Source organism: Monodelphis domestica, chromosome 5 (genome assembly GCF_027887165.1).
Source record: "Monodelphis domestica isolate mMonDom1 chromosome 5, mMonDom1.pri, whole genome shotgun sequence".
In the NCBI taxonomy this organism is placed as follows: Eukaryota; Metazoa; Chordata; class Mammalia; order Didelphimorphia; family Didelphidae; genus Monodelphis; species Monodelphis domestica.
Genome location: NC_077231.1, coordinates 99,624,652 through 99,696,740, shown reverse-complemented (window position 1 = coordinate 99,696,740; position 72,089 = coordinate 99,624,652). Strand labels below are relative to the sequence as shown.

Genomic DNA, 72,089 nt, shown 5'->3' with positions numbered 1-72,089 from the left:
GTAAACCTATAAAGTATGTGAACTATATTAAACATTATTCAATAATGTAAATTTTTAAAGCAGTAAATTGTTTTGAACTCTAAGAACAATGTAATATACTGCTCATAGTATTCTTTTTTACAATACATTTTATTGATATTTTATGTTTCTTTCATCACTGTAGTTATCCCATGTGTCCCTCCTTATTCCTCTCCTTAAGAGCCAACCCTTACAATAGTAGTTTTTAAAAGAGGGGGAATAATCAGCACAACTTACTGATACATCAAAAAAGTCTGAAATATGTCCAATATATAACCTCTGTGGACCTACCATATCCAGGCTATGTTGGGAGTATCTTCTCTTAGCTCTTTATTTGAGTCCTGCTTGATCATTATAGTTTTTTTATATTTACTTTTGAACTTGGGGTATGCAATTATTCTTCCCATTTACGTCATTGTAGTTAACTGTGTATATTTTTTTATTGGTTCCATCGTGTTCTTTTAGATGCTTTCATTAAGTGTTTACAATATGGAAGAGGATAACAAATATATAATGCTTCCAATTTGTACATGCTTGTCACAAAGAGAATATATTTGTAACATAGTTAGGTAGTTATTATCTTCTTAAGGTGTCATTAAGGAATTTTGAGCATGAACCTCTTGGCTCGTCATCTTAAATCTCTCAAGAGCCTGAAAATCACTCACTGGGAATCACTGCTCCAGCCTATGTTTTAATGGCCTCAGCCAAAATGACTTTATCTCCAAATCTCATGGCTTATCCATGCCAACAAGCTTCAGACAGTCATTCTTTCTGACCCAGTTATTGTTTAATTATTTTTATGTATTTCACTTACTATTTCCCAATTATACATAAAAACGTCAATAATCTTTTTTTTTTTTTTTAATTTTGAGCTCCAGCTTCTCTCTCTCCCTCTCACCCCTCCTTCCTCTTGGAGAGGGCAATCTAAGCCAGTTATTTCCAAACAAGAGGAAATGTTAGAAACAAAGGAGTAAATCACCCCCACTTCCTGGCTTCCCCCCATTCAGTTCAGTCTTCTAGAGATAAGATCTAAGGCCTGACATTAGGCAGCATTTCTGTAGGGAAGGGAGGGAGACTGGAATCTCTGGATATTAATGAGAATGGAACAAGGAAAAGGAGGGACAGGTTCCTGATCACCCTCAAGGGGTTTAGATTCATTACCCCATTGCCTTGCTCCAGCTTACAGTGAGTCTCTAATCACTGCCAGACATGTTTCCTTCTCTTAACTCTGATCCACCCAGATCTTTTGGGTTTCCAGTTGACTCAACAGAGAGAAGAAAGATCCAGAGATTTCTGATGAAACCCAAGTCAGAGGGTGAAGGTGGGGAAAGAATCCAACACCCACCTCAGGGAGTCTTGGAACTGGAGACTCAGATCCATGACACCCCCTGGAGAATGAGGCATGTTGAAAAGAGAAGCTTGATTTGGCATCGGATTCACAAGCTCAAATCCTGGTCCCAACATTTTCAGGCTGCAGGGCCTTGGAAACGTTTAGACATCTAACTTTTCCAAGTCTTCATTCCGTCGAGGACCTCTGAGATGAAAATCATGATATTTTCACTCTTCTTATCTGGACTTTTTTTCCATGACTTCCAGTGATACAGAACTTCCCTACCTCCTGAGTCAGCTCAGTCTACTTTGAGATAGTTGCTTGGCAGGAAATTTTTGGTGATTTAAGACCTAAATCTGCCCCTTTGCAATTTTTGCTTTGTTCCTCCCTCTGCAGACAAGAAGAACAAGCTTTAATCTCTCTTCTGTCAGCAGTCATAAGAAAGCTGAAGGCAGCTTTCTTGTTCCTCCTAAATCTTCTGTTCTAACCATTCCTCAGTTCCTTCAATTGAGTGAAGGAACAAGCATTTATTAAGTGCCTTTTATATACCAAGTATTATGCTAAGCCCTTTACAAATATTATCTCATTTGATCCTCATAAAACCCTTTCAAGTAGATTCCCATTTTATAGGTGAAGAAATTGAGGCAGATCAAGAGTAGGGACATACAGTTAGTAAATATCTGAGGATGAAATTGAACTCCGATCTTTATGACCAGATCCAGTGTTCTATCTATTATGATATTGAACTCTCCGTGCCATAAATGTGAACATTCCTCCATCTTCTTGAAAGATTTCCTCAAGTTCTTTGTTTATTTTAATGTTTTATACTTAATAGTGCAACTGTGCCCTACTCCCACCCCCTTTTGGCTGATCATAGGGTCATTGATTTGGAAATGAAAGAAATCTAAGAAGTCACCAAGTCCCCTCCTCCCATTTAATAGATGAGAGGATTGAGACCCAGAGTCCATAGATAGAAAGGGCCCCAGGTGGGTGTGAGCAGGTTGTGAAGTTTAATCAATAATGAATCTCAAAAAGATAAGGAATAGATGTTATCAAGGAAGTGTATACTAGGAAAAGAGGATGGCCAAGTGACAAGGACAGAGATAACAGATTAGATTAGATAGTCAAGAGATAACGAGGAAAGCCTTCAGCAGGTTGTACAAACTTACTGGAGTACACAGACAAGGGTTGTACAGGATGGACAGGTGGGGATCAATTAGTCAGCCAATAATCATTTATTAGTATTTATTTATTAAGCACCTACTATTTGCCAGACACTAGGCTAAGTGCTGGGAACACAAAAAATAAAATAAAATAAAATAAAACAGTCCCCTGCCTCTTCCAGGAGCTTACATTCTAGGAGAGATGACATTTACACATAAAAGCATATGCAGAATGTGTACAAGATGAAGTTTTGGGAAGGAGGAGACACTTATACCCAGTGGGGATCAAGAAAAGATTTATTAATGTAGAAAGTAGGTTGTTTCCTGCCTCACTGAAGAGAAAATCTGATCAGTGAGATCACAGACATACCATCATAGTATTTGAATCCCTGAGTATATTTTGCATACACTTATGGGTATACATAAAGATAACCCCAGTAAAATATTTTGTTTTTTATCTTCAGAGCCTAGCACAGTGTCTGGAATACAATAGAAGCTTAAAAAATACTTGATGATTATTGATTGATTAATCCAATAAGAAAATGTCTTCCTTACCTGGCACATTGACTATTGTCACCTTTCTTTTAGTGCAGGTCCACTTGGGTTGTCCTTTATAAATGGAGTGGACTAGGTAGAACTTAAGAAGGGATAGAGATCTCTGACAGCCTTATATGATTGGTCCTTTCCAGGCAGGGAGGTATAATTTAGGGATGGTCATAAGACATGGAAACTCTTAACATGAGAGGTTCCAGGGATAAAGGATTCCAGAAGAGAAAGGAGGACAGGCCATAGCTAGAACAGAGACAACCTGTCCAAAGAGATATGTGACAATTAAAGTAGTGGTTGGTATAAATTGTGACCACGGAAATATGGTTTTCAAGATATTTTCTTGAGTTAAATCAAATATAAAGTGGTCACCAGGGGAAAATTCCCAAATATGAAATATACCCAAGTCAGCTGGGTTTTTATGGAGATTTTAATTAATACAAATTAAGGAATTAATGAAAGGGATAGAGAGAGTAAGAGGAAATAATGAGAAAAAGAGTAGGCCAGCCCAGGCCAGCCTAGGCCATCCTCGGCCCAAGCCCTAAGAGAGATCAGTCAGTCTTTAATCCACTCACCACAAGATTTGTCCCAAGCAAGATTCTAGTGTTCAGAGAGACCCAGCTACTCCAACTAGTCTGAGCTCCAATTCAGCTTTGGCAAACTGAATTTTCAGCTAGCCACCCCAGTTCTCTCAGAGAGAGTTCCTTTTAAAGATAATTTTCTCCTATGTCACCTCCCCTAAGTTCTCACATCTACCAATCACAGTAGACGTTTTCCAAAGGACAGACCATTCTTAATTCACACCTGAGTAGACTAAAACTTCTGAGTAAGTTCACACCTCTTTGCCGCTTGCAAGTTTGCAAGTTGCTTGACCTTTTAGTGATTAATTTGACCTTCATAGGTACTTAGCAACTTTTTGTATTAGATCTAAAAATAGACTTAGCTTAAGGGATTTTGCCTCACTATAAGTATAAGTTAAGTACTTTTCATTGTTCAGGAAGGAGTTCACAACTTTATCTTCCCCTAAAGTATGCTTAAGTATGGGTGAAGTAGAGTTCTCACATTCCTGACTAAGTCCCTTCATTGTTTAAAATGGGGAATGGTCTTAACCAAGTGTTCTGAAGTAGGGTCTGAGAATTTTTAAGATTCACAATTCCCCCTGATGATCATTGGGAGACTAAACTCCCCATTGATCATTTAACATAATCATCTTGTAGTCCTAAACGCACTTCTAACTACAGATTCATACAATATTCAATTTTCTAAGAGGAAATTAGAGTAGTGAGGGAGGAAATAGAAAAGAAAGAAAACAAAGCCAATGTTTTGCTAGGGGCATTGACAGAAAGCCAAATTAGGGGCAGTCCCTTTTGGCATAAATATGTACATTTACAATAAATGTTCAATCAAATTTCAGTTCAATCAACCATATCAAAAGTTCATTCTTGATCTTCTTGATGTAGTGTGGGTTTTCCAGTGTCTTTCTGCAAAAATTCATTCTCTGGATATTCTCTGGATTTAGGAGTTATCAATCTTCTTCCTTGAAGATCTTTTCTCGAACAAAATCAAAATCTTGGATTTTTATAAAAATACAATCTCAAACAAAAAATCAAAAATCTTGGATTTTAAATTAAAATACAATCCCCCCTGAAATAGGTGTTAAAAAGCATCCAGTTCAGCTCAGGATGCAAAGTTGAGTTATGGGGGTGTATGAGTTAATTATCAAAAGAAGAGAAAAACAATCAAAAACATAAGGGAAAAAAATCAAAATAGGCCCTTGTATAGGTCCAATTTAAAGTAATTTCTATCCCACAAGTCTATAGGACAGAATGCAGTAATATTTCATTTAGCCATTTGTAGCCAAGACTACAGGAAGTTGCCAAAATATAAGAAGGAAAAGAATTAGAATTCTATTTTGATATGGAAGTGTCATTCCCTCATATGATTTTTGACATTCTCAGGGATATAGGGAGCCAACATGATAGTCAAACTTTGTACTTGTCTGAGTACTTTGCAAAGAGTGTAGATACAAAGAAGTCCTATGACTTAACATATGTCAAGCGTTGCAACCTCGAGTCTCACATTAGTATTTCCTGTGTGCTCTTTTTGTCACTTTTCAGGTTAAGTCTGTGCTCCTTGTTTTTATCCTATTTACTGGAATCATATACAATCATTAATCACAGTACCATAATGTTTTATCAATAACTGGCAGGTTCCCATAGTTTAAAGCTTTTGGGTATGCATTGACATTATAGCAAGTATATATGTGTATTAAACTTGTATTACTGCAAAAAATACTATTAATTATGTGTACCTTTAGTATAAGAAATGAGAAAAAATCAAATATTCTAATCAAAATAAAAGAAAAGCAATAATAAAAATTAAGGGAAAAAAATCAAGAATTCAATGCATTCCTGAAAAACAGCATCCATTTGTCTATGGATTATTATCTCCAATTCATATGATAGAGTACAGTCAATCAGTCTCAACAGAAGATGCTTCCTTCACATGTGAGGAATGAATCCAAGAGTCCTTCTCTCCAACCTTTATAGATGTGGGAGTAGTTAACAATATTTGGAATGGCCCTTCCCAGGAAGGCTGAGTTGCCCCAGTACACTTGAAATTCTTAATATACACTTTGTCTCCTGGGTTCAGGTCATGAAGAGAAAAGTCTAGTGGTCCGGCTTGTACTGCAGCTCCAGATTCATGAAGTTCATGCAGTTTGTGCTGTAATTTCTATATATAGGAAGCAATAGTAGTATCTCCCCCTAATAGTGATGTATATGCAAGGGGAAAAGGTTTAGCCTGTATAGGTGGATGTCTAAAAAGCATCTCAAATGGTGAGATATGTAGGTCTCCTCTAGGCCTGCTTCTAAGATAAAATAGGGCCAGAGGGAGAATTTCAGGCCATTTTAAATGTGTCTCAGTGCATAATTTTCCAATAATAGTCTTAAGTTCTTTGTCCATTCTTTCCACTTGGCCTGAGCTCTGGGAACATGAAATTTGGGAGTTATCCCCAAGCAAGAATATATCCGGTTTAGGACAGAATCAGTAAAAAGGACTTCCTCTATCTGAATCAATAGGTGCTGGCAGTCCAAAGTGAGGAATAATTTCTTTTAGAAGTATCTTAGCAAAAAAATCCGCTGCGGCTCAGGTCGCAGGAAATGTTTCCGGCCATCTGGTCAGTTGATCTACAATGACTAGACAAAATTTATAATATCCAGTCTTTGGCATTGTTATGAAATCTATCTGTAGATGTTCAAAAGGTGTGTAAGCCAGAGGACGTCCACCAAAGGCTTTGCCACGAAATGCATGTTGGTTATATGCTTGGCAGGTAGAGCAGGCTGAACATACTTTAGAGGCTATAGTAGTTATACCAGGGGCTATCCATACTCTCTTAACAGAGTCCACGATGCCCTGGGTGCCAAAATGACCATTTTTATGATTAGATTGGCAAATTTGGTGATAGAAACTTCTAGGGAGCAGGGGTTTTCCTTCAGATGACACCCATACTCCATTAATCTGTTTTGCTTTAAATTTTTGTTTCCACTTTTCCACTTCCTTTTCATTATAGGATTATATATATGATTAATCATCAGTGGTTGTTAATGTTAAAATTAATTCATGTCCTACTTCCGGTCAAGATGGTGGCTTAGTGAAAGCTAAAGTTCAGATCTCCTGAAACCCTTCCTTACCGATCTCAAACCGAACGTTCCTAGGGCACCGAAATTCAAAACGATCAACAGCATAGACTATGGGAGTCCTCCTCCTGGACCTGGACCTGGACCAAAAGGTACAGCCCCCCTCAAAAGCCAGAACCCGAGACCACTCAGACCTAAGGGGTAGGAAGAAGGAAGGTCCTAGGACCCATCCCCCCCAACCCAGAGCACAGAGTCCAAGTCTGAGGCAGCAGAGGCAAACTCAGAGCCCCACGGCCTGCTATTCTGAAGGCCTCTTCCTGAAAACAACCTAACCCAGTCGAGGGGGCACCCAGACAGCAGGGAAACAGAGAGGGACGAGGGAGCTCGTAACCCCCTGGGAGGAGCCCTCGGAGCTCTGGGAAGCTGCGGCCCCTCCCCCTCAGAGAGCAGAGTCTTCTGAAACAACAGCAACCCTCAGGACTGGCAAAAGGGCCTCGGGAGCCGGCTATTCTGAAGGCCACATCCTGAAAACAACCTGACCCAGTCGAGGGGGCACCCAGACAGCAGGGAAACAGAGAGACGGGGGGAGCTTATAACCCCCTGGCTGGATCCCTCCATCTGAGCGAGTCTCAGTTCCCTGCCTCAGGGCACACTTAATTCAACCCAGGGAAATCTTCTTATCCTGGGAAGCCGCGGCCCCTCCCCCTCAGAGAGCACGGTCTTTGGAAACAACAGTAATCCTCAGGGCTGGCAAAAGGACCCCAGGGCCGGCTATTCTGAAGGCTGCACCCTGAAAACAACCTGACCCAGTCTCAGGGGCACCCAGACAACAGGGAAACAGAGAGACTGGGGGAGTTTATAACCCCCTGGCTGGATCCCTCCATCCAAGTCTCAGGTCCCTGCCTCAGGGCACACTCAAGTCAGCCCAGGGAAAGCTAATCTTCTTATCAGGAGCCCTCGACCTGAGCCTAGGGAAGCTTCGGCCCCTCCCCCTCAGAGAGCAAGGTCTTCTGAAACAACAGCAACCCTCAGGACTGGCAAAAGGGCCTCGGGAGCCGGCTATTCTGAAGGCCACATCCTGAAAACAACCAGACCCAGTCGAGGGGGCACCCAGACAGCAGGGAAACAGAAAGAGACGGGGGGGGGGGGGAGCTTGTAACCCCCTGGCTGGATCCTTCCATCGGAGTCTCTCGAAAAAAGTCCCTGTCTCAAGGCATACTAAATTCAACCCAGGGAAAGCTAATCTCATTAGGAGCCCTGGGAGCTCCTGGGAAGCCGCGGCCCCTCCCACCTCAGAGAGCAGGCTCATCTGGCCGGTTAAGGCACAGGAACAAGGGCCAACCTAGTCTTAGAGCGTGGAAGTAAGGCAACAGAGAAGCATCAGGAGGGTGCCGAGGAGAGGAGGGCAGTAACAGGGACACACCAGCAACTCTTGGCTTCTCGGGAAGACAGAACAACAACTGCATAGAACGGACAATCTGCCTAGGGCTAAAACCTCTGAACACCAGACAGAGATAAGAAAAGCTAATCCCCCCCCACTCAGATAGAGATGGCAAACTCCACAGAAGCACAAAAGTCCCAAAATTAAAAAAAAAAAAAACAAGAAGAAGGGGGCGACTTTGGACACATTTTATGGAGCAAAAATACAAAATACAGAGGAGATAGAAGAGAAAACACAAGCAAATGCTCGAAACCTTCCAAAGGAAATGGAAACTCTCCACAAACCCATGAAAAATTTGAATCTGAAATGATAAAAAAGATGGAAGCCTTCTGGGAGAAAAAGTGGGAAATAATGCAAAAGAAATTCACGCATCTACAAAACCAGTTTGACCAAACTGTAAAAGAAAACCAGGCTTTAAAGCAAGAACTAATAAAGCAAAGCCAAAAGAGCAAGAAATTAGAAGAGAACATAAAATATCTCACTGACAAAGTGACAGATTTGGAAAATAGAGGGAGAAGAGATAATTTAAGAATAATTGGACTTCCAGAAAAGCCAGAAATAAACAGCAAAATAGACATCGTAATACAATAGATAATTAAAGAAAATTGCCCAGAGATTCTAGAACAAGGGGGCAATACAGCCACTGACAGAGCTCACAGAACACCCTCTACACTAAACCCCCAAAAGACAACTCCCAGGAATGTAATTGCCAAATTCCAAAACTCTCAAACAAAAGAAAAAATCCTGCAAGAAGCCAGAAAAAGACAATTTAGATATAAAGGAATGCCAATCAGGGTCACGCAAGACCTTGCAAGTTCTACTCTAAATGATAGTAAAGCATGGAACATGATCTTCAGAAAGGCAAGAGAGCTGGGTCTTCAACCAAGAATCAGCTATCCAGCAAAACTGACTATATACTTCCAAGGGAAAGTATGGGCATTCAACAAAATAGAAGATTTCCAAGTTTTTGCAATGAAAAGACCAGAGCTCTGTGGAAAGTTTGATACCGAAAATCAAAGAGCATGGAATACCTGAAAAGGTAAATATGAAGGAAAGGTAAAAGGAGAAGAATGTTATCTTCTTCTTTTACTCAAACTCTCTTCTATAAGGACTACATTTATATCAATCTATGTATACTAATATGTGGGGGAAACGTAATGTGTAAATAGGGGGAAAAGAAAGACCAAATTGAATAATCTTTCTCACACAAAGTTTCACATGGGAAGGGGAGGGGAAGAAAACTCCTATAAGAAGGAAAGGAAGAGAGCTTTTACTTAAACCTTACTCTCAGGGAAATCAACTCTGAGAGGGAAAAACATCCAGATCCATTGGAATCTTGAATTCTATCTTACCCAACAAGGGTAGGGAGAAGGGAAAACCAAGGCGGGGGAAGGGGAGAGGGAAAACAAAAGGGGAGGGAAAGAGAGGGGGGGAAGGGGAGGGAACAAAAAGGGAGGGACTAAAAAGGGAAACATATCAAGGGAGGGGACAAGGGGGACCAATTTAAAGTAAATCACTGGACTAAAAGGTAGAGCCAAAGAAGAAAAGGTTAGAACCAGGGAAAGATATCAAAATGCCAGGGAGTCCACAAATGACAGTCATAACTTTGAACGTGAATATGGGATGAACTCACCCATAAAACGTAGACGAATAGCAGAATGGATTAGAATCCAAAACCCTACCATATGTTGTCTTCAAGAAACACACATGAGGCGGGTAGACACCCACAAGGTCAGAATTAAAGGATGGAGTAAGACCTTCTGGGCCTCAACTGACAGAAAGAAGGCAAGAGTGGTAATCATGATATCTGATAAAGCCAAAGCAAAAATAGACCTGATCAAAAGGGATAGGGAAGGTAATTATATTTTGTTAAAAGGGACTTTAGATAATGAGGAAATATCACTAATCAACATGTATGCACCAAATAATATAGCATCCAAATTTCTAATGGAGAAACAAGGAGAATTAGGGACAGTAAAACCATATTAGTGGGAGACTTAAACCAACCATTATCAAATTTAGATAAATCGAACCAAAAAATAAATAAGAAAGAGGTAAAAGAAGTGAATGAAATCTTAGAAAAATTAGAATTAATAGACATATGGAGAAAAATAAATAGGGATAAAAAGGAATACACCTTCTTCTCAGCACCACATGGCACATGAACATACATTAGGTCACAGAAACATAGCACACAAATGCAGAAAAGTAGAAATAATAAATGCAGCCTTCTCAGATCACAAGGCAATAAAAAAAATGATCAGTAAAGGTACATGGAAAACCAAATCAAAAACTAATTGGAAATTAAACAATATGATACTCCAAAATCGTTTAGTTAGAGAAGAAATCATAGAAACAATTAATAATTTTATCGAGGAAAATGACAATGGCGAGACATCCTTTCAAACCTTTTGGGATGCAGCCAAAGTGGTAATCAGAGGTAAATTCATATCCCTGAGTGCATATATCAACAAATTAGGGAGAGCAGAGATCAATCAATTGGAAATGCAAATAAAAAAACTCGAAAGTGATCAAATTAAAACCCCCCAGCAGAAAACCAAACTAGAAATCCTAAAAATTAAGGGAGAAATTAATAAAATCGAAAGTGATAGAACTATTGATTTAATAAATAAGATAAGAACCTGGTACTTTGAAAAAACAAACAAAATAGACAAAGTACTGGTCAATCTAATTTAAAAAAGGAAGGAAGAAAAGCAAATTAACAGCATCAAAGATGAAAAGGGGGACAGTACCTCCAATGAAGAGGAAATTAAGGCAATCATTAGAAATTACTTTGCCCAATTATATGGAAATAAATATACCAATTTAGGTGATATGGATGAATATATACAAAAATACAAACTGCCTAGACTAACATAAGAGGAAATAGAATTCTTAAATAATCCCATATCAGAAAATGAAATCCAACAAGCCATCAAAGAACTTCCTAAGAAAAAATCCCCAGGGCCTGATGGATTCACCAGTGAATTCTATCAAACATTCAGAGAACAGTTAATCCCAATATTATACAAACTATTTGACATAATAAGCAAAGAGGGAGTTCTACCAAACTCCTTTTATGACACAAACATGGTACTGATTCCAAAACCAGGCAGGTCAAAAACAGAGAAAGAAAACTATAGACCAATCTCCCTAATGAATATAGATGCAAAAATCTTAAATAGGATACTAGCAAAAAGACTCCAGCAAGTGATCAGAAGGGTCATCCACCATGATCAAGTAGGATTTATACCAGGGATGCAGGGCTGGTTCAATATTAGGAAAACCATCCACATAATTGACCACATCAACAAGCAAACCAACAAGAACCACATGATTATCTCAATAGACACAGAAAAAGCCTTTGATAAAATACAACACCCATTCCTATTAAAAACACTAGAAAGCATAGGAATAGAAGGGTCATTCCTAAAAATAATAAACAGTATATATCTAAAACCATCAGCTAATATCATCTGCAATGGGGATAAACTAGATGCATTCCCAATAAGATCAGAAGTGAAACAAGGATGCCCATTATCACCTCTACTATTTGACATTATACTAGAAACACTAGCAGTAGCAATTAGAGAAGAAAAAGAAATTGAAGGCATCAAAATAGGCAAAGAGGAGACCAAGTTATCACTCTTTGCAGATGACATGATGGTCTACTTAAAGAATCCTAGAGATTCAACCAAAAAGCTAATTGAAATAATCAACAACTTTAGCAAAGTTGCAGGATACAAAATAAACCCACATAAGTCATCACCTTTTCTATATATCTCCAACACAACTCAGGAGCAAAAACTAGAAAGAGAAATCCCATCCAAAATCACCTTAGACAAAATAAAATACCTAGGAATCTATCTTCCGAGACAAACACAGGAACTATATGAACACAACTACAGAACACTCTCCACACAACTAAAACTAGACTTGAACAATTGGAAAAATATTAACTGCTCATGGATAGGACGAGCCAATATAATAAAAATGACCATCCTACCCAAACTTATTTATCTATTTAGTGCCATACCCATTGAACTCCCAAAATATTTCTTTACTGATTTAGAAAAAAACATAACAAAATTCATTTGGAATAACAAAAGATCAAGGATATCCAGGGAAATAATGAAAAAAAAAACACATATGATGGGTGCCTTGCAGTCCCAGACCTTAAACTATATTACAAAGCAGCAGTCATCAAAACAATTTGGTACTGGCTAAGAAACAGAAAGGAGGATCAGTGGAATAGACTGGGGGAAAGCGACCTCAGCAAGACAGTATACGATAAACCCAAAGATCCCAGCTTTTGAGACAAAAATCCACTATTCGATAAAAACTGCTGGGAAAATTGGAAGACAGTATGGGAGAGATTAGGAATAGATCAACACCTCACACCCTACACCAAGATAAATTCAAAATCGGTGAATGACTTAAACATAAAGAAGGAAACCATAAATAAATTGGGTAAACACAGAATAGTATACATGTCAGACCTTTGGGAGGGGAAAGGCTTTAAAACCAAGCAAGACATAGAAAGAATCACAAAATGTAAAATAAATAATTTTGACTACATCAAATTAAAAAGCTTTTGTACAAACAAAACCAATGTAACTAAAATCAGAAGGGAAACAACAAATTGGGAAAAAATCTTCATAGAAACCTCTGACAAAGGTTTAATTATTCAAATTTATAAAGAGCTAAATCAATTGTACAAAAAATCAAGCCATTCTCCAATTGATAAATGGGCAAGGGACATGGATAGGCAGTTCTCAGATAAAGAAATCAAAACTATTAATAAACACATGAAGAAGGTTCTAAATCTCTTATAATCAGAGAGATGCAAATCAAAACAACTCTGAGGTACCACCTCACACCAAGCAGACTGCCCAGCATGATAGCAAAGGAAAGTAATGAATGCTGGAGTGTATGTGGAAAAGTAGGGACATTAATTCATTGCTGGTGGAGTTGTGAACTGATCCAACCATTCTGGAGGGCAATTTGGAACTATGCCCAAAGGGCGATAAAAGAATGTCTGCCCTTTGATCCAGCCATAGCACTGCTGGGTCTGTACCCCAAAGAGATAATGGACAAAAAGACTTGTACAAAAATATTCATAGCTGCGCTCTTTGTGGTGGCCAATAACTGGAAAACAAGGGGATGCCCATCAATTGGGGAATGGCTGAGCAAATTGTGGTATATATTGGTGATGGAATACTATTGTGCTAAAAGGAATAATAAAGTGGAGGAATTCCATGGAGACTGGAACGACCTCCAGGAAGTGATGCAGGGCAAAAGGAGCAGAACCAGGAGAACATTGTACACAGAGACTAATACACTGTGGTATAATCGAATGTAATGGACTTTTCCATTGGTGGTGGTGTAATGTCCTGGAACAATCTGCAGGGATCTAGGAGAAAAAACACTATCCATTAGCAGAGGACAAACTGTGGGAGTGGAAACACCGAGGAAAAGCAACTGCCTGACTACAGCGGTTGAGGGGACATGACAGAGGAGAGACTCTAAACGAACACTCTAATGCAAATATTAACATGGCATGGGTTCGAATCAAGAACACATGTGATACCCAGTGGAATCACGCGTCTGCTACGGGGGGTGGGGGGGAGGAAAAGAAAATGATCTTTGTCTTTAATGAATAATGCTTGGAAATGATCAAATAAAATATTATTTTAAAAATTAATTCATGTCCTTCTATGGCTGCTAGCTTTGCAGCGGCATCTGCTTGATCATTTCCTCTAGATACAGATATCAGGCCTAGAAAAATATAAACTACAATAGGGACAATAATATTTATATAAAGTACCTCACAGGGCTGCTTTCAAAACAGCAATCCATCAGCAAGGACCTACTAAGTGTATGGCACTGTCCTAGGTGCTGGAATTTTACAAATGTTCAAATACCATATAATTATGAGTATGAATCCATTTGGATGGATCCATAGTCTTAGTAGAGTGGCTGCTCCTTTTTACCATCCACACCTTCTCATCCTGAGGAATTCTTGCTTATTATTTTTTACAAAACATGAATTTAGAGGGGGAAAAAACCTCCAAGAGCTTCTAATTCACCCCTCTTCCCATCTTACCTATGAAGAATCTAAGGCTCAAAGAGGTTAAATTATTTATTCAGGTAGTATGGGGGTACAGGGTCCTCTGGACACCCCAAATATCTAGAGGAATCCCAGGTCAAAAGAATACCTGAGGAATTTCCCAATCCTGGACCCCCAGATGTGCTGGCAATAAAGAAAACCAGCCCTGATGCAACTAAAAGGACAAACTCCTTAATCAAAGGATTTTCTGAGGGATACATTTCCCCTAGTTTTCTGAGGAGCACAAATATGTACCTTCTGTTTGCGTCTCAAACATCACTAGATCCTCTGAGATATGCAACTCACCTTCCTTTATGATCAAGGCTTAACATGTCATAAACAATGTATACTGGTGCTTCTATCGAAGACATCAAGGCACCTCACACAGGAATGTCACCTAATCCCCCTTGCTTGTTCCCCTCCTCACCTTCCATTCCTGCTTATGCAATATCTGTTCCTTTAATGTATAAAAATCCTGGACCCCTTCTCTTTAGGGAGGCAGACTTCATCTGCACCTGCCTCCCAGTCATTCACTCAATAAATTCCTCTATTTTTAAAGATTCCTCCTCTTTAAATAATTCTAAATAACCTTCCTGAACCAGATAATATCAAGCTCTTCTACAGCACAGGATCACCCAGGTAGTAGTTATCAGTAGTGGAATTTGAACCCAGATCTTCAGCCTCTAGAGTCAGTCCCATACAATTGTCCAGTGCAATGGCATTGTCCTCTAGCTGTCACGGGTCCCCAGACATAACTCAAGATGTCCATCTATTTTCTCTCACTCTCATTTCAGGATCAGCCCACCCCCATTTCTGAGTTCATATCACCTTTGTTTTTGACCCTTACCTTCCATCTTAGAATCAGTATTGTGTATTGGTTCCAAGGCAAAAGAGCAGCAGAATTGCAGTGACAAACAAGGGAAATGGTAAAGCTGACAGCCTGAGTAAGTGGCAGCATAACTTGCACGCAAGAGTAGCATACTGATATTTCATCAAAGAGACATCAAGGGCAGCTGGGTTGCTCAGTGGATTGAGAGTGGATTGAGTAAGGGATAGGCAAAGGGGGTTAAGTGACTTGCCCAGGGTCACACAGCTAGGAAGTGTCTGAGATCAGAGTTGAACCCAGGATCTCCCATCTCTCAGTCCAGCTCTCAATCCACTGAGCCACCCAGCTGCCCTTGATGTCTCCTTGATGAAATATCATTATGCTATTCTTGCATGCAAGTTATGCTGTCACTTACTCAGGCTGTCAGCTTTACCATTTCCCTTGTTTGTCACTGCAATTCTGTTGAAATTAGTTCCATGAATGAAAGCCATGGAGGGTCCCTAAGTGAACATTGGTGTTTTTTAAATGAAGGCCACCTTCTTCTTAAATCCACCTGCCATCCTTCCTGGCTGACCCCACCACCCCATCCCTCCCCACCAAGTTTGATCCTGGCTATGACTTGGAAAGGTCTTTTCTGCAGTTGCTCTAGTTCCAATCCAATACCCTTCTTTGGCAGATGTCTTCTCATGTGCCTGGGTCTAAACCCAATGGCCTTGAATTGGGCTTTATGTTAGCTTTCAAAGCTTGTGGTCCTGGAGATGATAAAACTCAGATTCTGGAGGGACTTTGGCAATCATCTACTCTCCACCTCTGCCTATTGTATAGAGTGAATTCAAAGACAAGAGAAATTTACCCAAATGACTACACTTCCAGTAGGGCAGAAATCTAAGACATCTCAAAAAGGAGCTAAATGTTGTTGTTGCTGTTTTAATCTTACCTCCCAACTTAGTATCAACACTGTGTTTTGGTTCCAAGGCAGAAGAGTGATAAGGGCTGGGCAATGGAGGTTAAATGATTTGCCCAGGATCCCATAGCTGGGAAGTATCTGAGGTCAAATTTGAATCTATAATCTCTAGGCCTGGCTCTCAATCCCTTGAGCTACCTAGCTGCCCCAGTAAGAGGTTTTTAAAATATGGAATGCTATAACTAGCATCAGGAAGACCTGAATTCAAATCCTACCCCAGATTTTTACTACCTGTATGACCCTAGGGAAATCACTTCACCTCTTTCAGCCTCAGTTTCCCCATTCATAAAACAGGTGACAAAAGCACCTACCTCACAATGTTATATGAGATACTGTGTGGAAAGTTCTTTGTAAACTTATAATGAAGCTAGCTATGGTACAATCTTCTATGTACCAGCTTATATCCCAATTGAGCCTTATCCTGCCCATCACTTGTCTGCAGTAAAATATTGCTAGTGATTATTATTAAGTATTGCTCCAGGTCTAGGGACTGGGATAGATACAACATTAAAATAAGACATGAAACTCATAGCTTGAGCTATGGGAGAATAAGTCACCGGCAGAGATAACTACATAGAAGAAGTTAGAGAATTGATTGAAGGGGCAGCTAGTTGGCTCAGTGGATAGAGTATCAGATCTAGAGATGGGAGGCTTAGGGTTCAAATCTAGCCTCAGACTCTCCTTAACTGTGTGACCCTTGGCAAATCATTTAACTCCAGTTTCCTAACCCTTACCAGTCATCTGCTTTGCAACCAATATTTTGTATTGATTCTAAGACAGAATATAAGGGTTTGGGGGGGGCAGAGAAGAGAATTGCCTGGGATTCTGGAAATCATTGATTAGAAGGACAAGCATTCTTTCTGATCTGAGAGGGATTTGGGCCACTTGCAATATTTGAGCCAATAGGCAGAATCCCACCCAATAGACCTTGAAATCTCCTCCTTCTGAGTCTCACAGACTGACCACATCTCTTTTAAGAATTCCTGGGGGGAAAATAAAAGAATTCCTGAGTGTTAGGCAAGTCAGTCTTCTGCTTCATAGCTCACTCTTGCATCTAAAATGCTCACCATTCTAGATAACAAATTCCAAAATGTCAGTCAGTTCTCAAACCCTTATTACAATTGTAGTAGTAGTAGTAGTCTCTCGGTAATGGAGGATGATGATTGTCTTTGTGCGGTTTTGTGCACAAAGTCATTTGTGCATGAAGATTTAAGTGGAAAAGTCGATGCACAGAGACAGTCCCACTCTCTCGGCTTTGGAAGCCTGGGTCCAGTGGCATGAAAAGTCGTTACGCCTGGAGACTTCCTCAGCTGCATTGGATGGCCGTGTTGTCTTTTGTGCTCCAACACGCCCTAAGCACTCCACAGTGCCTTGCTGCGTCGCCCTCTCAGCCGTTGAACCTTCTTATTGGTTTCTTCCGCCTGTTCTGCCGAAACAGTCTTCACATGCTGGGTGAGCAAAGCCCTGGTTCACCAGGGGTCCACGACGACCTGATGGCTACCCTCACAAGGTTTAGCCGTCCTGTCAAAGCCGTTGCCCAGGGTGTGGCCGCTGCCGCATGCTAGCAGCTACTGGGAGCCACAAGTGAGAACTGGGTGTCAGGTGAGGGTCAATTGTAATATACAATAAACAGGATAAGACCATTGGAAAGCATGATGAATAAAGCAGGGTAAGGACCTGTACTCTTTCTGCAGAGAGTCTAACCCTAAATAAAGTAAATGTTAAATAAATAGTACTTTAAAAAGTTGGGGGTCATTTTGTTCTGTCAAGTCTAAAAAATATTCAATGAACAATAAACCCAGAAGGCTCATACTTTCTCTTGTGTGGATAAATGGTCTTTCATTCTGTGGGAAATTATCTACAAATATCAACTGTTCCCTACTCATGTTTTCATTAAGGATACTCTCGTTTGATGTGTAGACCATTTTAATAAAGATTCTATAGAGGTGAGAAAGCAGCTATACTTCTTTATATTTGCCTTTTGTGGGAAAAAAGAGATATTTGAGTCTATAGTCTTGAGGCACATGTTAACTTACTTTGGTTCAAAGAGTATTAGTCATTAAATTAATATTTGTAGGTGATCTAAGAACTGTGTAATGCTAAAATCCCTCTTTATCATTTTACCTCTCTCTGTCAGCATCATCGGATCATAATTATAGTGGGAAGAGACTTTGATCTAACCCTTTCATTATTCATAGGAAGTACCTGAGATAAAGTGACTTGTCCGAGGTCACTAAGATAAGAAGTAGAGTCAGGATTTGACCTTAAGTCCTTTGACTACTGAGGACATCCCATTTTGCCACATTGACTGCCCTTCCATTCTCAATGTTTCAAGAGAAAGGAACCACAAAGAACTTTGGAGCATTTTGCATTTTTGCTCATTCTTAGGTCACTGAGCTCAAAAATTAAAAATTAAAAATCTATCCCTTGATGATCAACCTTCTGGTAATGAATCTCTCTGCTCTTAGCAAGGCTGCTTGGGCTAAGACAAGAGTTCTATTGCCAGGTTTTTACCTAAAGCCTTCCCAGCCTAGAAGAGGTCACTAGCACTTCTGATCCTCCGAGGAAAGTTTTCCAGATCCAAACTGAGACTTCAGAGAACTTCAGCAGAGGCCAGAGGATGTCGACTTGAATATTTCCAATATGATCGTTTTCTCCCTCTAAGTTAGAATTGTCCTCTGTAAACAAAACAGTAAAATCATTTGGTCCCTCCCTCTGAAAAACTAATTGATGGATTGTAGAAAATGTTGCATGCTAGAGGAAACAGTGACAAAGCTTTCTTCAAACAATCAATGAGCAGAAAGAGCCGAACCTTGGAAGCAGCCCCTGCCCAGTGGAAGGCAGCCACCATCTGCCCTTACATCAGCAGTTCTCAGCTTGGCTGTGCCTCGAAGACACCACAGGGGCCAGAACAAGCACCTGCTTTTAAAAAAAATTTTTAATAAGGAGGCAGACTCTGAAAGCACAGAAACCACTGGAAAGGTCTTAGAAATGACCACAGCAATAACTGGAGGCTCAGCAAATTATACACAAACTGCTTGAGGGAGCAAAAGAGCCCAGCCCTCCCCCCACTTATCCTTCTGGTTCTAACTTTGTTTCAAAAGTGACCTTGAACAAAAGACTACTTCTCTCTGAGTCTGTTTCCTCTTTTCCTGTAAAAGGGAAATGAAAACAAGAACATGGCATAATAATTTAGAATACCCGAGTTCAAATCTTACCTCTGCTTCTTACTCCCTGAGTGAGTTTGGGCAAGCTATTAACCTTCTCTGACATTTTAATGTCGTCATCTGTAAAATGGGGCCATTGACCAATGAGATCCCTTCCAGTGCTAAATTGATAATCCCATTATGGTGGTGGCTTCCTCTTTGGGTCTCAGTTTCCTCAATTGTTAAATGAAAGACTTCTCCATATTGATCTCTAAAGTCCCTCATAAACTCTAAGGTGCTCTCATATTTGTACCCTTCCTCTCAGGGGGTGGTGACCTTGTAATCAGATTAGAAAATTCTCTGACAATGTCAGGATCAGAAAGGATCCTAGATTTCAAAGTAGAAGGGACCTTACTTAGACAGCTCCCCTAGCATCAATTCCTTTTTCCTGTCATGTGCTGAAAGTCCCCAAGAGCAGAAAACAGGATCTATAGATTGCAGACAGAACTCAGAGACTATCTCGTCTGATGTTGTCATTTTATAGATTAGTTAAAAGTTAAGTGATTTTATAGGATTCTGGATTGAGAGTTTAGAGGATTTAGAGACTTCAGAAGCCAGCCAGTCCAATCTTCTTATTTTACAGATCAAGAGCCTAAGCCCTTGAGAGGGGAAGTGATTTGGCTAACACCCTAGGGTGTCTACAACATCAGTTGTAGAACTTGAATCTGGGATCTGAAGTCAGGAGGACCTGGGTTCAAACCTAGCCTCAGACACTTCCTAGCTGTGTGACTCAGTCACTTAACCCTCATTGCCTAGTCTTTGATATTCTTTTATCTTAGAATTGATACTAAAACAGAAGGTAAGAGGGTTTGTTTGTTTTTTAAGAAAGAGAACTTGAACCCAGGTCTTCCTAAGTCTGATATTCTCTGGTCTAAGGGAAGCACAAAGTAGGTAAATGATGAAACACAAAACAAGCTCTCTCTCAACTCCAGCACAGGGCCACTCTGGGAGCTGATACTGAAGGCTCTCAGCTGTTTATTTCATTCATGCTGGGGTAGTTGGCATAGGAGCAGAGCATAGGGAGCAAGATGCTAGCTGGGCTCCATCAGGTCCAGGACCAGAAAGCTGCCAGGGAAGGGGCTCATTGGCCTCTTGTCCTCCTTCCTGCCCCATCCCAATAAAGGACCCCTCTTCAAGGGGCTGTGTTGTAGACATGGAAGTCATCTTGCTGTGTGATGTGAAGCTTCCAAGGGAAGAGTCGTTTCTGGGAGGGCTGGTCCCAGGCCTGTTTCACCATGAGCTTCACATCCTGGTCAGACAGCAGCCGCACCAGGTCCCCCTGGCTATCCCGGTAATTTAGAGCAATGTCACTGCGTTGGAACTCTCTCCTGGTGGGGGAGAACAAGGGCAAGGGGACAAGAACAAGACTTAGGTGTGCTCCAATGTCAAGGAGAGAAACATGGAGAAGAGTGTTGGGTTTTTAATTAGAGGACCTGTGTGAAAACACCAGGTGTGCCCATCCTTATAATTATAGCTTTAGAGTTAGAGGAGACTGCAGAGGTCATGTAGTCTAATCTACTCATTTTTACAGGAGAAGAAACTGAGTCTCAGAGGCAAAGGGGTTTGCTCAAGTCTACCCACTAAGTAGTAGTGCTGGTATTTGAACATAGGCTCCACATCCAGGGTGCTCTCCACCATACCACTCTGCCCATCAGATCATAAATTCCTTAAGAGCAAGGATGGTCTTTTGCCTCTTCTGTATCCCCAGTGCTTAGTACAGTGCTAAGACACTTAATAGGCTCTTAATAAATGTTTATTGATTGATAGTTCTTTTTATGATGTCTCCCCCATTAGATTATGATCTCCTTGTGGATGGTGATTATCTTTTGCCTCCTTTTGTACCTCCAGTGCTTAGCATAGTTCCTGACACATAGTAGGCACTTAAAAAGTGTTTATTGATTGATTATAACATCATTATTTAATAGATGGGGAAACTGAGGTACAGAGAAGAAAAACAATTTGTCCTCTATCATACAAATGGTCACTGGTAGAATCAGGATTTGAACCCAGGTTCTGACTCCCACTTCATTATCTTTCTGCTGCACTACCCAGATGCTTCTCATGAAACATCCTGACTCTGATACGGCCTTTCTGTACAGCTGAGAGTACAGCTCAAAGCTTGTTTCTTCATCTCTGGAAAGGGGATAATGATGCCTGGACAGCCTACTTCATGGGACTGATAGGAAAATGATCTACAAACTGGAGAGAGCTATAAGAATGTGAGTAAGTAGGACTTTCCCCACCAAACCAGCAACTCCCCAAGCCCTCATTTGGAGGACAAACAACCAGCTAGTTTGCATCATATGCCACACTATATAGGGTTTGTTTTCCCCTTCTGGACTCAGCTTCTCCCCAGGACAATCTTTCCTGCCCATTACTTGAGAATGAATACTTTTTTAAACCTTTACCTTTCATCTTAGAATCAAATACTGTGTTCCAAGGCAGAAGAGTGGTAAGGACTAAGCAATGGGAGTTAAGTGACTTGCCCAGGGTCACACAGCTAGGAAGTGTCTGAGGCCAGATTTGAATCTGGGATCTCCCATCTCTTGGTCTGGCCCTCAATCCACTGAACCACCTAGCTGCCCCTTTGATCTTAAAGATCAGAGCCCATGATTTTCCAGTTCCTCAGGATCCTTAGTCTGAAGAGCTGGTCTGGGGAGTTTCCCTCTCCCATCCCCCATACCTCAAATTACCAAAATGTCTTTAGAACATTTCTTATCCTCTTTCAGGGCCTCCTTACCTCATTAGATCCACAAGATCTTTATAAAGTGGGGTGCTCCTGAGGTCCTCTTCTACAGCAATGTCTCTAAGAAGGTGACACCAAGAAATAAGAGATTTGTCAGCATGAGTTTGTGAAAGATGGATGCTCACTGTCCCTTTCACATCAGGGTATCTTTGGTTTTATTTTGGGATTTTGTTTATGTACGAGTTTGCTCTTACAACAATGGCCCACATAGAATGGGTTTTGCATGAAAATAAAATAAAATAAAAAACAAACCCAAAAAATCACTCAAGAACAGAAAAAAATATGGAAAAAGGATTAGCTTTGGCCTCTTTGATTCAAGTGACAGAATCAAGAATGATGGGTGCAACTAGTCTATTCTCTCTACGTAACATTCCATCTTCCTCCTCCATGACTGCCCACTTATGAAACTCTTACTCCTAAGCTTCTTTCAAGGTTCAGTTCAGATGCCACTTCCTTCAAATGATAATTCCTGATTCCCTCTGCTTACCCCACCAAATAAATGGGTCATTATTCTATATGAGAGGTGCATAGTCAATGGTACCCTTTTGATATCAGGAGAAAATGAGGAAAACTTCCAACATATTGGATAAATATCCTAAGGCAAGGTCAAGGAAAGATATGGTCAAAAATCAAACAGGAAGGATGGGAAATGGAAGAGTCATCATTGGCAGTATTGGATAGAACTCCCAAATGGAAAAGACCATAAATCTATGGATGCTATTCAGTACTCTGAAGTGACTTCTCCACAAACATGTTGTATAACCTGCCACCACTCCACCTGCCACTACCAGTAGGATATAAGCTCTTTGGGGGCAGGGACTGTTTTATTTTTTAATTGCACACAGTAGGCATATTCCTGTACCTACATAATCAGCATTTTTGATTATTGATTGATCAATTAAGTTGCAAAGAAAAATTCATTCTTGAGGTCAGTAAAAATTCCCTAATAGTTAGGATTGTCCAGTAGTTGAATTGGTTACCTAGGAAGGTAGTAAGATCCCTGTCCCTGGGGTTCTTCAGTTGAAGCTTACATGATCATTTATTTCATTTCAAGTTCGAGTTGAACCAGATGGTTTCTGAGATCTCTTCCAACACTCAGTTTGGGTTCCGGGATGATATAGGAATATTGCTGCCACATATTGTATATAGTACCACCATACAGAACCACTATGTTGACCCCTTCTGGTCTGCTCATTTGGAATTTCACTAATGCCAATAGGATCACCTCCTCAATCCAGCATGGCATCAGAGCTGACATTCGGTTGGCAATTGGTGTTACCCAATCACTCCTTGATTGACTTCTAATCTCCACTGGGCACCATGATGATCCTTCCCCCAATAAATGTAGGTATAATTCAGCAGCAGTGGCTGAGTCAGCAGAAGGCCCATCTATTTTATTCATTTCTAGGAATTCAATTAGATTGAGTCAGACCAAGCATTTCCTTCTTCTTCTACCTGCATTTTGGCTTCCTAATATTCAATTTGACAAACTTATAATGGTTAAGCTCAAGGTTCCATAGCAAACGAGTGTTGAAGAAAAGATTTGAATTTAGGTCTTCCTAACTCTAAGTTCAGTATTTTATCCACTGTTCCTCCTATCAGTCCCAAAATAATAAGTACTTATTGAATTGAGTGATGGATTGATTGCAAGGCACAGTGCTAGCCAAATTCCCTTGGCTTTGAACTATCCAATCAGCAACATCTTGATCCACTCTTCTACTTTATCAGGGCCCAGTAAGGTGATGGGAGAGGAGACCAGTATCAAAAGGAACTGGGAAAAATAAGGGAAGGCCACAGACCCCAGCTCCTGAGCTGAAGTACCTGATGGTGCTAATTGTGTCTTCATAATAGTAACATCGCAGCCAATTTGTGAGATCATCCTCATCCTCAGGGAAATCCTTGATAATTCTCACAAAGGAGACTGGGAAGATTCCGGTGGCCCCATGGGTAGTGCCCTGGAAAAATAGGAAGAGAGCATAGAACCTTGAGAGACAATATTATGACCTGGACAGAGTAACTGTGTCAAGACCCCAACTCAGGCACTTAATAAGTGTGTGATCATATGTGGCTGAATCATTTGACCTCTCAGAGATTTGTTTTCCTCCTTTGTAAAACAAGGAGGATAATACATCCACTACCCTTCCTATCTCACTGTATTGTGTACAAAGTGTTTAAAATGCTATTAGAAACAGGACTTACTGTCTCTTGTACCAGTTCCCTCTCACCTCTGTCAACCTAAGTCAGTCTTTTTAAGAGACATTGGGACAAAGTGAAAAACACAATGAGTTTGTCCTGAGTCATGAGACTCAGGGTTCAAAACCTGCTTCTGCCATTTAATATGCCTTCCTTCAAAAAAGGCAATTTCCTTTTGGATTCCAAAAATCCATTTCCCTGGACCTCGGTTGTTCATCAGTAAAATGGAATGGTTGAACTAGATGTCCTTGGGGGTCCCTTTGCTCTCTAGATTTATGATCCTGTAGCTTATTACTTGCATCACCTTGTCCAGGTTTGAACTCAGATCTTCCTTACTCTGGGTCTAGCACTCTATCCACCTCCTATGTGCCTGAAAACAAGTTTAAAGATTCCAGGTGTTGAGAGAGAGAGAGAGAGAGAGAGAGAGAGAGAGAGACAGAGAGAGAGAGAGAGAGAGAGAGAGGGGGGGGGGGGAAATGGGTTTAAGTATAAGTGAGAAGTTGGTTTTGCAAAAGCTGAAGCTAGCCTGGGCTGCATGTTAAGAACTAATGACAATGGGTTCTGGAACTCAGAGGGAGGATTTGAGGAGTCACCAGCTGCTGCTAGAGGCTCTTGGCTTCCTGTCCCTGGAGCTGAGGGGAGAAAAAGATATCTGGTCTCTGTTGTTCCTGCCCGTATAAAAGCTACAGTGAAGTGTTCCTACCTGCTGAGAAGTACCTTCCTTACTTAGAAAATCCGTGTATCAACCCAGCCTGAGCAAGAGACAGTGTTGGTCTGAAGACCTGAGGCAAATCTCAGTGCCTGGTCCAGCTGGGTTGGACTCCGTCATCAGGAATTCAGTCCTTGGCCAACTAAAGAGTGTTTCATCTTATAAACCAACCGGGGGATTAATTAGATTCAGGTATAGATAGTGAGGTTTGGGGAATCTTAGCCAGAGATAGGCCAGAGCTTAGGGAGCATCAAGTAAATGAAGAATTTCCCATGAGGGAAATTGAGAATGAAGAGGCTAGTGAGATTGTTTAGAGCTAGGGAGCCTCTGTTTCTTAATCCTCCTTCCCAATCCTTTGTTTATGATCAACAAATCCCTTTTACCTGTTCATCAACACTGTCTTGGAGGCCTTATCAAGCACTGGTCCCAGTGAGTGGGGCCATCAGCCTTACTTCACTGAAGGGTACTGAGGGTTCAAATACAACATAGTATGCCAACATTATTTCACAGGTCAGGAAATCCTGCTCTGGAATCTTTTTGTTGTTGATGATGATGTATAAGGCTTTAACCTTTGCAAGGCACTTTATATCATAATTTTAAGATTAAAATGTGTTAAAGACTCACCAAAGTTTTACTTAAAATAAAAATTGTCAGTATCATTTGTACTGTTTCTTTCCCCTCTGACCTCTATTAGGCTATAAGCTCCCTGAGGATAGGGAGATTCTTCCATTCTGTGTCTTTCTATCTCTAGCACCTAGGACAGTGTCTAACATAGAGCACTCATAATTGCTGAATGATTTGATCCATTGGTTGAGAGAAGGATGGAGGGAATAAATATTTATATAGCACCTACTATGTGTCTGGCACTCTGCCAAGCTTTTTCCCCCCACAAATATTATCTATTTTATTAATTAAATATTATTTGGGGGTGGGGGATGCTGTGCACACACGAGCATGAATACCTGTGCTAGAGTGCTCCTACAAGCTCAAACACAAAGATCTGAACTGAGTGATCAGAATACAAAGGCAATGAAAGAATCCTGCCCTACCCTCAGGGAGTTTACATTCTACTGACAGGAAAAACCATTTATGGCTAAGTTCATGCAAAATGTAAACAAAATTGTCCTTTCTGGGGCCTCTAACGATAACCCTTCCTAAATATCTCTTCCATGTATGAACCTTCAGATCTTTGAAGAATAATCAGTCAGTCTGCAAGTGATTATTTATTGGTTGCCTCCAATTACAAAGACAAAAACTCCACTCTCAAGGAGTTACAACAATGTCAGTCAGTCAATCAATTAATAATCAAGGTCCCGTAAGTCTCTTGAGGTAGTCTCATGGACCATGGTTTTGAGTAACCTTACCATCTCCCTTCCTTGCTCTATTTCTCTTCCTCAGATTACCCTCAAATAGTCACCACAAGGTCATTTTACCTCCAGCCAGTCCTTGTTGATTCGGCTTAACAGGAAAATCATGTCTTTGGCCTTGAATGTCAGCTCTAGTTTGCTGTTTCCAGTAAAATCAAATAGTGCCTAAGAAGACAAGAAATTAGCTGGGATTAATATGTCAGATATAGTCCCCAAATCCTATAATCCTTGGGCAAGTGGGAGAAGGGAGGCAAACATTTCTGAGGAAAATATACATTTGTGAAATAAAAATAACCAGTTCTGGGAAACAGTTAAGGGGTTTACCTATTGAATTTGGATTCAGCATTGTGTAGGGTATAATGGGTGGTTCAGTGGATTGAGTCAGGCCCAGAGACAGGAAGTCTTGGGTTCAAATGTGACCTCAGACACTTCCCAGCTGTGTGACCCTGGGCAAATCATTTAACCCATAGTGCCTAGCCCTTACCACTCTTCTGCCTTGGAACTAATACACAGTTTCCAAGATGTAAGATAAGGGTTTGAAAAAAAAACATTGTATAATAAAAATCCATCTCTTGATAATCTGACATTGGCTGGTCTGTTCTGAAGTATATTAATTAGTCAACATTCTGAAATGGTAACCATGATTCTGACCAACTGGACTTCTCTGCTATAACAAACAACTGTGACAATGTGGTGTAATATGTACTGAATCTGAAAAAATGAACTCAAATCTTGCCTTGGCCATCTACTAGTTGTGAACCTGGCATAGTCACTCAGACTCTCTGACCCTTGGTTTCCCCATTTGTGCAACCAGAATATTAGACTAGATGAACTCTAAAGTCCCTTCCAGCTCTAGAGCTATGATCCAACATCTTATCTATCCAACTAAAACCATACACTAGTAGCTGACATCTGAGTGAGTGAAAAATCATTTATCAAGCACTGGCTTAATAAATTTGATAGCCCTCCAAGGATTACAAAACCTTTTATGGACATTATCTCATTTGATCCTCACAACAGCAGTGCCTGGCACACAGTAGACATTTAACAAGTTCCTAGCTCTAAAGCTAGAAGGGACCTCAGGGGCCATTTAGTCCAAACCTCTCCATTTTACAGAGGAGGAAACAGATTTGGGACCATTGGACCTCAGAGACTATCTAGTCCAGCTGCCCCATCCTAGAAATGTCAGCACTAATGAATAAATAATGAGATAGGTCCCTATTTGACAAATAAGCCACCTAAGATCTAGAGAATAAATGACTTTCTCCCGATCACGCTGCTAGTTAATGACAGATGCAGATTTCTAACTCAAGTCTTATCTGACCCCAAATTCAGTTCTTCTCACCACATTATACAGTCTTACCCTCCATCCTCCCACCCTAAGACATTCGTGCTCCCACACATGGAACAGGAGACATTCAATGAACGACAACTACCTGGGAATGGACTGACTAGTCAAGTCCCTGTCCATGGTGATGGTGAAAAACCTGCCAGGGGAGGAGATGAAAGCCTGAGGGAACACATACCTCAGCACATGGGGCACCCAGACGGTCAAAACCAGGGGCTTGAGAGGAGATGTTCTTGCTGCAAAGAGAGACATTCCGTATTTTCTCAAGGTCTATAGGAGGGGAAAGCTCACAGAGCTCCTTCTCCCCCAAGGAGATGCTTCCTTTGGCCCAAGGGAAACAAGACCCATTTGAAAGGGAGCTCCTTGAGGCAGGGACCATTTTTCTTTTAGCTTGCCTTTGAAGCCACAGCCCTTAACACAATTCCCCATGCTTAATAAATGATTATTGACTAATTTGACAAAAGAGAAGGGCTAAGCTGACCCAGAGAGAGAAGCAGAAGCCAGAGGACAGACATTTGCTTTTTCACTCATTACTTGAATACAGGAGCCATCCCAGGCAAAATAGAAGAGAGGTACCCATTAGCATTGGCCCCAAACTCCTGTCCCAAAGGTGGTTTGGATTCAGAGCTTGGAAGGACCTTACATGTAGGCTTCCCACTTTATGAAAGATGTTGCTGGATAAAAATCCACCCAAAAGAGAGTGAGCAGGGTGGTGAGGGGACCTCTTTACCAGTCCTCCTTAGAAAAAAAATCACCACATACCTTCTGTGTATCTATTCTATATATTCCTATTAAATCCCAGACTGCCTCCCCCTTTAGAACATAAGCCCCTGGAGGGAAACTTCCTTTTTTGTCTTTGTATCCACAATGCTTAGCCCAGCACATAGTAAGGGATTCAGAAATGTTTGCTGATTGACATTTCTGGACATGCACGTGTGTCTGTATGTGTGCAATATTTGTGTGCACACATGTATATGTACATGTACATGTGTGCCTATGTGTATACATATAATCCCCTGCCGTAGAATGAAGCCCCTTGAGGACAGGAAGTATTTCACATTGGTCTTTGTATCCTCTGTGCCTAGCATAGTGCCCAGTAGTAGTCATTTCATGAATGTATGTTGATTGAAAGATTGATTGGAAGCTGTGACACCTGAGGACTGGTTTCAGGAACTGGAGAAGAGAAGACTGCATGGGGATCAGTTAACTGTCTTTAAATTTTGAAGAGATGTCATGAGAAAAGGAATTCAACTTATTTTGTTGGGCACAAGATGGCCCAGGGAATTGAGGGGAGGGACTGGAGTCAAGAAGACCTGAAATAAAACCCAGCTTCAGACACTTGTAAATCATTTTTCTGCCTCACTTTTCTCATCAATAAAAGGGGGTGATGACCACACCTACCTCCCAGGGTTGTTATTAGGTTCAAATGAGGCAATATTTGTAAAGCACTTAGCACAGTTACTGGTGCATAGTATTTGCTTATAAATGCTTGTTCCTTTTTCCACAGAATGTTGAGCAAGGCACAATGGGTGGAGAGAACAAGAAGGAAGATTTAAGCATAAGCCTTCCAGCAAAGCTGTTCAAAAGTGGAATGGGGAGCCTGGAGAGATTAATCAGAAATTAGGATTTAGATCTGAAGGGGACTTTGGAGATTGCCTAGTACAATGCCTTCATTTTACAGATAAGGACACTGAGGCTGAGAGAGGATAACAGCCTTTCCCCACATCACAAAGAAGTAAATGATAAAGGCAGACTCTACCCAATGTCCTTGACCTCCAAAATAGGACTCTAAAAACCACCACAAGCCTCACCTGCTCACATTGATCCTACAGGACTGGGCTTTTCTTCTACTTCAGCACTTGCTCCACACCTCCCCTCCCTGCTCATGCTATAGCAGAAATCCTCTCTGTGATGCCTGAAATACATGAGCACCCAACCTCCTCTTGGAGGCAGCCAGTGAGCCAGAACTCTACCTGTGTGATGCTAGGAAAGCCACTGGGCCTCTTTGGACCCCAGATTTTCATCTATAAAATGAGGCAATGGACTAGATATTTCCTTTTTTATAAACCTTCCTTTCTGTCTTAGAATCAGTACTATATATTGATTCCAAGGCAGAAAAGCAGTAATGGCTAGACAATGGGGGTCAAGTGACTTGCCCAGAGTCACCCAGCTGGGAAATATCTGAGGTCAGATTTGAACCTAGGACCTCCTGTCTCTAGGCCTGGCTCTCCATCCACTGAGCCCCACCCAGCTGTCCCCTGAACTAGATAATCCCTAAGGCCCCCTTCTGTTCTAACTCACATGTTTGTTTGAACCTCCTGAGAGAGGCTGCCCCATTTAGAGAAAGTACAACTATTAAGAAGATTTTCTTTCCTTTCCTCTCCTCTCCTCTCCTCTCCCCTCTTCTTCTCCCTGTTTCTCTCCCTTCCTTTCCTTTCCTTTCCTTTCCTTTCCTTTCCTTTCCTTTCCTTTCCTTTCCTTTCCTTTCCTTTCCTTTCCTTTCCTTTCCTTTCCTTTCCTTTCCTTTCCTTTCCTTTCCTTTCCTTTCCTGCCATCAAGCCTAAATCAATATCCCTTGTACCTTGCCCTCAGAGCTCTCTGGGACCAAAGCAGAGAAGCCAGTTACCTCTTCTAGTGACAGTGCTCCCCAAAATTGAGCATGTCTTCTCAGATGCCCCTCAAACATTCTCTTCTCCAGACTCAATATTCCAGGTCCCTCAACCCCCCTCTCCTATGGCTTTATTTTCAGTTTCCCTCACAATCTTTGTCATGTGCTTGTGGATTTGTTGCTGTTTCGCAGTTTCCTTCCTGAAATCTGGTCCCCAAGACTGAACACATGACTCCAGATGTTTCCTGGCTTGGGGAGAGGACAGCAATTTGATCCCACTCCCTTCCTCTGGACAAAAGCACTCCCTGCCAAGGCATTAATTAGGGGCTACCTCCATAGTCCATCATGTGCCACAGACCCCCAGGGATTCCCAGACCCCTTCAGGATGTCCTCCTGATCCAAACTCATTTCATAATGCAACAAAGACTAAGTCATTTGTTCTCCAAAAGGCTTTTCCCCCTTCCAAGTATATATTTGTGTGAGGACAGATTTTCCTTCGTCTGCCTCCACCAAAACAACATAGATTGGATACAGAAGCAAATAGGAGAATCCAGGTGTCTTAAATTAAACTAGATATTAAAGAGATTTGTAAAAAGATACAGAACAATGCCACACATCTTGCTATGTCTGTTTTAGAAAATACAGTTGTTTTCCATTAAAATGTTATGTTAACATGTAATAGGTTTATTATTTTGAAATCAATGTTTTAAAATTTTATCATTTTTAATTTATAATAGAGTAAGTATCAAAAGATATGACTCATAGTAACTAAAGCCTTTTAAGGTCTTCAATATTTTTTCCTTTTTTTTTTAACGTTTACTTTCCTGTCCCTGTAACAACTCTAAGACAGAAGGACAGGGGTAAGCAAACAGGGTTAAGAGACTTTCCCAGGGTCACACTGCTAAGAAGTACCTGCAGTCATATTTGAACCCATATCCACCTGATTCTCTATCCACTGTGCCACATAGCTGCCCCATCCTCAATAAATTTTAAAATGTGTAAAGGAGTCCTAAGATTAGTAAGTTTGAGAATCACTAGTGGAAAAAAGAGCCAATCTTAGAGTTCGAAGGATGCAAAATCAACTCCCACCTTTGACACATGGTGACTGGGTAACTCTGGGGAAGTCTCTTATCTTCTCAGGCAACTTTTCAAGAGTATATATGAATTAGAAATAAACTGCTACTTTGAATCATGGAGGCAGTTTTGTGGTAGAGTAGGTTGAGCCTTCTTGACTAAGAATCTCTGAGTTCAAATCTGGCCTCAGACAAAAGCTGTGTGACTCTGGGCAAGTCACTTGGGCAAGTCTGCCTTGATTTTCTCATCTTGAAAACGGACAAGATAATAGTCCCTATCTTCCAGGATAATTGAGAAGATAAAATGAGAAAATATTTATAAAGTGCTTTGCAAAATGTTAAGTGTTAGATAAATGATAGCTATTATTATCAATGAGATGAAACAAAACTATTACCTTTCTCCAAAATGGAGGTGGTACAAATGGTATAGAATCACCTTGTCTTACCCACCAAATTAAGGGGGCTTTGCTATCATAGGAATATTCTGGAGGTAGCTCAAACCCCAGAGTGTGATTCTAATGCTGGCAATTGGGGTCTTTTCTGCCCTTTTAGAGACCCAGCTTTGACATAAGAGGTTAGAAGCTAGATGGGTTTCGACACTCACACTCTCCGGGTTCGAGGCCGAAGCCGTCTTAATGCCTGAGGGATTTGCTCAGAATCATAGGAAGACTGGTAGAAAAAGATCCGAACATCCTCATCCATCAGGACCCATGGAGGCAGACTGAGGAGTTTCTGTGTTTGGAAAAGGGAGAGGGGATGTTAGAGAGGAGACACAGAGAAACCAACTCACAGATGGAAAGACTAGAATCCCAAACAGCTCCTTGAAATGTCTCCATCCTCCTCACCCCAATCCTTCCCCTCCCAAAGTGGGCATAGAGCTGATACACTGACTGTCAAACAATTGAGAGAAGGGCTGTGAAATTGCTGTGAAAGGCAGGGATGAAATTTTCACTGACAAAAGATGTCTATATTGGGGGTGGGGGGGAGCACTCCATTAGGAATCCAAAGATCTAAATTTGAATTCTGGCTTTTCCCTTCTCTCTGCTTTAATTTCCTTATCTCTCAAAAAGAAGGGGTCAGCTTTGACCCAGCCATAGCATTGCTGGATTTGTACCCCAAAGAGATAATAAGGAAAAAGACTTGTACAAAAATATTCATAGCTGTGCTTTGTGGTGGCAAAAAATTGGAAAATGAGGGGATGCCCTTCAATTGGGGAATGGCTGAACAAATTGTGGTATCTGTTGGTGATGGAATACTATTGTGCTCAAAGGAATAATGAACTGGAGGAATTCCATGGAGACTGGAACCACCTCCAGGAAGTGATGCAAAGTGAAAGGAGCAGAACCAGGAGAACATTGTACACAGAGACAGATACACTGTGGTACAATCGAATGTAATGGACTTCTATTACTAGCAGCAATGAAATGACCCAGGACAATTCTGAGGGATTTATGAGAAAGATGCTCTCCACATTCAGAGGAAGAACTGTGGGAGCAGAAACACAGAAGAAAAACAACTGCTTGATCACATGGATCAATGGGGATATGATTGGGGATGTAGACTCTAAATGATCACCTGGTGCAAACATCAATAATATTGAAATAGTTAAACCCAGATATGGGAGGGGGATGGAGGAGGGGAGGGAAAGAACTTGAGTCTTGTAACCATGGAAAAATATTCTAAATCATCTAATTAAATAAAATATTTTTTAAGTAAAAAAAAAGGAGTCAGGCTGGATGATAGTCAATGTCTCCTAGGGCTCTAAATCTATGGTCCAGTCCTTTACTTTGGGCAGAGGAGGTAGTTCAGATGTTAGATGTGTTGGGAGCTCTCCAGGAAAGAAAACTCCTGTATCAAGCAAGAGCTGCAACTATTCTGAATTTTCTAGGCTTAGACAATAGTCAGAGAATAATACTACAGTAGTTCTGGGCTGGAGGCAGTTCCTACTGGCTTATCAAATTTTCAGTGTGAGCATGTACCTCTCAGAAATACAGTTAATTCTGGAGTCAGCTGGGTAGCTCAGTAGATCGAGAGATAGGCCAAGAGATAGAAGGTCCTGGATTCAAATCTAACCTCAGATTCCCAGCTGGGTGCCCCTGAATAAGTCATTTAACCCCCATTGACTAGCCCTTACCACTCTTCTGCCTTGGAACCAATATACAGTATTGATTCTAAGTCAGAAGATAAGAGTTTAAAAGAAAAAAGAAAAGAAATCAACTAGCACCCAGCTTGATTTATTACTTTGTTGATTATCTAGACTTTTAGGAAATGATGGATAAAGTATTAATAATAAAGATTTAACTCAAAAGTATTTCCTACAGTACATTTTTGGGAGGAAGAGGGTTCTGGTTGTTAAACATTTAACAGCACACCCCTGGAGTACTGTGAGATTAAATGACTTGTCTAAGATCACACCACATATGTCTAAGGTGAGAGATACTGGAGACTCCAAGACTGGCGATTTTTCTCATACAGTGCTTCTGAGCAAATTAATGATAAAAAATTGAATAAGCTTTCCAGAATTCATGATAAAAAGTCCCAAGGGACTCACATGTATTGATTGCCCACTGGACCTGGAATCAGGGAGACCTGAGTTCAAATTCAGTCTCAGATACTTACTGCTGTTTGATTCTGGCCCGCCCTAATTGTTTTTTCTCAAAGTGAAAATGACATGGGAGAAAAGTAGGTTCCCTGTCACCAAAAGTATTCAAGCAAAAGCTGAATAAGCACTCCTAGAATGGATTTCTTTCTAGCTCTGTATCGTCTTGGGCAAATCTCTTAACATCTCTCAGCCTCCGTTTCCTAATCAATAAAATGGAGATAATAATTGCACCAACCTTCATAGGGTGTTGGGAGGATAATAGGAGATAATATATGTAAAATATTTTGTAAACTTTATGGCGCTATAGAAGTGTTAGCTATTATTATTCTATCTATGATGTTATGATAAGAGTGTGTGTTGGAACAGGTAACCTCTGAAATCTCTTCCAAATCCATTTCTCTCTAATCCTATGAGCCATAAGATCACAGATTTAGATCTGAAAGGGATCTTGGGGGTCCTCAAGGCCAAGAGAGAAGGAGACTTCCTCAAAGTTCCAGGTACAGCATGTGGCAAAGCTAAGGTTCAAACCTAGGTCCTCTGACTCCAGAACAATAGAATGTGGGATCACAGATTGGGAGCTGGGAGGGGCCTTAGAGTCAATCTAGCCCAAACCCCTTATTTTAGAGAGGGGGAAACTGAGGCTCAACATTCTTTCCACTGTACCCCACAGTGATAGCCAGAGAAACTAAGTGATTTAATCCAAAGTTACATGGACACTACAACTCAAGATGCAAGGAAGCCGCTAATAGAAGCTTTAAACATTTGATGCCTTAAGCTCTAAGCTCTAATATTTGGAGTTATGCATTTTAATTACAAATTTGTATTTTCCAGCTGAAGTGAATGAGCTTCACGCTTATATGTTCTCTGTTTGCTGTTATCACAGTGTCCCCTGCTGGAACAGCGAAGTCATGACCGTTGAAGCTCACACTGTCCTTCCTTTGGGTCCTGGGAAACAGTGAACAGCTCCAGTCCTTCATGGACCCATAGATTATCCAACCCAAATCCCATGCCCATAGAAGGTCAGGGCTGGAATCATTCACTGGGTCTCAGTGTGGTAAGAGTTTTGGGCAGTATGGCAGAGTGGCAAGAGAGTGGTACAGTGGAAAGGTCACTTGATTTGTAGTCAGAGGACCTGAGTTCAAATTCTGATCCAGTGGAACATTGGTAAAGTCCCTTTGCCTCCCTAGTCCCCAGTTTTCTCCTCTGTAAAAAAACTTTTATCATCTTATATAGCTTTCAATATATGACTTTTTATCTAAGGGACAGAGACAGAAAGAGAGAAGGAGGAGGGGTGGAAGGAAGGGTGGATCAGGAGATAAAGGAGAGAGGAGAGAGAGAGAGAAAGAGAGAGACAGAGAGGAGAGAGAGACAGACAGAGAGAGACAGGGAGACACAGAGAGACACAGAGAGACAGAGACAGAGAGAGACAGAGACAAAGAAAGAGACAGAGACAGAGAGGCAAAGTTCAAAGTTCAAGTTTTCATCCCAGCTGTCTATTATTAATTAATTTAAATGCCTCCCCTCTCTGGATTTTCTCCTATTTATCCTGACCACATCTTGTTTGCACCTGGTGTTGGCATGTCATCTCCCTTTTAGACTGTGAGTTCCCTGAGGACAGAGACTATATCTTTAGTTTTCTTTGTATCTCCAGCACAATGCCTGGCGCACAGTGGGTGCTTGATAAAAGTTAGATGACAATTCCTATTGACTAATTGATGAATTGCCTTGGGAAAATACCCTTTCCTCTCACCCAGTGTCATAGATCTGGAAATAGAGGGGACCTTAAGTCCAGCTAGTATGGGCTCTCAGTTTATAAGTGAGAAAACTGGGGTCCAGGAAAATATAACTCACATCCTCTTGTTTCCCTCCATTGTCTTGGTTCTAGCATTCAATCATGTTAGCACCAAACTCATGTCCTTGTAAGCAAGACATCCCCACCCTCTGCTCATTGTTGGCCCTGAAATAACAGCTGGAGCTGGAGTTGGTCAGAGGTCAGAAGTGGTAAACCAATATTTGGGAGATGACTGGAAATAGACAAACAATGACCTTTGGGGGGAGAGAATTTCTCTGACAAAGATCCTGGAGTGGTTTGCCATTTTCTTCTCCAGATCATTTCATAGATGGCAAACAGGTTTAAGTGACTTGTCCAAGGTCACATAGCTAATAAGTGTCTGGGGCTAGATTTGAACTCAAGCCTTTTTGATTCTAGGCCCAGCACTCTATCCACTGAGCCACCATTACCAGGGGAGAAAACTGAAAGTGGTAAAGAAAGGATTGGCCTTGTCAGCTCCACTTGATAGAGGAGAAATGGTCCTGGGGACTTAAGCAAATCATCAGAAAACATTCTCAATATGGGGGTGTAAAAAAATAGACTCGAATACAGGACTACAATCCCCATGAGCCTTTGCTCCACTTCCCCAGAATGCCTTGTAATCTCACCTGGGCCGAGATCGAGAAGATATTTAAGCAAAGGCTTTTGAAGGGCTCTGGTCCTTTTGAACTTCCGTTTTGGAGCAGAGGCGTCTCTTCCATGATGTGAGGTTATTTTGTCTAGGCCTCTGGCCTAGACACATGTTTCTTACTTGTATATTCTTAATCTTTAACCTTTAATAAACCTCTAAAAAAAATATAATACTCCTTGCAGAGAGAAACTAATTTCTACCTGCCTCAGTCTCCCCATCTCCCCTAAATTTTAATCTTACAGTTGGCGACCACTAGATTGGATGAGAACTTCTCAAAAAATTTTTAGCCTAGAGAATTTTTTTTTTCAAGCCAAGGTTCTCCGAGATGCTCTTTAGAAAACCATCTTGATCAGCTCCTGCCTGCGGCCCTCTCCAGCTCCTGCTTCTGCTCCTGGCCTCTCACCTGGTGCCTGAGCTGTACTCCAGCTCCCAGCCCGACCCACCCCGGCAGTCTGTCTCTCACCCATCTGGCTTGGAGCAGATCGCTGAGGACTCATTGCGACCAGCTGGTAACAGTATTGGCCACGTGGGCGGAGGGGAGAGACTAGAGGGAAAGGAGACTGGACAATTTTCCCTTAGGCTAAGCCTCCACGTGGCTGGGGGTATTGGCCACAGGGGTATCAGAGAGGGGAAAGACAGAAAAGACTAGAGAGAAGAAACAGATCTTTTCAAACAGAAACTTAATAGCAATGGGCTGTTTAAAAGGATTTTTGACTCTTCTGGCAATTTCATTGACTTTACCTGCCTGTCTGGGAGCAGACTCAGCCCAAAGATTCAACTTTAACTTTGGGGAGGAAAATGGGTGGCCCAGCGAACTGGAAGCCAGGCCCAGAGACGGGAGGTCTCTAGTTAAAATCTGGCCTCCACTGCTTCCCAGCTATGGGGCCCTGGACGGATCCCTTGAACCCCATAGCCTAGCCTTTACTACTCTACCTTCGGACAATAGACATTTAAATGGATAATTAAAAACAAACAAACAAACAAAAAAAAAACCCCAAGGAACTTTGAAGAGACTAAAGGCTACATTCTAAGGCATTTCAGACTCCAATGGTTTATAAACATCTCTATATTCTATTGCATTGTTTTGTTATGGTTTAACTTTGTGATTTTAAGTTCATATATTACTGGATTCAATATTATTCTGTGAACTGAAGGTTGATTGAATTTATTTTGAATGTACTGAGTTTTGAAATTCTGTTGTGTTTCCCCTATAACTGTTGAACAAATATTATTGTGAATAAGCCCATATATGAAAAAACAGCTTTTTTCTATTTTGCTGAGGATAGATGGACTTCAGAACTGGTTATAATTGTATTAACAACCTTTGGAATTTTAATGTGCTAAATACCTCAAATGATTTGATTTTAAGGGTTTTTTAAATATGATTTTGGAATTTTTTTAACAGTCTGGTTATTTTTGCCTGCCCCTACCACGAGGTAAGGCCCATTCTAGTAGCTGAAGTGAAATGTATTTTATAACCCCCAACCTTCCCACATGTGAATGGAAGTTGGGCAGTTAATTTCAGGGCATTTGTACCCTTAAAAAGCCTCCAAAAGGAGCACCCCTTTATTTATGCTCTTTAGCTCACTATTTTACTTCTACCAGAATGATATATAGATTTCTTGATTATGTTCTTAACCCAAGATGAGTTTTACTTTGTTTAAAAAATATGTTTAAATACCAAGGTTGAAAGATTGCTACATTTGTAAAAATTGTGACAAATGTCCATCAATTCAAAGGTTTTAAAAATGTCACACAGCAACTTATGTGAAATATGAAAGTGTGTTTGTTTGCTATTGTAATTAATTGGGCTATTGAGAATTTTGGGGATTTTGATATCTACATATTTGTACTACTGTATTTTTAAAGATGAAAAAAATTGTTAACCTTGTTCAATTCATTTGCCTTCTACTCACAGTGATCATGGCCAGATACAAAGAGGAAATGGATCTCATTTTTTGGTGAGAAAGCCTTGTATTTTATATTTTCTTAACTGACACAGAGTGTCAATGGTTATAAGCTATATTTTTGAATTTTTTAAAGCTCTTTTATTATTATATTTTTCTTGCATGTGCAATATACTTTTTCAGTTTTTTTATTATTTTTTCTCTCCTTTTTATATCTGAAGCACATGTCACCAGTATTAAGATTTTCTTTAACCTTTTGATTTTCAGTGCTACAAGTTTAAGATACATTTGCTAATACGTGCCCTAAAAAGCTTGTGACTATAAAAATGATGCCACTAATTATTTAAATAAACTATGGGACTTTGCTTAATGATTCTGTCTGATTCCAGGACAAGAGCTACACACAAGAGCCATTTCATAGGGCCAAAGAAAGGCCAATCTAGGATGGATTGATGCACTTCTAGGCCAATACAAAGGTCTTGAACCTAGTGTGAAGACTCAAGGTTACTATGTTTAACATGTGTTAAGACATAGGCTTTCCTTGTATCTACACTCACTCTGAAGATACTCACAGATGAGTATCCCCAAAACCTTGGCTCCTACTTGGCTTCTATAATCTGGTCCCCTTTTCTGCCTCTCATAGTGTGGTACCTTTCTGTAGTCCTGGCGCTGATTGGGTAAATGCATCATCATTACTTAGATCATTTTGATTGGGCCCTGATTGAAGGACCTGTTATAGATTTATTTTTCTTCTACTTGGAATTTTTACATATAAGACTTTGATAGTCTATATTTTCATCCAGAAATTTTTCTTTTCTTTTGGATTTTCTGGTGTCTTTTTAATATCTCTTGCCAATTGATTCATATACCTCATACCTCAGCCATGCATCCCTAACTGATTCTGAATCTTTCAATCACCCACAACACGGGGGAATGTAAAAAAAATCATTATTTAAATTGCAAAGTTTAAATTCCTTTTGAGAAGAATTTTAGGTAAAGAAGATGCTACCTCTCTGAATCCAGAACTGAACTATTGGAGAAGCCACCATGAAGAAGCCTCCAGACCACAAGTTGCACAAAATTGAACTTTGGGTGTGGTTGATTGAACATTTATTTGTATGTATACTTTTATGCCAAAGGGGACTGCCCCCTAACGGCTTTTTGTCAATGTGTTCAGAAATTATTGGTTTTATTCTTTTTTCTCTTATCCTCACACTATTGAAATCTTTTAAGTTTATTATGTTTTTATGATCCTTTTGGGGAAAAATTAATTTTTCCACAAATGATCACACGGGGGGATGTAAAAAAATAGACTCGAATACAGGACTACAATCCCCATGAGCCTTTGCTCCACTTCCCCAGAATGCCTTGTAATCTCACCTGGGCCGAGATCGAGAAGATATTTAAGCAAAGGCTTTTGAAGGGCTCTGGCTTTTTGGACTTCCGTTTTTGGGGCAGAGGCGTCTCTTCCATGATGTGAGGTTATTTTGTCTAGGCCTCTGGCCTAGGCACATGTTTCTTACTTGTATATTCTTAATCTTTAACCTTTAATAAACCTCTAAAAAATATAATACTCCTTGCAGAGAGAAACTAATTTCTGCCTCTACCTGCCTCAGTCTCCCCCTCTCCCCTAAATTTTAATCTTTACAGGGGGAAGGGGGAGGCTTTGGATTTCCTCCTTCAGGTTTAGAGCTGATACATTTTTTGATCTCTTGGTAGGTTTCTTCCTTTTTCTTTATTTCCATAAGCTTCAAACTGTGCTAATCACCATGACCCTGAGACACAAAACCAGAAAATCACATTTATGTCAATGAATAAGAGGAAATGATGATGGACTCATTAGGAGAGATTTTGACTTCATACATCAAGGATCTGTGATCTGGGAGATGAAGACACCCCCTCCATTGGCTCTGATCACAGCTTGTCTACCACTTACTAAGTGGTCTCTGAGAGTTGTTGAGGCCTAAATATCCACCACTGAGACCACCCCCATCCTGTGGCCAATCTCATGATGAGTCTCTGAATTTAGCTGGTCTGAGACAACAGAACACAGTCAAGCTCTGGGCTATTATGAAGACAGAAACATGAGAAAATGGAAATACTGTTGATGGTGGTGCCAGAAGACCTATATTTCTGACATTTACTACCCAAGAGATTTGGAAAAATCATTTTACCTTCATGCCCTTTGCTTCCCTCATCTATAAAATGAGGGAGATGGCTTTGATGGCTTCTGAGACCTTTCTAGATCTAGATCCAAGAGTCATGTAGGGCCTTGGGCAAAACACTCTCTGGACATCAGTTTAGTCATCTATAAAATGGTGGAGATAGACTAGATGGTTGATAAGATTCCTTCCAGATTTATAATTATGATTCTATGTGTAGCTTCAACAACTTCTGGGAACCTCAGTCTCCTCCTCTGTGAAATTAAGGCATTGACCTAGCTAGCCCCTGAGGGTCCTGCTCTGATCTCTCATTGCAGGGTGGAGGGGTCCCAGGCCTGAAATCCCTACTCTCCATTGTTGAAATTCCTAATGAGAGCTCTGCCTTCCTGGTAGATTCAGGGTTAAGGACATTGATGTCCTTCAGGGTCACTCTCTTCTCTGACCATCTTTAAGTCTCTGAGGTCTTCTATGTGGTCTCTATTTACTTTCTTTGTGTCATTTTGGACTCCCCAGCTGCAGTACACTCCAGGATGGGACCCCAAAAGATGCTTCTCTTTCTCCCCTCCTCCCTAGCCCTGGGCCTTAAACCAATAAGCTCTTTGCACCATTCGGTTGAAAGGAGAACTAAATGATGTGATGTCAATTGGATTTTTAAAATGGAATTCAATGGGGAAAAAAAAAGCCTACCATATGTATTCCACCTGTGGCCAGCGTGAAGCTAGTGTCCCCTTCAAACCTTCTCTTCTTCCAAATTTTCTTATTTCTGAAGCCATTTTCCCAGGCACCCAGGTTTATAGCCTCAAAAAAAAGTCACCTGGGACTCTACCCCCACCCTCACATGGAAGCATCTCATTGCTATTGGGTCATTTCAGTCCTGTCCAACTTTTTGTGACCCCATTTGGAGTTTTCTTGGCAAAGGCACTGGAGTGGTCTGCCATTTCCTTCTCCAGTGCATTTTGCAGATGAGGAAACTGAGGCCAAAAGGGTGAAGTGACTTGCCCAGGGTCACCTAGCAAGTCAGACTTGAACTCATGGTGTTATCTTCCTGACTCCAGGTCCAGGCTTGGCATTCTATTCCCTGAACTACCTTATGGGCTATCAAGTATTGTTAATACTAACAATGACAACAATAATAATAATAGCTAATATTTCCTAGTACTTCAAGGTTTGCAAAATATTTGACATGATATTTCAATTCATCCTCGTGACAAATCAGAGATTTGTGCTATCACCTCCATTTTACAGATAAGGAAACTGAAGCTATGGGATATTGAGTGATGTGCCCAGGATCATAAAACTTATAATAAAAATAATGTGAATTAAAGCTAAGATTTATATTATACTTATATTTATAACATAATAAGGACAATGAAGTACCACAGCAGATAGAATACTGGGCCTGGAGTCCGGAAGTCTTATCTTCCTGAGTTCAACTATAACCTCAGACACTATGTGACTCTGGACAAGTCATTTAACCACATTTGCCTCAATTTCCTCATCTGTGAAATGAATTAGAGAAGGAAATGCTGCAATATCTTTACCAAGAAAACCCCACATGGGAGCACAAAGAATCAGACACGACTGAAATTGTTAAAGATATATATTGCTCTTATTATATGCCTGGTGCTTTATTATCCCCATTTTATAGATGAGGAAACTGAGGCAAACAGGGATAGGTAGTTTGCCTATGGTCACACAGCTACTAAGTGCCTGGGGATGGATTTGAACTCAGGTCTTCCTAACCCCAGTTCTAGCCTCTGTCCTCTTAGACAATGAGTGCCCCAGAATACACATTAGAGGTGAAAAGTATTCCCTCTACTATTCCCTTGCAAATGAGCATTTCTGATACCAAAAAATCAAGATAATGCGGCTGATTCTGTGCTTTCCATCCCCATTGCTTGAGCACAAGCTCAAGGTGGTTGTTTGCTAACATGATACTAATATATTATTGGTATTTTTATATGTACACTATGTATTATATGAATATATGCTAATATAACATGGTATATAGAATATAAAAATAATAGGTTGTGGGTGACTGCGTTTGGATGGGACAAACAGGGTCCTAAGATACAAGGTGGAGACGCTTCCATTCCTGCTCCAAGGAGAGAAACAAATGGCCCAGGACCAATGGTCATGGCGGCCCCCTCGCCCATGGGGGCCCCAAACTCTCCCTTTAGCCTGAGACTCGGAAGTACCTTCATGTAGTAGTTGAGGGCTGGGATCCGGCTCTCTGCAATTTCCTGTTTTACGCCGACATAAACCTTAGCTGGAGGAGAAAGAGATGATTACATCAGAAGTTGTCCAAGAGCACAATCGAGGGGAAGAGCAGACACTGTAAGCAATACAGTGAGAAGACTGACAGATGGGTGTGGCTTCTGCCTCTTAGTGGAAAGGTGGGGGACTCCAGGTAAGGCACAGGGCATAACGTCACTGGATAGGGTCAATGTGTGGATTTATTTTATCCATATTCCCTTTTTTCAAGGGAGTGTCCTATTTTGTATGGACAGAGAGAGAACTATTAGAAATGTTCCAAAAAGAACATCAATAACAATTTTATTTAAAATAGTCCAAGACTCATAGATATAGAAAATACCATTTTAGGAGGCAGCAAGGTGGCTCAGTGGATAATCAGGCCTGGAGATGGGAGGTCCTGGGTTCAAATTTGACCTCAGACATTTCCCAGCTGTGTGACTCTGGGCAAGTCACTTTGATCCCCATTACTTAGTCCTCACTACTCTTCCGCCTTGGAACTGATTCTCAGTAGTGATTATAAGAAGTAAGGATTAAATTTGTTTTTCTGTAATCTTTAGACACCATCTAACTCCAATCTACTCATTTTACAACTGGAGACACTGAGGTCCGAACAAGGAAATAGATTTGCTTAGGGCTGCAGAGTAGTTCTTCACAGAAATGGAATTCTAGGATCTCAGATATAGAAGGGGTCCCAGAGGCTGTCTAGTCCCTGAGAGGTAGACACCAACTCTGGTCAAGACCTCCAATGATAGGCAACTCATTCCTTCCCAAGGCAGCCTATTCTACTTTGGGGTAGCACCTCCAGAAAGCAGTGGTCCACACTCTTACTTGAAGACCTTTAGCAATGGGGATCTCATTACATCTCCAAACAACCTGGGTAAAGTTCTAATCATTAGAGAATATTTCTTAGCTGGCACTTGACATCCTCTGGCTCCACAACTCCCTTCACCCATTTCTGCCCTCAGGAGCCAAACAGACCAAATCTAATGCCATTCTAACCTAGGGGTAAGACTAGAACCCAGACCCCTGGATTCCCAGTCCAGCATTCTCTCCAGTTTCCTACAATAGGAATGTTCTGGTGGCTGGAAGAATAGTCTGGAGAATAAGACTCCCTCACTCAAAGGAATCACAGACTCACTCCCCAGAGGGTTCCCTCCCCATCCCCAATGCCTGTACTACCCTAAAGGGACAGAGTAAGATTGGGGCAGCTGGGAAGGGGAAGGGGTGAAGTCACTGCCCAAGGATAGGGATGAAGGGCTACAGCCTGCCTACCTGGCAGAGTAGGGAGGGTACAGACAAATGGTGCGGTCTTGCTCTCAGGCCCAAACCTCTCCTCCAGTTTGGTCTGGAGGGCGTAGAATTGGCGGTATCTGCGGTAAATGAGGTACTTGGCTCCCCCTTTTGTCTTCACCTCAATGACAAACACCTGAGGAGGAATTGAATGAAGGTTCAGAGGCCACAGGAGAGGCAGCAGAGAAGACAAGAGAAGGAGGCTTAGAGCGGGTCAAGGATCACAGACTTAGAGCTAGAAGAGGACTCAGAGGAATCTGGTCCTCCTCATCTTATGGATAAAGAAACAGGTCGGGAGAGGCCAAGTGATTTGCCCAAGGTCACACAGGAAGGAAGAGGCAGACTCCAATTAACTGGTCTTTGCCCTGTCCCAGACTCTTCATTGGGATGGCTAAATTCTGTGATTCTGTAGCAGTATTGTGCAAATCGCATGACCAATCTGTCCTTCTGAGTGGTCCTACCATGTAATAATGCCTCACTTCCTACCTCCACACCTCTGCACGCACTTCCCTCCACCAGTGCATGGAATAGCCTCCCTCTTCAACTGCACCTTGCAGAGTCCTTCAAAGCTCTGTTCAAGCACCATCCTTTACATGAGACTTTTCCTGGTCCTCCCTCAACTTCCTGCCCCCAAATGACCTTAGATTTTTATAATTATTCAGAATATACTTATCCACTTCCATTTGGAGCCTGAGGGTACCACTGTTTCTTTTGTCTTTGTATTCCCAGAGCTAAGGACAGGGCTTGCCCACCTTGCTCACCTATTCCAAACATATACAAACCTATTAGCACATCTGAAATCTACTTGTGGTTTCAGCTATTGATGGTTTAAGCCATAGAAAGCCCTTTCTAAAAAGTGGATCTGTTGGCCGCCCACTGTGGGGGGTGGCGGAGGTGCTGGGTTTAGAGTGAGAGAACTTGGGGTCAAATTCTTTATGCCATTGTTGGGTGATCTTGGACAAATCGCTGCCCCTCCCTGAAACTCAATTTCCTCCTCTGTAAAATAAGAGGGTTAGATGAGCCAGCACCTGTCTTCGACATCTCTACATCAATGATCCCCAGGGAGAAGATACATGAGACTATTATCGGCCATGAACATCTTAGCTCTCTTTGATTACTGGCTCTGATTAGCTCTGTTCATTTCCAAGGTGCGGAGAAAGGGAACCCCAAAAAGGTAAGTTGAGTTTGAGTTGGGGTCATTGGCAAATGGAGAGAACCACTGTGCCCATCGTCTAGACCAAGCCTGACAGAGGGAAACCTGAGAGCTCTGGAGGACCACTGTCTTCATCAGTGACAGTGAAGCTAGTCCCCATCCCCACCTCCCCCAGCCCTGCCTAGAGCAGGCTGGATTTTCGGGGTCAGAAGTCAAATGGACTCTCTTACAAAGTAGCTGGTGAAGCCCCTCTTCTCTTCAATGTCAGCGATGTTGGCTGATATCGGGACATCGTCAGGAAGCTGGTCAAAGTCACTGAGGAGCCAAAAGAAAAGATCATCAGGGTCTGAACACCAGAGAAGCCTGACAGAGTCAGACACCCAAAGGAGCGCAGTCAATGTCCACCAGGTGCTTCCATCCCAAAAGACAGATGAACAATTAGTTACAATGGGGCAAAAGGAGTTGTTTAGGGTGCTCGCCTGCATCTAGGTTTTTTTCGAATCATGCACCGTCAGAACTGGGACAGCTCTTCTAGCAGACAAGATTTAGAAAATGAACTGTCAGAAATGGAAGCGATGTGAGAGATCACCTACCCTGGCCCCCTCTGATTACAGAAACCAAGGTCCAGAAAAGTTAGATTTTGATTCATTAAATATTCTAGTCAAGATTTAGATGGCATTGAGAAGACTTTAATACTAAATTCCATTTAATTTAACTGAATCTTTCCTCCATGATTCAGAAGGCCCTTCAGAATTTTTCAGAGGCTTGGAATTGTCATTATAAAGATCAGCGTTATTTTACAGGACTGAAATTTCAGGTCATTGAAGCTTTGGGGTTGCTCTGTTTCTGAATGGAGCCTCCCCTGGGCTGCAAGAACTTACTGTCTTCTACTTGGGCTTGGGGTCAGAAGAGAACTGGAGTTTGATTCAGCTCTGACACATACTAGTTGTGCTGTCCTGATGGAGACACTATGTCTCAGTTTCCAAATCTATAAAATGGGTATGATAATACCCAAATTACCTGCCTCATGGGGTACACTTCAATTCCATAGCTTTTAGCATGAATTCAGCATATGCAAAGCACTGGGAATAAGGAGACAGAAGCAAAACCATCTCTATTCTTAAAGAGCTTACATCATACTGAGGGGCCCTGATGTTTACACAGAAGAGTTTAATAAAAATATGTATTCAATGAAGGGGGAAAAGTAGAAATCTAACCAAAAAAGGGTTCTAACTAGGACTGTTTGAAGAGAGACTGAACAGTAAAAGTTGGAGATCAAAAAAGGTGGCATGGAAGGAGGCACCAGAACTGTGATTCAAAGGAATCACTGGGGCTAAGAGATACAGGTGAGGTATTCCAGGCATGGGGCACAGCCTATGCAAAGGCCTGGAAGAGGAAAATGGAATGCCAAGTTTAGCAGGAGAGAAGAAGGGAAAAGAAGAAAGGGGAGGAGAAAAGGGGAGGAAGAGGAGAAGAGGAAAAGAAGGAAATGGGAGGAAAGGGGTAGAAAAGGAAGAGGGGAAGGAGAAAGAGAGAGGGAGGCAAAGGATTCTTTGGTCTAGATATCTCCTTCTATTGGTGAAGGGAGGCCTCCCATCGAGGGAAATCCCTTTATCAAGACAGGTCACCTCCTGCTGTGCAACTTTTGGTCTTGGAGAGTTTCCTGGGACCCTTAGAAGATCCAATGACTGTCCCAGTATCACACTGACAGTGTCAAAAGTGGGTCTTAAACCAAGGTCTTCCTCAGTCCAAGACCAGCTCTCTATCAAGCTCCCTGCTTCTCCTCATTAAGGAAATGACCAGGTACCTTTGTTTGTGGAGATGTGTCAAAGGTGAATAAGATGACTTCAGCTCCCTTCTAGTTTAGATCCATGAGACTCAGAGTAGTGAACCTGGGTCACAAAGCTGATCAGTGTCAGAGTTTCCCCCCTGACCACAGAAAGCAGCTGCTTTCTTAGAAAATTACAGTTTGAGATACAGATCTAGCATCCCACAACAACAAAATGGTTCCCTAACCTCACCAGCATCCAGATTACTCAAAAGGAAACATACTTCTTTGAAAAAGCATATGCTCTGCTTCTTTAACCAAATGAACTTTATTCCCTATGTGTGTGTGTGTGTGTGTGTGTGTGTGTGTGTGTGTGTGTGTGTGTGTGTGTGTGTCTCCCTGGTCATCATTTTCCTATATGCTTTGTGTCCTCTTAGAAGAATGTAAGCTCCTACAGGGCAGGAATTCTCTTGGTTTTCTTGTTTGTATATCCAGGACTTAGTACAGTGCTCAGGACATAGGAAGCACTTAATAAGTTTATGCATTCATTTATCTCTTCAAACATGTTTTTTTCTAGATCAGTGAGGGTACCAGATTTCTAGGATTGTGACCTGGAAGGGCTGTTCAAGGTCTCTTCCTCACAGGACAGATGAAGAAGCTGATGCCCTGAGAGACTTAACCAAAGTAACCCAGGTGGGAAGTCATGGACACTGACCTTTCCTAGGGCCCTTTCCTCGCCAGACCAAGTCAAGAGGAGAGTGGACCCCAAAATGAGGGATGCTCTCATAGACCAAGGAATCTGACTGTTTCAAAAATCAAGTTTGCCCTCCTCTGAGGAGTCAACTCCTTCTGTCCACAACTCCTCTGATCTTCTCCTTGTACCTGTAGCCCTGACTTTTGTCTTGTCACTGGACTTCAATGTCTGAAGAGAGAGTGAGGTTGATTACTTTGTACAACTTTGCCTCACTTAAATCTAGTTCATTTGCAAGTCAAGACATTACCCCATGATGTCATTGTTCTCTTCGAAAACAAAGGATGAACAACAAACTTGTAGCCATTATTGAGTGTCCCAGCAGTTATTGAATTCCATATATAGATGTCTTGTTTCTTCTCACAAGACTATAAACCCCATGTAGGCAGGCACCATGTCTTCTCTCTAGCACCGATCCCTAGAGTGCTCACAGCCTTAGGAATGTAGCAGACACAGAATTACAAGTTTTTGAGGACACGCAATGGAAAGAGCCCAAGGAGTCAAAGAATCAGACATGGGACAGATTCTTATATTACCCTTGTTGTGTGAAATTAGGTCATAAGATCAGAGATTTAGAACTGGAAGGGACTGCAGAGTAATGTGTTCTTTTTGCAAGTAAGGAAAGTGGGATCTAGGGAAGGGAAACGACTTTCCCTGAGTGACACAGATAGTAAGGTACAGGAAAGACTTAAACTCAGGTTCTCTGATGCCAAATCTCAGTCTTGGTTTTCTCATCTGTAAAAGGGGGTGGGGAATGAAGCCCTGTTTTCACAACATGGGTCTGATATTCAAATGAAATGATGTATAAAATTGCTTTGCAGACTTCCACTCAAAATAACAAGTTGAACAGGAAATGGACAACTGAGCTTTCACATACCCAGTCCAGCAAACCTCCAAAGATCAGACTAGACCAGGCAATCATGAAGGAATCCAATAAGAAACTATAGTAGTTGATTCTGCCTGAGGACAAAGGAAAGGAAGAATGTCCTATTCAAAAGAGCCTCAGAAAAAAAAAAATCTTCAGGAATGTTTGAGCCAAAATCCAGAGTTCCCATGTCAAAGAAAAACTATTTCAAATATCCAGAAAAAAGGCAGTTCAAGTACCAAGGAACTACAGTCAGGATCACACAAGACATGGTAGCTTCTGATGAAAATCAGAGATCTTAGAAAATAATGTTTCAAATGACAAAAGACATAGGCTTACAACCAAGAAAAGCATACCCTGCAAAGCTGAGTATAATCCCATGAGAGGGGAAGGGTATAAAGGAATTTTAGGTATTTCTAAAAAAAAGATTAGAGCTCATGAGGAATTTTAAAATAAAAACACAAGTTTAGAGAAAGGTAGATGTTTGGAGGCAATTGAGAAAGAGCTGTATCATAATGTAGTCCTAATATTCTTATGGAGGAAAGAGAAACAGGTGTCCCTTTGGGCCAAGTCTGTCCTCCTCGGGGAGTCAACTCCTTCTGGCCACAACTCCTCTGATCTCTCCTTGTACCTGTTTAACTTCAAAGGTTATTGAGGGAAAACTGGGGTCCTGGAGAGGTGGAATTGGTTCTGTTCTGAGGGCTGGAAGGAGTGAGAGAAGAGACAGGAAGATAAATCAGGGATAGAAAAGAGTAAGAAATGAACTGAGCTTGTTATTTCTCATAACTGGATTGCATGAGACAAATGTAGAGAGGAAGATGTGGAGAGAGTGCATGTTAGATGAACCTAACATCAGAAATGGACAAAAGATGGTTGAACACACATAGAAGGCAACTGAAAACAATGTATTCCATGCATGTGATGGACTATAATTAAACCATGAGAAACAAGGGGAAAGGGTTGTTTCAGAGAATCCTGGATAGTGTGAACTGACACAGAGTGAATAGTACTATCAGGAGAGCAATTGATTCATTGTAAAGAAAAACAATTTTGAAAAAAGTTGAAAACTCTGATCAAAGCATTAAGCAACCACAACTAGATAAAGCACATTAGCCATCTCTTGACAGAGAGGGGATAGACGGAAGGTGCAAGGCCACATTTTTGGACATGCCACTGAGTGGCTTCATTTTGCATGACTATGCTTATTTATTATAAACTCAGTTCCCCCTCCTCCCTTTCTTTCTTTCTCTGAGCTTTTAATTGTGAAGGGAAGGAAAGGTTAGCAATTCTGATGCAAAAAAAAAGGTCATTGTAAGATTTTTTTTTTATCTGTACAGAAGGAAACAGAAGGAAGTTCAGAAAGAACAGGCTAGCTGGACAGTTTCCAAAGTAACGTGTAGAATTTGCAACTTTTTTAAAGCAAGCTTTAAGAAATGGAGATTTGGTTTCATATAAAATTCCCCTTTTTGAATTCTGCTGACTATATAAAAATGATCTTTTCAGTGTTTAACTTCAAAATATAAATTAAATTTATAAAATGTTTTATAAAACTTAAAAAAGTTAAATGACAACTATTATTATTATACATCCAGAATTCTCAATTGATCATGGGATAAGACACAATTCTGCTATTAATCTGCTGCATTTAATGGTCTGCCTTCCATTGTGCCTGTGGATAAAATGGCTAATGTTTTCTTATTGTTCTTTTTGCCTCATTGCCTTGTTCAATGACATTCGGACAGCAAAGAGTCTTGAGACAACTGCAGTGTTCAATATTATGCAACTAGTGGCATCATTATCATTACTATTCTTCCCACACATCATCACCATCTCATGGGGCTGTTGTGAGGAAAGTGCTTTTGAAGCCTTAAAGCTGCTGTGGACCATTCCTTAGACTTGACAGTCTAGCTCAGGACTGGGTACACAAACTTTGAGCTTGCTGTGGCATGGAAGAGCATTGGATTTGGACCTAGAAGACCTGGTCCTGTCTCTGACAGATCACTTCCAGTTCTATGCCTCAGTTTCCCCAGAAGAGGTGATCAGACAAGCTGAAATCCATTGCTAGATTTCTGTGATTAGTGTATCAGGAAGCCATGTTTCTCTTTAAAGAAAACTTAACTAGAATCCCATCTTCACCAGATGGGCTTTGCCTCAACTTCTTCCCTAGCTTTGCTATCAGTTCCCCTACCAGTGAAAGGATCTTCAGGGGACAGAGGGGGACTCCTACCCAAAGGACAAGGTCAGAGGCTATTATAGAAGTCCTTGTCCACTCACCTCTCTTCTCGAAGCTGTCTGGGCAGAGACATGGCTTTGGATGTTCAGGGAAATGAAGTTGAATGTCAATAATGTCTAGACAACTCAGGCTTTCAGCTGGAGTCCAACCTTTCCCTTTCCTCTGGTTGTCTTCTGGGTCTATGTGGGTTCTGGGATTACCCAGGACTCCTTGCTTCTGTCTGGGGATCCCCAGGGTGTTCAGGACCCTAGGAAGTCTTGGAAATTCCTCCTGACCAACCTCACGTTGCGTCCAGGCTCCAATGGCACACTTTCTATCAATCCCAGAAGCCCTCAAACCCTTTGGGGACCTTCCTGTCTCTTTAAGGTTGATTTCCTCTAACCCTCACCTCCCCGCCTTCTTCCCCCACAAATGGGGAAGTGTCACTACAAATGTGTTTACACAGGGAGTCAGACAGATTCATAAATTATTTGAGCTGGAAGAGGCCACCTAGAGAGATAGTCTAGTTCCTCCCTCTCCTCCCTCCCCCCCACCCCCAGCCACTCAATTTATACACAAGAAAACTGAAGACCAAAAGCATTTGATCAAAGCCACACAGCAATTGGGTAGCAGAACTCATATTAGAACCCAAGTCTCTTAGAGCCCAGTCCCAGGACTCTTTCCCCAGTAGTTTTATTTCCTGGTCCCTGTTTTAGAAGGAAAAGTTAATACTATGCATGGAGGGAGGCAAACTCAGGTTTGATTAGCCTTTCTTCTAAGCTTCAGGCATCCAGAGTTCCTATTTCTATTCTTTTAGCCTCCCAATGGTGAGCTTAGAAGAGCAAAGCCTCCCAGACCAGGAAGGAAGTTCTCGAAAGGGCAGGGCAGGATGATGGAAGGAACTAGATGGGGAAAACTGCATGTGTTAATCCATCATTGCCATGGCAGCAATCAGGCCTTTCCCTCCATCTCAAGTGACTTTTTCTATCTTTCACTGAGAGGGCCCCTGCCTCCTGATCACATTATCACACAGGATCATGGAAGTAGAGAAGGCAATGGACCTCCAGGAAGAATGGGATTAAAAGCATGCTCAGGAAAATGGGCTTTAGATGCCAGACAGAGGAGTTGGTATTTTTATATCAGTGGTAATAGGGAGCCATTGAAGATGACTGAGTCAGGGATGGAGGATGACATGGTCATTTTCAGAATATCAGTCTGGCAGCAGTTTGGAGGATGAATTTGAGAAGTGAGAAACTGGAAGCAAAGGTGTCAATAGGGAGAAAACTGAAATAGTCCAAGCAATGCGGGCCAGAACTAGAGTGGATAGCATTGTACTTTGGTGCAATACCTGACACCCAGTAAACACATGCCTATGAACCATTTAGGGTGGGAATTGAGAAAAGAGCTCAAATGCCTAGAGACATTGTAGAGGTCAGCTTAATAAGACTTGACGATTGGCTGGATGTAGGGCAGGAGCTCCACACCATTTTAAAAACCCTTATCTCCTGTCTTAGAATCAACACTAAGCATTTGTCCCAAGGCAGAACAGTCAGGGCTAGGCAAGGAAGTATCTGAGTTCATATTTGAACCCAGGACCTTCCATCTCCAGGTCTGGACCTCTATCCCCTGAGCCACCTGGCTGCTCCCTCCTGAACCATTTTTGTGTCCTGGTAGTTAGTCTAGAAAAGTTTTTTGAATCAAGTGTACAGAATTACGAAGAAAATCCATTTTATTATAATGCAGTTATTTATATTTTTTAAAGTTTGAGGACCCCATATTAGGAACCCCAGCTGTAAGGAGAGGAATGAGTGAAGGATGACTCAAAGGGTGTGAGCTTATTTGACTAGAAGGAGAATGAGGCCATCGACAGGAAAAGGGAAGTTTGAAAGGAAAATGAGAAGAAAAATCCAGCATCATGAACAGAGTGCCTGCTGGGTCTTTTCTTCTCAGGAGGTTTGGCCAAGAGCAGAGACAGGCTTCAATGTTAGTCCTGGGCCACTTCTCTGACCCTCCCTGGCCCACATGCCTCAGGCTAATTCCCCATCCCCACTGGAGACTAAATGCAAGTATTAGACCATGACAGTTAGAGGACTTTATAGTCATTCATGGGGTCACATCCCAGGAGAACTACAAGGTCCTTGAAGGAAGAGGTGATTTCATTTTGGTCTTTTTATTCCTAGTGCCTAGCACAGTGCCTGGCACATAGCAGGTCCTTAATAAAGACTTGACCAATAAATGAGATGGGTCCAGGGAAAATAGAATAAATGAGATATTGATAACCAATAAATATGACATATAATTGCCTAGATCATTTCTGTGATGTTGACAGCTACCATGCTGGCAGAAAAGCTTGGGAGATTCCCAAGCTCTCTCACAATTTATTGACCATGCATGAGCCCGGGTCATGTCTCTCTCACTCATGAAGTTCAGTGTTTTGGAAAGCGTCAATACTCTCGACCACTGGCTAAATATAGAGCAGGAGTGCCAAACCATTTTTTATACCCTCATCTTCTGTCTTAGAGTCAACACAAAGCATAGGTCCTGAGGCAGAAGAACAGGAAGGGCAGAGGAGATCAATCCCAAGCCTAGTTCTGTGACTTTGGATATAATGATCTCGCTGGGCCTCAGTCTCCTCCTTTCCACTTTATGAACCCCAAACTACCAATGGCCTGGAGATCCCACTGGCCAGCAGGGGGCAGAGGACATTAGCGTGAAGAAAGACCTGTCCAGTTCTGGACATCCAGGCAATCCCTAACTTGATAAGAAGTTGGGTCAATCTGCTTAAGTTGGGCTATTGGATGGATCTCACTGTGCCAAGTCACTCAGCCAAATGCTGTGGGCATGAAATCGAGAATGGTTTTCCCATGTGTGCGTGATTCATTTAATTCAGCTTCCTGTTTCCTCTAAGAGTCAAGGCTCTATCAAGGCATATAAGATAAAATCATTTGAATACCAAACCACGGAATTTCTGAATCATGAGAGCTGGGAGGAATCTTGGAGATTATCAAAGTGGAGGCCCCCATGTCCAGGCATCCCTGACACAGACTCAAGAGGAAATTGATCAAAGAGTGGGAAAACATCTCAGCCCATTTTCCTCACATTAGCCGGTCAATAGAGGCAGAATGGTATGACAGATAAGGCACTGGACTTCAAGTCAGGAAAACAAATTGCACCTCAGATACTTACTAGCGTTAAGACCCTGGGAAAGTCCTTTTCTTCTCTCAGCCTCAACTTCCTCATCTGTAAAATAATGGCCTCTAAGGCCCTCTCCAGCTTCCAAGTCTAAAATCTTTTGATCCTAGAAGAGATGCTCATGGCACTTGGTCCCAGCATAGCCCCACATCGCTTATCACAATACTCTCTCTCAATACTTCCTCGCTCTTTTGGTAGCATCCTACATCTCCCAACCTTTTTCCTTCTGCTTCAGAGATCATACTCTCAAGAAGGTTATAATATGCTGTGTGACCCTGGGCAAGTCACTTAACTCCCATTGCCTAGTCCTTGCCACTCTTCTGCCTTGGAACCAATACATAGTATTGATTCTAATAAGGAAGGGAAGGGGTTTAAAAAAGAAGATTATAATATAACTGCCACCCAGGCACCCAAAAAAGCAAACATACAGGTAAAATTCTTCCCTGACTCCATTACCTTCACACCCTCTTTGCCCCACTCTCCCAGAACACCTCTTGGCTACAACAGGTAACCCTTGGTGGATTTTGCACTCCCAGGTAGTACTGGGTGGTGAGTTAGAATCCTGCCCTACCCATTCCATTCCTTGGTGAGACCAAACAGGATGATCAGATATAAACAAGCCAAACTCTGCACTGGAATGCAGATTTACATTACATTGTCTTTCTACTAAATCCACGTCTCTTCTGAACTTTCTCATTTCTACCAAGGAAAGAAGAAAACAAACATTTAGAAAGCACTTACTGGGCAGCAGGCATTGTGCTAAGGGCTTTACAAATACTATCTCATTCAATTGTCGCAACAATCCTTGGAAGTTGGTGTTATTATTTTCTCCATTTTACACATGAGGAATCTGCGGCAAACAGGTTAAGTGGCTTGTCTACTTGCTAAGTGTCTGAAGTGAGATTTGAACTCAGGAAAAAGAGTCTTTCTGACTCTAAGACCAGCACTCTGTGCACCATAGTGCTTCCTTGCTTCCCCTCATGACTATGATAACCTAACTGATTTCCCAGTCCTGAGTCTCTTCCCCTCTCTAATCTCTAATCCATACATTTGCCAAAATGGCAGGTCTCACCATGCCACTTCAGGACTCCATACTTCATTGCATACCTATTGACTCAAGGTTTAAAGATCATATCATCTCTTTCTTAATCTGTTTAAGACTTCTTTTTCCAAGTATTTTCTCTGTCTGTTCTTTATTTCTCAGATTCTCTCCATCCTCATCTCCACCTCCTGCCTTCCCTGGTTTTCTTCAAGTCCCAATTAAAATCTCACTTTCTGCTAGAACTTTCACAAGTGCAATTCACAACGAAAACAAAAAAGACAATTCCTACCATCAAGAAGCTTATATTCTATTTATATAACACCATGTCAGAAAAAGAAATTGAGAAAACCATCAATGAATTCCCCAAGAAAAAATCCTCAGGTCAAGATGAATTCACAAGTAAATTCTACCAAACATTCAAATCCAATTATAATTATAACTGTTATAATTTTAAATATAATAAATATATAAATTATTGTATAACATTTATAATATATAACAAATTATATCAATAACTCTAACTGTAATTATAAATTATTTGGAAAACTAGGTGAAGAAGGAATTCTATCAAACTCCTTTTTCAAAAATTAATAGTTTCTTTTAAAAATTTTTTACTTGTAGACTTCTATTTTTAAAATTACATATATATATATATATACAATTTTAAAAATTGCTTTCTGAGATTTAGCAACTCATATTCTTGCCCTCCTTTCCTCTCTTTTTCCCTCCCTCTTCCTACCTACTCCCTGAAATGGTAGATGGTCTGTTACTGGTGATATCAGTGCTTTCATGTAATACATATTTCCATATTCCTCATGTCATCAAAGAAAACATATATCATACATATAATTTTTAAAAATTAAGGAAATAAAGTAGAAATGGCCTATTTTGAGCTGTAATCAGACTCCAACAGTTCCTTCTTTGGCTGTGGAGAGCATATGTTATTATGAGTCCTTTTGGGTGGTCCTGATATCAAAACCAGGCAGAGAAACAACAAAGAAAGAAAACTATAGTCCAATCTCCCTAATGAATACTGATGCAAAAATTTCAAATAAACTACTAACAAGGAGATTACAGCAATATATCACAGGATAGTACACTATAACTAGGTGGGTTTTATATTTGGTGATCAGCTCTGGAGAACTCAATTATTATCAGCAATACAAGGATCCAGAATAACCCCAAGGGGCTCACAATGAAAAATGTTCTCCACAGCTATAGAAGGTGTCAGAGCCTGGATGTAATTGAAGCATGCCCTTCTTCACTTTATTTCCTTCATGAGTTTTTTTCTTATATGTGTGATATGTGTCTTCTTTCTTGCCATTTGGCATATAGAAATATGCATTGCATGACAGAAAAAAAAGAATCTTATTTCTACTCAGAAAAATCAACATATATGCAGATAAATAAACACAAAATAATTTGAAGAGGGAGAGAGCTCTAATGCCCAAGAGGAATCAGAGAAGCTTCTCCCCAGAGGTGAACCTTGAAGAAAACTGAGAGGGAAGTGATATTCCAGGCACAGGGAACAGCCCATGAAAAGGCAAGGAAATAAGTGATAGAATGCCAAGTTTAGGAAACAGGGAATAGTCCAGTTTGGGTCTACCATAGAGTATACAACAGGGAATTATTAGAAATGAGACTACAGGGGTTGTTAGAGCCAGACTGTAAAGAGCTTTAAATACCAAATAGAGGAGTTTGAATTTCACCCTAGAGGAACTAGTGAGCCCCTGAAGTTTCTTGAGCCAAGGAATAGCATGGCCAGACTTGTGCTATTAGAACATGATTTGAATGACTATGAGGAGGGGTGATTGGAAAGGAGAAAGCTAGGAGGAACCAAAGAAGGTACAATCATTCAAATGAGAGATGATAAGGACCTGAAGTTGGATAATGAGTAGATAAAATGCCTTGGTGCTCTTTTTACTGCCTCACACATTTCTGGCAAAGAAGGCAGTGCTCTTGACAGTCAGGTCATCCAGCTAGTTGGGATTTATTGATCCCCTTCTGTCTGCCCAGCCTGATGCTAGATGCTAGGGTTTGCAGCAAATTTAAAGTTCAGCTTGGTCTGAGCACCAGAGAGGAGTGGACAGAGGAACTCAGGCTCACAAACTAGGAGGGAATGTAGAGGGGGGAAAGGTCATCTGAGGCCATGCAGCAGAAAGGAGCATCCAGAATAAATACCAACCTAGGAGATATTTAAGCCAAATCTGTCCTACTGCCTTCTGGGCTGGTGTCCCCAAGGCAGGCTGGCCTGGCTCTTGGGAGAGTTTTAGTTCTGTGTGTGAAGGAGGAGGAAAAAGGAGAGGGGATAAATCAAGAAGGAACTCTCAGCAGCTCTGGGTTGGTCTAGGACACACACACACACACACACACACTCCTGCCTCTACCATCTTTCCTTGGTGTTGTGGTGTGTGGCCCTGGCTGCCAACTCTTCAGAGAAACTGTCAGCCCAAAGATCTTATGACGTCTGTGTTTCCCTGGGGGTCTTGTATGGTCCACGGCCAGGTCCTGTACTGCTCGGAAGCCAGGACACAGAGTACATCCAAGAGGGTATTTAAGCACCGATGATGTATTCTACAAGTTTGGCCTCTACTCAGAGACATGGTTCTTTTACAGCTCAGCTTCCCTATTCCTGGGTGAGACAGCCCAGTGAGGGGACATGTTCAGGATGATAAGAAAGAGGCAAGGATCAAGGGAGACAGACACAGTCCCAGGTCCCGAGGACGCATCATAGAAAAGACAGTGGAGTGCAGTGGGGAGAACATTGGCTTTGGGGTCAAGAAACCTGAGTACAAACACCCTCTCCTGTTTATCTAACCTTCAGGTGTGGCTTATGGACCAGGTTTTAGTGTAGGTAAACATGACCTCTGCAGCGAGGTGACACAGCGGACTCATCTTCCTGAGTTCAAATCTGGCCTCAGATACTAGCTGGGTGACTCTGGGCAAGTCTCTTAACCCTGTTTGCCTCAGTTTCCTCATCTTAAAATGAGCTACAGAAGGAAATGACAAACCACTCCAGTATCTTTGCCAAGGAAAACTCTGTTAGATGATGATTTGGGTGGCTGGGTGGCTGGGGTATTTGGAAGGAAAAAAGATGGAAAGAACCATCAAGGAGATACAATAGTGCAAATGAGAGGTGCATGAGACCTGAATAAAAATTGGGTGGTGAGTAGATAAAGGGCTGGGTGCTCAATTTCACTGCCAAATGGGGTCACAAAGAGGTAGACATTACTGAAAAAAGGCTGAATAACAACAACAAAACATAGTCTCTAATAAGGGGAATTAGGCTCCCCACTCTCACATTCCTGACATCTGAGAGACAATACTATTTAGACTCAGAGTTAGCAAATGTAGGAATTTCCTAAAAAGTTGAGGTGGGAGTCAAGAAGAACTATACAATATAAATAAGTTATGAGATGTACATATTATCGCTTTTATCTTCAACTTTTTTCTTTTCTAAATTGGTTATTTTTATTTTTCAATTTATAAGTATACTTAGTTACTCTTTTCTTTTCATTGAGCAATTTTTTAAAAATATACAAATCTCTCAAAATATATTTATATGGGGGGGGGGGCAGTTGGGTGGCTCAGTGGCTTGAGAGCCAGGCCTAGAGATGGGAGGTCCTGGGTTCAAATTTGACTTCAGACACTTCCTACTAGTGGTAGGAAGTGATTGGGCAAGTCACTTAACTCCCATTGCCTAGCCCTTACTGTTCTTCTGCCTTGGAACCGATATACAGTATTGATTCTAAGATGTAAGGTAAGGGTTTACACACACACACACAAGCACACACACACACACCTATTTTTATATATTTATATATCCCCAAAAAAATAAATTCCCATTAGCCATATCCAAAAATGCATGCCTCTGCGCTTTACATTCATCATCTTTTGGTCAAGAGGTAAATGAGTGGAATCATCCATCCTCATTCTTTTGGTCTTGAGGTTTTTAAATTCCTTTGATCAGAGTTCAAATAGCCTCTGAAATAGAGTTACAATATAAATTGTTCTCCTAGTCCTGGCTGCTTCACTCAGGTAGTTTATTCCTACACAGAAAGAGATGCTAAACATAGACTCACAGTGCACATCAACAGAGTCATTTAAGTATTTATAACTACTGTTAGTATCTTATAAGGCTAATCTTTAAGTTAACTGGACATTTTACATTCACATTTATTCCACACTGTCCAATCTACACAAAGTGAAATGGCTGATCTGTCCCTGTCCTCCTTCCAGTGACCACGTTCTCCAAAGCAAAAGCTAGAGACTCTTCCTTGCCACTAGACACTGAATCTCCAGGGATACCATTCCTGCTGCTGCTCTGCCCATGGCCCCCATACACACTGGCAGACCTTCAAACTTTTGGAACTCACAAGGTTACCTATTCAAAAAAAGAGAGAACAAAAGGAGGATGCTGGGGACCCAGCAGGGACCCAAGTGCAAACTCAGCAAGTTGAGCTCTTAAAACTAGCTGCAATATTAATAGGATTATGACACCAGAGTAAAAAGAAAAAAGACTTTGTTCTTTGCATTTCTTATTTGAGACCAATCCACCATGTTGTTGAGAAACATTTAATGAAACAAGTGAAAATATGCAGGAATCCCTTCCATATCATTCAATATACATCTGATATGTCAGCTTGGCATAAGAAATTAAAATGGAATTTTGGGAGGAGTTTTGCTGAAGCCACAGATGACAAGTGACGACCAGCAGATGACACAAAAAGAATTTAGAAACTCAGAAATGTATTTAATATGTTGTAGCATTGTATAATATTGAAACACTTCATCTTTTAATACCATAATTTCTTTTACTGTAAACACCCCAGAGAAGAAAAAAGAAAAGATTCAGACTTCTCTGGGGCATAATGGGAGGGCCAAAAAATTTTATGCAGATTTTTCTAGATCACAGGAGGAGCCTGCCCCTAGCCCTGGCCACGTGGAAGGGATACCTGTGTTTTATCAAAAAGAAGAAATGAGATAGCCCAGGGCCCCGACAAACAGGAAGTTTCTCATCCCCATGGCAAGCCCCTAAGGTGACAGCAAGAAATGGCTCATCCCCTCACCCCTCACTCCAAATTTCTAAATGATAGCTTGGAATCAGGAAGGAGATTATGTGCGCTCCAAAGTGGGCTCCAAAGTGGGGAAAGTCTCTTGTTATACCTATCACCTGTGTGATTTTAGGTAAATCATTTAAACTCCCTAGGTATCTTTTTTTATCTTTAACATGAAGGGGCTGGACTAGACAGCCTCTGAAGACCTTTCTGCAACAGGCCTCAGTTTCCCCAACTGAAAAATGATGAACCTTGGGACTAGACAGCCTGAGATCCCCTCCAGATCTAAAATAGGATCCTATTCAGCTCAGAAAATAAGATTCAACAATGCAATGTTGGCGGATGCTGTAGGATAGCATCCAAGACAAGATTATTTAGTATCTTAATGCACTAGGTGTTTATTAAGCACCTGCTAGATAAAAGGTTCTACATTATAGTAGGTGCTAGAAACAGAGCAACAACTATGAAACACACTTTTCCCTAAAAAGCTTTCAGTCTAATCTGGGTAAAGATACAAAAATGATGATATAAAGGAAAAGGAGAGAAGCAAAGTGGGGAAATCCTGACAAGTTTTATGAGAAATATGATTCAGGAGAGATCACTTCCAACTAGAAGAATCAGGACAGGTTTCATGGAGGAGGTGGCCTCTGAGCTGGGCATTGAAGGGAAACATTTCACTATATGGAAATGGGATGGAAAGGAAAGTCTATCCCAGCATTCCAGGTATTGGGAAGGGGAGAGGGTCTTACAAATTTATATTTATGGGAAAAGGCAGAATGAGAGCAGAGGACAGAAAGCAGTCCTGTTTAAGAGAACAGAAAGAACATAAGCTCCCTACAGATAGAAATTGGTATATTTTTATCTTTATTTCCCCTCAGGCCTCTGACCCAGAGCCTTGAAAATAAGAAATACTTAATATATGTTTGTTGAACCAAAGCAGATTGAAGATGAGTTGAAATGTAAGAATAAGAGAAAATTAGAAAGATTGACTGGAGTCAGATGTTGAGTGGCCATGAATGTCAGAATTGATGGCTTATATTTTATTTGGTAATAAATAGGGAAATGCTAGGGGATTTTGAGAATTGCTATGATATGGTCAATGGGTGCTTTAGGAATGTAACTGAGGTAGCTATGTGAAGGATGGACTGGAGAAGGGACAGCCTGGAAGCTGGAAGACCACAATAGGAGACTACAATGATAGCCTTAAGAAGATGTAATGAGAATTTGAACATTCACGTTGGGAGTAAAAAGAAGGGAATGAATAACTAAGTAGAATTGTCAGGACTCAACTGGAAAATGAGGATGAGAAAAAGGGAGAAGTATTAAAATCATAGATTTCAAACTAGAAGGGATAATCCAACCTTGAGGGTCAGAGAGTGAAGTCACTTGTCCAGCACCACACAAACAAGATCACAGTATCATAAATTTAAAACTAGAAGGGTTCTTTAAGGCCATCTATTCTACCATCTTCATTTTGCCAAAGAGGAAACTGAGGGTCAGAGAAAGTTAGTGACTTGGACAAAGTGAATAGGATTTACACTCAGATCTTTCTGATTCTGAATCAAATAACACTTTATAAACCAGAGTGATGGAGAAGAGTGGTGAATTCAGTGGAAACAAGAGCAGTTAGGAGAAAGGGTGTGTATAGGGATGTCATGGGAGTCTCGTTTGGGAAGTATTGAGTTTGAGGTATTCACAGAATTCCAGCTAAATATAAATGTAGGAATCTAATGAGAAAGGGGAATAGAGGAGGTTGAGGGTTTGCTTTGTTTTGTCACTAAAAGATACATGGCCCCCAAAGTATATGACAATGGCTTTATTCTAGTTCTTCTTCATTTAGATGACAATCCAGGTAGGATCTTGGGGCCAAAAGAGGATCCATGGACTCAGCCTCTACACAGCTACTGGGACTCATTTGTTTGTTTGACAAAGTCCCCTGAAATGGATTTTGCAGGTCATGAGACTTTCATTAAGCACCAGATATGGTAAGACCAAAGAATAGATGTAAACTGAACTTGGGGACACTTTGACTGGTTTTGGATGATCATCATATGTCTTAAAGCAAGAACAAAAGCTCAGAGAATGTCAGTCACAGACCTTCACCTTCCTGGTCTGTCTTCATGCTTTTATTATGTATAGCCACCAGCAAGAAGCCAAGTATAATGTGTACTGGTCTATGTGCAAAGTACATCCCTCTGGGCTGGTGGTCTTCTCATCCTGGAACTTCCCTCCACCCCTAACACTTTCTTTGATCACTGGTCAATTCCTTCTCTGAACTGTATCTGGGAGAGGAGTTCATGTTGGCCATCAATCATCCTCTCCTATCTTTGATTCTGAATCTCTAGACTTTGACAGCATATACTATACTAGTCTCTTTCCTCTACACTCCCAGCTTTTCAGTGTACTTTGTTGTGTTGGATTCCCCTTTTAAAGTATAGGCATCTTGAGGACAGGGATTACTTTTTTGTTGTTGTTACTTAAATCTATATCCCAGCACTTAGCACAATGCCTGGCACATCATAAATACTTATTGACTGACTGGCTACTACTTACTATAAGTGTCTCCTCAGGCAAACCTATTCATCTCCCCAATCTTCAGTTTCTACATACATAAAAATTGATAGATGTCTCTGAGGATTCTTCCAGATCGAGACTGATGATCCTAAATCTCTTGACCTCCCTGGGGCCCATTTCATTGTTGTTCTGCCATCACCTGACCCTCTGCCCAGAAGCCCAATGGGAGTACTTCCTTCCTGTCCTCTCTGGGGTAAAGCAGGGGGCTCATATGTGACATAAGGGTTGCAGTTTGGTCACTCAGTCTCCAAAAAGTTTGCCATCACTGCCCAATAGGTAGGAAAGGAGAAAAGGGATGAAACTTTTCATAGCCCTAGAGCTGAAAGGGACCTCAGAGACCATCTAGTACAACCCCCTCATTTTACAGATAAGGAAATTGAGGCACAGGAAGGGAAAGTGACTTGGGACCATAGGCAGAAGACCTGGCAGGGGCTTGAGAGCCCATCTAGCCCAAACCTTCCATTTTGCAGAAATTGAGGCCCACAGGAGAGAGATGACTTAGAATCATTGATCTTTTTAAATTTATTTGTGGTTGGACTGATATATTAAATTAGGTGGTCGCCAGGGATTTAATTTTTAAATCCCAAAATGAATTACTAAAGTAAATGGAATTTATGGTAGTTTATTTACAATAGAGGGAAGATATTAAGGAAGAGAGAAAAGGGGAGAGAGAGAGAGAGCTCTGACTTCCTCTGATACCAGTTAGAAATTCTAAGCCCCAGCCAGGGGAAAAAAGTCTCAAGACAATGGGCCTTTCTCAGAGGTGTAAACTTTCGAGAAAGGCAGGGTCACTAAGTCAGCCTTTCACTCACCAATGGTGACTGTCTAAAAAGAAAGCAGTCTGAGGTCTCCTGCACGAGTTCCTCCAGGGGTCCAGTTCCTCCAGTTCAACTCAGAGTCAGAGATCTCTCTCTCTTTCTCAAATCTAGAATATATCTTCTTCTGGCTCTGGTCCTTTTTTTAAAGGTCTTTTTCTCTTGTGTCACCTCCCCTAAATTTCACATCTACCCATCACAGCAGACCCAGTTCTCCTGGACTGCCCACTCTTTAGTTCATACCTTCTTTGGTTAGATTATACCTTTTTTGGTTACTTAACACCTTTTTTGGTTAGTTCACCTTTTGTAGTTAGCACCTTTTTGTAGTTAAAATGGGTAGATCTACTTCAAATACTGAGTTACCACCTTTTTGTAGATTAAAGTCTAAAAATAGACTGGATTACAATTCAATTTTCCCAATTAAGGAAGAGCTAAGTACCTTCATTGTTACAATCAGGAGATTACAATTTAATCTTCACAATAAAGGAAGAGCTAAGTATCTTCATTATTACAATCAGGGGAGAGCTAAATCCAATCTTCATAATTTAGAGATAGAAGGAACCTCAGAAATCATTTGTTCCAACCTGTCACCTTACTGAGAAACAACATAATTAGTCATTTCAGGCCATTTAATCCACCCCCCTCATTTTTACAAATGCAAAGAACAAAAAGTCACAGAATCTCTCAGTTAGGTCAGAATTGATCCTGTTTCCCTACATTATCACCAAAAAACTGCTCACACCAGCTTAGACGGAATTAGAACCAAGAGGATTTCAGTGATATTGATTGGAGCCAATTCTCTACACTGTTTCTAGCTAGTGGGGAAAGAATAAGAAAGAGATGGTTCTTTTTTAGTATTGTCTAGGCAGAGAAAGTTCTTTTGTTATGTGAAATTGTGTGTGAGAAAATGAATTCGTAGAAGTCTATAGACATGTAAGCAAATGAGATTATGTGTGTGTTCACAGAGGATCTACATTATGGGACAGTGTGTGTGTGTGTGTGTGTGTGTGTGTGTGTGTATGTGTGTGAAATGGTTATGGTGGATGATATGAGACTTAGGATGTGTGCAAATGTATAAAATTGGTGTATGTGAGGCAGTGATTGTTATATGGAAGGTGTGTTACTGATATGTGGCAAGAATTAGTGGTTCTAAGGAGAGGCAATGCCAATAGTGGTTGCAGAGCTGGCCCTAGAATCGGGAAGTCCTCTGAATCATGCCAGCTGGGTGATCCTGAGCAAGTTACCTTGGATGGCCTCTTTAGTTCTCAGTTTCCTTATATATCAAACAATATGGTCAGGCTAGGTCTCTTCCAGTCCCAGAACTCTGGGTTTGGGGCATTCCCAGTTAACACCTTGGTGGCTCCAGACTATAAATTGCATAGCAGATGGCTTCTGTATTCAGGAAAGGGATGCTTCCTTCACTAGGGAAGCTAGTTCTGTGCACTGGACCAAACCAAGATGATGGGTGGTGGATGGGGAAGTGTTTTCATGTGCCTGGTTTCATGTGAGCTAGGTATTAATGGATTGGGACAGTGGTAGAAGAGTTGTGCTCATCCTAAATTTGGTATCTCCTAATGGAGGTTAACCCATACAGAACTTGTTGTTGTTGTTGTTGTTGTTTTTAATAAACCTTTACCTTCTCAGAATTAATACTGCATATTGTTTCCAAGGCAGAAGAATGGTAAGGGCTAGGCAAAGGGGGTTAAATGACTTGCCCAGGGTCACCCAGCCAGAAAGTATCTGAGGCCAGATTTGAATCTAGGACCTCCTGTCTATCCTCTGAGTTCTCTGTGAACCTGGTTTTTTAAATGTTTTGGTAATTATATTTCAACATAATTGGTTTCTTTTATAATCCAATGTATTTGATTTTGTGAATTTAAAAACTTGATCCCTAGAAGGGGTTCACAGGCTTCATCAGAATGCCAAAAGAAATCATGACAAAAAAAAAAAAAGGTGAAGGACCTTGTCATAGAGGGAGGATACAGGAGGAAACAATCCCTGAGTCCACCAAGGTCTTTGGGCCCTCGGTCTAGCCTGTGACCCACCCCAGCCCCTTTCTAAGTCACCCAGCCCAGGTCTCCAAATTCACCATGGTCCCCTCTCTCCTCCGAGCCATTTTAGGGCCTGACCCGATGAGAGGGCTGGGCTGCCCACTCCTGCCGACTTTGGCCCACTTTCCCTTCCCTTCTCTCCCTCTCTCTGTTCCTCTCTCCTCCTGTGGTTCTGCTGAATGTGACATTTTTTCCCCTGGCGCCTTGTACACAAAACACTGCTTCTAATTTTATGCCCAGAACTCTGATCCTGTGTAATTTGAGGCCAGATGCTCTTTGAGTGGTTGCTGTGCCAACCCTGAGGACTCACACCCTTCTCCTCCTCCTCCGCCTTGTCATCATCTTCCCTCTCTGCCCCTTCCTCAAACCACCTCCAGACTCCACTTTGCCCTGCCCTGCCCTCCCTTTCTCAGTTTGAAATCTAGGTGGTCACTTCCTCCAGGGAGCCTACCCTGACTATTTCCCTTCCCTCACTCCTCCGGGTTCTAGCAGCACTGTCCCTAGTTGCTCCTCGAGCACTCTGGCAGCCAGGGTGTCCACAGCGGATAGAGCATTTGCCTCGGCATTCAGTACACACCTGAGTTCAGATCCAGCCTTAGAGACTTGCTCTGTTTCCTCATCTATAAAATGAGAATAATACTAGAGCCCACCTTAGAGGGTTCTTGTGAGGACCAAATAAGTTAACATACTTAAAGCTCTATATAAATGCTGGCTTATTATTATTCCTTGGCACAGGCTGCTAGGAAGTATTAAGTGGCCTGTGAGGCATACATAATGGATGGAATAATGATCTTGGAGTCTAAAAGGCATGGGTTCAAATCCTACCTTTGGTATGAAAAGGTAGTCTGCCCATAGGCAATCTGGTTCTCCTCTCTATGTTTCATGTTCCTCATCTATAAAATGAGAGAGTTCAATTCGATAAGCTCTAAGAATCCCTCCTATCTTTAACTCTGTGGCAATTCTGTGATTCCCTGTGACACAGAATATAGAGCTCTAGTCTTGGAGTCAGGACGTATGTTTGAATCTTATTTAGATGCTTCCTAGCTATGTGACCCTGGGTAAGTCACAACCTCTCTTCCTCAGTTTCCTCATCTGTAAAATGGGGGTAATAATTGAACCTATCTCTGAGAATCAAATCAGAATATATATGTAAAACACTTTGCAAATGTTAAAGCCAGTGGATCAATAGCCAATAAGCATTGTTGGGTGGCAGCTAGATGGAGAAGTAGAGAGAACACTGGCCATAGAGTCAGAATGACTCATTTTTATGAGTTTGAATCCAACCTCAGACACTTACTAACTATATGACCCTGGGCAAGTCACTTAACCTTGTCTGTCTTAGTTTTCTCATTTGTAAAATGAGCTGGAAAAGGAAATGGCCAACCACTCTGGCATCTTTGCCAAGAAAACTCCAAGCAGCATCACGGCGAGTTGGATACAAGTAAAATGACTGAACAACAACACATGAGTTGCTGTGAGGATCGAATTGATAAAGCACTTAGCACAGTGCCAGGGGCATCATCGGTGCTATATAAATAGTCTTATTATAAACATTTATTAAGCGCCACTTCATGCCATCCATGCACTATGCGATAAGTATTGCATCTTACCTCCAAAGAGAGGCAGAAATGGGGGTCAGCCAACAAACATTTTTCTGTTTCATTTAATTTAATTTAATTTTTGTTTTTCCAGAATAGATTTTATTTTTTAAATTTAATTGTATTGATTAATTAAGAACATTTTTCCATGGTTACATGATTCATGTTCTTTATTGATATTTGCACTGGGGTGATCATTTAGAGTCTCCATCCCCAATCATGTCCCCAACGACCCTTGTGATCAAGCACCAACAAACATTTCCGAATCACTTTCTATGACCATGGGTACGACTCAACCTCTCAGTCATCTAAGCAAATCCCTGAGAGGGTGCCAATCTGTATTGGCAGAGGGGGTTTCCTCTTTTGGAAGACCCCTAAAACAATGAAATCAGAGCTTCAGTCCTTATTCCTATCCAGAATGGATACAAAATAACCTTAGAAAGGGCGACCCTGGAAGTTGGGGGGACCCTGAAAGAACTCGTGCAGAAGAGTCTTTTTTAAAAGGTATTTTATTTTCCCAATTGCATGTAATGACAATTTTTCACACAAGTTTTCTGAAGTTATACAAGCCAAATTGTCCTCTTCTCTTCCTTCCCTCTCCCTTTCTGGAGATGGTAAATAAACACTTTCATCTGATTTGTGCATGTATTTCCATGTTGGTCATTGTTGAAAGAGTTTACTCACATAAAACCCAAACCCCGAAGAAAACCACAAACTACCTACTGTGAAAGATGCTACGCTTGGATCTGCATCCACCCGACTCGAACAGTTCTTTCCCTGGAGGGGGATCGAGAGCGCTCTTTATCATTGTCCCAGATCAATGTATTGCCGAGAGTAGTTAAGTCTCTCATAAGTGATCATACCACCAATACTGCTGTCACTGTTTACAATGTTCTTCTGGTTCTCCTTATTTTACTCAGGCAGAAGAATCTGGAAGGAAGCCAGGAAAACTGAGTCTAAGGTAAGGATGGAGAGCATTCTAGGAATGCCACTGCAAAGGCATGGAGGTGGGAAATGTAACATTGTGTGTAAGAACCAATAAGGGCCATCTTTGTCTTTACATCATCCACAGTACCCTACATAAAAGCCCTCCAAAAGGCAGCTATATTTGGAGTCAGAAGATTTAACATCAGGTCCCAATTTTTCAACTTACTGGCCTTCTGACTTTGGTGAGCCTCGGGTTTCTGATCTGAGAAATAGGGGTACGCATCTCTGTGATACCTACTTCACCGAGTTGTTGGGGAGAATATACTTTTTAAGCCTCCAAACATCCTAGAATTGTGAGTTGTCAGTATCCTTTCTCTCCTTTGGGATCTCTCAGGCCATGGCGGTATCCCAGATCGAATGGGCTCAAGGCTCCCAGGGAACCCCATGCACCACATTCCCAAACTGTGGCCCACATGTGTCGTCTGGAATCCTAATTTACGAGGAGAACTGCTTTGGGCCAATTAACTAGGTCATAAATCTCTCTCCTTGGCCAAGCCTCTTGAGTGTCAGGCACTTTTGGAGGACAAAAGGGATAAAGAAAGAAGGGAAATGCGCTGAGACTGAGGCTATGTGGAAGCCCCTTGAGGGCAGAACCTCTGTTTTTTTTTTCTTTTTCTTCCCCACAATGCCTAGCATGTACCTATTAAAGAGTTATAGGGATCAACTAGATGGATCAGCAGATTGAGAGCCAGGCCTAGAGACAGGAGGTCCTGGGTTCAAATTTGACCTCAGACACTTCCTAGCTGTATGGCCCTGGGCAAGTCACTTAACCCCCATTGCCTAGCCCTTACCACACTTCTGCCTTGAAATCAATACTATTATTAAATCCAAGACAGAAAGTAAGGTTTGAAAAAGAGTTATTGATTGAGTAAGTGAAGATCCCACCATTGAAAACCAAAACTTAGGGAGCCTATTCTCCCAACCTTAGCCTTGGGTTGTGAAGAGAGCCCTGGATTTAGAGTCAGAGAATCAGGATTCTGACACAGCCTTCTACCATTAATCAGCTGTGTGTTCTTGAGCATGGGCTCACTGATTTGGAGCTTGGAAAGGACTTCAGGGCTATCTCAGCCTATCCCCTTAACAGATGAGGAAACTGAGGTCCAAGAAAGGTAAAAGACTTGCTTAAGGTCATCTGGGGATTCCAGAGGTGGCATTTGTACCCAGGTATCATTCCAGAGTCACTGCCTTTTCCAGGTCACTTACAGCCATCTCTATGCTTCCCAGTTTCTTCTTTAGGAAAAAAAAAAAAGAGGAGGATTGGACTGAATGAATCTCAATGTCCTTTTGAGATGAAAGGTAGAAGTTGTTCACTTGGAGTCTAGGAGCCCTCAAGGGGTTTGAGGGTGGGCTTCAAAGGGTCTGTGAACTTGGAACTTTTAACACATTGATAACCATATTTCAAGAAAATTGTTTCCCTTTATAACCTCATGTGTCTCACTTTTATTCATTTTAAAACATTATTCTGAGGACTTCACCAGACTAGACTGTCAAAGTGGACCATTATATACACACATGAACCCCTGTTCTAAAGTCTTCTTCTCTGATCACTCCCAGCATAGTGAGTTCATTCATTCATCTAGCAAACATTTATTGAAATGTATAAAGAATGATGGAGCCCATAATAATCCCAGCTCTATCACACTTTTGATGTGACCTTGGGCAAGTCACTCTCTGTGCTGAAACCTCAGTTTTCTAACCTGTAAAATAAAAGAGACCAACCCAGATAATTCCTAAAGGTGTGAAGATTCTGTGGTTCAAGGTGAGCTGGGGACTGTCTATGGAAGGGGCTGGGGGGGGGGCACTGTGCCTCATACCCTTTCCCCAAGTCATTAGACTGCAGGCACGGTAGGCAGCTACTTATGATTGAGACTGAGGGAAAGTGCCCTCCCTCCCTCCTTTGCTTCTTCCAGAGACAAACCCCAGCAGGAAGGGAACTTGATAAGTCTCATACAGCCCAATGTGAATGAGGTAGCTGATGGATATACAGGGAGCAGATGCAGGGTAAGGCATTACCCCCAGCCTACTTATTCCCATCCAAGAGAGGCTCGGAGTCTGTCAGACACAATGCCCTTTCATAGAAGTAGAGCCCAGCAGAGAAGCAGGAAATCTTGGAAGTTATCCAATCCATACCTCCCACTCAAACAGGAATCTCCTCCACAGCATCCTTGACAGGAGGCCATCTAGCCTCCATTTGTAGACCTCCAGTCATGGGGGCCTCATTGCTTTACAAAGAAGTCCATTATACTTCTCAACAACCCTAATCTAAGAAGCCTATTGTTCAATATTTGTATATGCCTGTGTATATTGTCTTACCTGGTAGAATATAAGCTCCATGAGGGGGAGAGAGACAGAGACAGAGACAGAAAGTGAGAGAGAGTGGGGAGGGGGGGATGGAAGGAAGGAACAAAAGAAGGAAGGAAGGAAGGAAGGAAGGAAGGAAGGAAGGAAGGAAGGAAGGAAGGAAGGAAGGAAGGAAGGAAGGAAGGAAGGAAGGAAGGAAGGAAGGAAGGAAGGAAGGAAGGAAGGAAGGAAGGAAGGAAGGAAGGAAGGAAGGAAGGAAGGAAGGAAGGAAGGAAGGAAGGAAGGAAGGAAGGAAGGAAGGAAGGAAGGAAGGAAGGAAGGAAGGAAGGAAGGAAGGAAGGAAGGAAGGAAGGAAGGAAGGAAGGAAGGAAGGAACTCTCCAACTTCGTAGAAGGTCTTCTAAAATTGTTGTGACTAAAATTCTCCCCCTTCCTCCCCACCTTCCACCTCCCATGGCTGACCTGGTAATAAAGCTCTCCACAAGAATTCTGTAAGACTGGCCCTCCATCTATGATGGCCCAGGAAGCCCTTCCACTTGCTCAAATTTGACCATTAGCCAAGCTTTTGAGAAGCCAAAGTCTGCCCCCTCCACACCACTACCAAGCATCCTAGAAGGATCTTAATGGATCATATAATTGGATTACATTTTCCTCACTTCACTGATCCTGAGACTTTGAATAACTTGTCCAATGTCACACAGACACTTCATGCCTGGGACTGAGATTGCCTGACACTTCCTTGAGAGTAGGCTATTTTAAAAAAAGCAGCAAAATTTGGGAGGGGAAGATGGTGTTGGCTCAAAGAACAATCTAATCTGAGTAGCACTGATTTTGATATCATTCGCCTACTGCTCATTCAATATCATCAGGGGCAGGCCCCTCTGCTGCTGCTCCCTAGGCTTCCCACTCTGGTGACCATCCTGGCTGAGAGCCCCAGAGGACATGTGGATCATTAGGCAAAGACTCAAGACAGATGGAAGGGTCAAATCAGATGGGATGGATAGGGAGCAAATATTGGGGAAAAGAGGTCAGCCAGGCTTTCCCACTGGTTTCCAAATGAAAGGTCCTATATTGAGCTTGTTTGTTTGTTTGTTTGGTGGGGGGGAGGGAAGGAGAGGTGACTGTTAATTTAGCAGTCACCCTATTAGGAGAGGCATCACCCTCAGGATTTAAGGATTTAAAATTTAAGGGAACCTTCCAGGAAATGTAGTCTAATCCTCTCTCCCAATTTTATAGGCTGGAGCTCAGAAAGGGATAAGATATAAGAATTGAAAAGGAACTTTGAGATCATCTAGTCCAGCCCCTTTATTTTTTAGAGAAGAAAACTAGGCTAAGCAATTCATCCAAAGTCACTAAGATAGTAAAGGAAGCAGTCCTCTGGCATCAAACTTATTGCTTTTTCTACCATATCAGAAAAACTGAATGTTTAAGGAAACTGAGGCAGGGGACATCAACCAAAAGAAACAAGGGAAGGAGAATGGCTAACAGAATGCCTAGTAGCACAGAAAGACCACTTGAATCAGAGTCTGAAAAATCAGGCTTGGATTCTGAATTTTACACTTATTAGCTGCCTGATCATGAATTACTTCATTCTTCCCTGTTGTCTAGTTTCTCCATCTGCAAAATGGAGATAATAATTGCTGGTCTCTCAATCTTCCAAGGTTGAAAGAGATTTCTAAGCCATAAGGTGTCCTAGAAACCTGAACTATTATTATGACCAGGCTCTGGAAAAAGGTGTTCAAGCACATGGGGGAGTAGAG

General features: G+C 41.5%; 1 protein-coding gene across 1 annotated transcript; it reads right to left on the bottom strand.

Moving 5' to 3' along the window:
• Positions 1-20,168: 20,168 nt before the first annotated feature.
• Positions 20,169-51,069, bottom strand: NCF4 (neutrophil cytosolic factor 4). The gene is made up of 10 exons (XM_001376125.4): positions 50,776-51,069; positions 45,348-45,432; positions 43,947-44,100; positions 42,617-42,687; positions 31,890-32,017; positions 27,783-27,840; positions 26,323-26,421; positions 23,809-23,942; positions 21,982-22,047; positions 20,169-20,569 (listed from the first exon to the last, which is right to left on the bottom strand). The coding sequence occupies exons 1-10, from the start codon at positions 50,805-50,807 to the stop codon at positions 20,374-20,376; spliced, it is 1,023 nt and encodes a 340-aa protein (XP_001376162.1). The 5' UTR covers positions 50,808-51,069; the 3' UTR covers positions 20,169-20,373.
• Positions 51,070-72,089: the final 21,020 nt, after the last annotated feature.

Excerpts from the sequence above, each read along its gene's own strand:
- NCF4 (XM_001376125.4), bottom strand. The coding sequence starts at position 50,807 with ATGTCTCTGCCCAGACAGCTTCGAGAAGAGAG. Across the intron at positions 44,101-45,347 it reads GGGGCTTCACCAGCTACTTT|GTGTTTGTCATTGAGGTGAA; the intron begins GTAAGAGAGTCC and ends ATTCCTCCTCAG. Across the intron at positions 23,943-26,322 it reads TCAACAAGGACTGGCTGGAG|GGCACTACCCATGGGGCCAC; the intron begins GTAAAATGACCT and ends CTATTTTTCCAG.